Source organism: Bubalus kerabau, chromosome 11 (genome assembly GCF_029407905.1).
Source record: "Bubalus kerabau isolate K-KA32 ecotype Philippines breed swamp buffalo chromosome 11, PCC_UOA_SB_1v2, whole genome shotgun sequence".
NCBI lineage: Eukaryota > Metazoa > Chordata > Mammalia > Artiodactyla > Bovidae > Bubalus > Bubalus kerabau.
The window spans coordinates 101,292,056-101,353,003 of record NC_073634.1 but is presented as its reverse complement, the minus strand read 5'-3'; the positions used below and the strand labels follow the sequence as shown (position 1 = coordinate 101,353,003).

At 52.7% G+C, this 60,948-nt stretch overlaps 2 protein-coding genes across 3 annotated transcripts; one reads left to right on the top strand and one right to left on the bottom strand.

Annotated features, from left to right (window-relative positions):
- The first annotated feature begins 2,450 nt into the window (after positions 1–2,450).
- Positions 2,451–34,838, top strand: ENG (endoglin). Its single transcript, XM_055541232.1, has 15 exons — positions 2,451–2,863; positions 11,121–11,263; positions 21,163–21,303; positions 24,181–24,343; positions 25,340–25,493; positions 25,789–25,918; positions 26,359–26,533; positions 26,781–26,923; positions 29,443–29,580; positions 29,807–29,845; positions 30,430–30,546; positions 30,882–31,133; positions 32,182–32,236; positions 33,239–33,340; positions 33,467–34,838. The coding sequence occupies exons 1-15, from the start codon at positions 2,797–2,799 to the stop codon at positions 33,589–33,591; spliced, it is 1,944 nt and encodes a 647-aa protein (XP_055397207.1). The 5' UTR covers positions 2,451–2,796; the 3' UTR covers positions 33,592–34,838.
- Positions 34,839–35,295: 457 nt separating this feature from the next.
- Positions 35,296–45,970, bottom strand: FPGS (folylpolyglutamate synthase). Of its 2 annotated transcripts, none has more exons than XM_055541233.1 (15): positions 45,815–45,970; positions 44,247–44,375; positions 44,102–44,155; positions 43,952–44,016; positions 41,107–41,221; positions 40,878–40,958; positions 40,687–40,748; positions 40,510–40,612; positions 40,118–40,195; positions 39,750–39,909; positions 39,558–39,647; positions 38,372–38,522; positions 37,893–37,968; positions 36,607–36,673; positions 35,296–35,852 (listed from the first exon to the last, which is right to left on the bottom strand). In XM_055541233.1, the coding sequence occupies exons 1-15, from the start codon at positions 45,941–45,943 to the stop codon at positions 35,443–35,445; spliced, it is 1,770 nt and encodes a 589-aa protein (XP_055397208.1). In that variant the 5' UTR covers positions 45,944–45,970; the 3' UTR covers positions 35,296–35,442. The 2 variants fall into 2 exon arrangements, with proteins under 2 accessions (XP_055397208.1, XP_055397209.1); XM_055541234.1 differs by having other exon boundaries at positions 39,762–39,909.
- Between the last annotated feature and the right edge of the window lie 14,978 nt (positions 45,971–60,948).

Below are 60,948 nucleotides of genomic sequence, written 5' to 3'. Positions count from 1 at the left end.
CCACTTTCTAGAGAAACCCAGTGGGTCCTGCTTACCGTGTGAGAGGGGATTAATTAGCAGCATAAGGGTGGATGGGAGGGCGGTGTTTTCTATTTTTTTAAAAAATATTTATTTATTTCACTGCATGGGGTCTTAGTTGCAGCACGTAGGATCCAGCTCCCTGACCATGGATCAAACCCAGGCCCTCTGCATTGGGAACTTGGAGTCGTAGCCACTGGGCCACCAGGAAAGTTCCTGGGAGGGAGGTTTGAGAGGAGCCTCCCGTGGGGTCCCCGTTACGGCCTCAGATGCCCCAACACCCATTCTGAATAACAATCCCCCTCACCTAGGGCCATCTGTCCTCTCCAAGCTCAGATGGGAGCAGACAGGAAGGAGCGAAGCTTGGAGCCAGGCAGCCCTGGGGTCTCCAGCTGGGGTCACTCAAACCTCAGGGAGACTCAGCTTCCTCCTGTGTCTCTGGCGTGACTGAGGGGATCCAGAGCTGACAGAGGAAGGCCTAGGGTGGGGCCTGAGAGAGAGTTCAGCTCTGGGGGGATTGGAGTAACTAACTGTCCCCGGGGCATGGACTCTGGTTGGGGGGTACCTGGGGAACCTCACAGGCACCCAACGTTCCCCCACTGGAGCCACCTTGTGCCTGGTGATGCCCACCTCTCCATCCCCGAGGCTGCAGGAAAAGGCCGAGAAACAGTCACTCTCGGGGGTCTCCCTCTGCTCTGTCACAGCCTTCCTGGCCTTGCTGGACTGGGATGGGTCTCTGGTGACCCGAGACCCGAGCCTGGCCGGGCACGGAAAGCGCAGCCGCAGGGCTGGGCGAGCAAACCTTCCCCCACCTCCACCCAAGGAGCCACACCCGCCCTTCCTGCCCCGGGGGTCAGCTCCTGCAGACACAAACACGCTCCACTCGGCCCCGCTTTGTCCAGAGGCAGCCAGGGCTCCCACCTTCTCCTTCTTCCCTGGGCCTTGGTTTCTCCATCTGTGACCAGGACAAGTGTAAAGAGGAAAGCCCCTGGCTCTGTCCCCACTGTGGGATGGAAATTCGTCCTCTCCAAGCCCATTCTGCCAGCACCCTCTCTCCAGAACCCTCTGTGACTCCCGAGGCCTTCAGGATAAAGTCCTGGCATTCAAGGCCCCCCACTCCCCGGGACTTCCCTAGTTATCTGGCGGTTAAGACTATGCTCTCAATGCAGGAGTCCCGGGTTCGATCCCTGATCAGAGAACTAGATTCTCACATGCTGAAACTAAAAATTTCTCAAGCTGTAACTTGAAGATCCTTGCTGTAACAAAGACTGGAGTTCAGCATACTGCAACTGAGACCCGGTTCTGATGAATTAAAGTAAAAACTGCCCCCCTCCCAGAGCAAGGCCAGAGTCCGCCTCTCTAGGTCTCTTGTCCCCACCACACCCCTGCTTGACCTGTGGCCGTCAGGCCACTTCTTGCCTTTGTGTCTTTGCTCAGGCTGGTGCCCAACCTGACATGCCCTCCTCACCCCCTTTTCTACCCCCTCACCCCAACTCGCCCAGACTTCCACAGGCCAGACCTAAATGTTCTCTCCTCCAGGCAGCTCCAGCTTCCTCCTCTGAGCCTCCTGGGGCTGATCCTAAAGTGCTACCCATGACTAGCACCAAGGCGGACATGTAGTTGGCGCTAACTGTTTGCAAATGAGCAAGGGACAGTTCTGGGACTGTCTCCCAGGCTCAGGGAGTGTGATGGGCAAGCCCTTTCTGAGTGCCGGGCCCAGAGCTCTGTGCTATGGCACCTGGACCCACGGAAATCTCGCAACTGCCTGGCGAGGAAGGCATTGTGGTACCTGTTTTATTTCCAGGGCGACTGTGTGGCAGTGGGCTTGTCCCTGGTCCTTTCTGGGCCCTGAGATCTCAGCCCCAGCTGCTGCACTGTGCCAATTTTGGAGCGTTGCTCCCCTATCCTGGGCCTCAGGCTCCCTGCTTACAAAACAAGGGAACGCCAGCCCAGTGTCACACTTAGGGAAACCAGTGTTGGTGCCCGACGAGACCTGTTCAAACTCCAGCTCCACCATCTTCTTGGGTCAGTGATCTCATCTCATCAAGCCTCTGTCCCCTCATCTACAAAACGGGGACAGCAAGTTCACGGAGCTGAGTTCCCCATGAAGTTCCAGGCCTTGGCCAGGCCTGGCCCCTGATGGTGCCCCTTGGTGGGCTGTTAGGATGGTTCTTTTCATCTGCCCCCCGGGGCTGCCAGATGCACCCCACTAGCCAGCCGTTGGAGAGGGTGGGATGGGAGGGTGGGGTATGTGGGGAAACGAACCTGGAGCCTGGGTCCTCCCACCCCACTGCCTCCCCCACCACACACAGACACCCCCGCCCCAGGGCCCCCCACCCAGCGACAAAGCCCGTGGCACTTCCTCTCCCCGCCTGGCAGGCCGCCTGGCCCGGCCCCTTCTCTAAGGAAGCGCATTTCCTGCCTCCCCGGGCCAGGCTGGATGAGCTGGAGCTCCCCATAGCTGACGGTCAGACCCCAGCCTCCATCTGTATCCACAGGCCAGGACTGCAGTCGCCGCTGCCACTGTCAACAGAAGCCCTGCAGCCTCTCACCGCTTAAGGCTGGCCCAGCAACCCCCTGGCCTGGCCCCACGCTCCTGTGCCCGCTTCTCCTGACCCCTCGGCCGCCACCTCAGAAGGCTGGAGCAGGGACGCCGTCGCTCCAGCTGCCTGCTGCCCTTGGGTCCCCGCGAGAGCCCACGCCGGCCCCCGCACCCGTCCGCAGCCCTGCCCCTGGACACCGGATAAGGCCCCGCACGCAGACCCCCGGAAGGACAGCATGGACCGCGGCGTGCTCTGCCAGGCCGTTGCCCTGCTGCTGGTCGTGTGCAGCCTCGGCCCCACAAGTAGGTGTCCAGGGACCCGGGGAGGGGGTGACTGGGCCCCCAGGGCACAGACCAGGCCCCGAGTGTTCCCGGCCTCCTCCCTCTGTCCCAACTCGCACCCAGTGAAGCTGTCCTGGGGTCGGGGGGGATTCTGGACCGCCTGAGACAGATGTCACAGGGTGACCAAACATCCCGGTTTGGCAGGATGAAGAACTTTCCATCCTAAACGACTCGGGCAAACAGGGATGAGTTATTTACCTTAGCTCTGGCCTCCAGCTACGTCCAGTTTCTCCCCAGGAAGCCCAGGTCCTAGAGTGCTGTGCAGCCCCTGGCGAGTCCCCTGCCCTCTCTGGGCCTTAAGTTCCTCATCTGAGGCATGGGTGGGATGGGAGGGTGCACGGTCTCAGAGTCAGAACCTGGGCTCTGGGTTCAGATCTCATGTTGTGTTTCCTCGTGGTGTGATATTGGGGGACTGCCTTCGGGCCGCTGAGCCGAGTAGAGGGTGATAAGAGAAGCCCCCTCGGGGAAAGTCAGTGGCAAGCTGGTTTCTGTTTGTTGTAGTTTTGTGATTACATTCCTTCTTCTTCACCTTCCCTGGGGCCTGTGAGCGGCTCCCAGAACCCTTCCGACTGGGTGCTCCCTCCGCTTATACCCAAGAAGTGTGCGGAATGGGGGCATAGCCCAGACTAGGGGTTCAGCCTGGGGGCTTCTCCAGGCGGTCATGGCCTCTGCGACCTTTTGAAATGACCAGACAAGAGTTAGCGAGGAGTCGGGGACCCCGGCCCCTCGTGCCACTCTCCTTGGGCCTCTCTGTGCTCTGCCTCTCATTTATTTGAAGCCCCCAGAAAGCCCTGTGCACACCCCCTCACCTCGGGCACATCCAGGACCTCCTTAAGGGGTAGGGGAGGGGGGGTGAGAATGGGAACAGAAGCAATGATGATCACCCCCTCCCTACCCTACCCTGTCGTTATTGTTATTTAGTCACTCAGTCGTATCTGACTCTTTGCGACCACATGGACTATAGCCCGCCAGGCTCTTCTGTCCACGGGATTTCTCCAGGCAAGAATACTGGAGTGGGTTGCCATTTCCCTCTCCAGGGGATCTTCCCTAGTCAGGGATCGAACCCGCGTCTCTTTCTGTCTCTTGCTTTGCAGGCAGGTTCTTTATCACTGAGACATCAGGGAAGCCCCTAACTCCAGCCAAAGCATTTTAAGGTCCCTAATCCTGGGTCTCTAAGCTCTTCCCACTGCCTCACTGACAATACAGGAAACCGAGTCTAAGACATTAAGTGATCCAGCAGGGTTTCGCCCCAGGCCTGTGGCTCCTTTGAGCCACAGGATCACTTGGTCCTGATCAGGGAGTGATATGGCAGCTGCTCTCCATAAGCTCCCAAGTATCTTCCAAGACGGCTGCCTCTATCACCCCATTTTACAGGAGGGGAAGTGGAGGTTCTGACCTGCTGAGCTCACACAGTTCCGACAGAAGCTGTACCCGAACTCCACGATAGGCCCCCGGCCATCTTGCCTTTCTCCAGCCTCCCCCACTTTCTAGTTTGATAACACTCTCTTCCTCTAGGTCATCAGAGAAAGACCCTCACAGCTCTTTAGGGTCGGGTTTTATAGGATGGAAGGCAGTGGTGTGCTGGCAAAGAGTCAACAGTGGGTTGAGAGAGGTGGGTGAGGGCAGGGGGGGTTAATGTTTGTTAATATTCATGGTGTCAATGTTCACACCCAGCTGATTTCAAGCTATCAACTCAGCAGACTTGGAATTGGGGCGGCTGCGCCATAATAAAGCTTTATCTACTATTTCCACCACCCAGATATGACAGACGTAGATAACCTCAAGAACACAGATAATATAAGCGGAATAAAATAATTAGGGGTTTATGACTTTCAATACAATAGTGTACATTTGATATACATTACACATAAAATATGTGATTTATTTAATTATAAGCTTATAAAATTTAATTTTTAATTATGGCTGTGTTTAAGAGCCAGTTGGAAAAACTCCTGATAACGTATTAATCTGCTCCTGCTGGAAGGTGCTGGCACACCAGCGGTCAAAATAGGATCCAAACAGGTCCCCAGGTGGGTCCAGCCTTCTGGGAACACAACTTGGCAGAATCCTTCAAAACCCTAACTTGTGTAACATCCTTGCCTTCAGAAGTCAGCCCCAAGGCCTTACTTGCCTAACTCAGTAAGGATGTATGGTCCGTAGGTGCCTGTAACAAAAGCCAGGCAGTGTCCACCAGCCTGGGCTCCATGACATGGCTGACTATGTGCTGGAATCTCACATAGCAGTTACCAAGAAAAAGCTATTCCCAGATCTACACTGTTGTGGACATCTGTCTGGGACACGCTGTCAGATGCTCGTACAGTACTGACTCCAGTTCTATAAGAATAAAATAGCAGTAACACACACTCTGAGCTTCCCAAGTGGCTCAGCCAGTAAAAGAAACTGCCAGCCAAATGCAGGAGACACAGCAGACTTGGGTTTGATCCCTGGGTTGGGAAGATCCCCTGGAGAAGGAAATGGCAACCCACTCCAGTATTCTTGCCTGGAGAATCCCATGGACAAAGGAGCCTGGAGGGCTACAGTCCAGGGGGTTGCAGAGTCAGACACGATTGAGCACATATGCAATGTACCATATGCACAAAGAAAACCCCAATGTCACTGCTCTTTAGCACCAGGTTCTTCTAGAGGATCTTCACTTTCTGAAACATCCTTTCCTGTCATGTTGGAATTTCTTTTAAGAGCAAATATGTATAGATTTTTTTTAAAGCAATTTAACCATATAGTCACTAGAGTCTGCTCCTCAAAGAAAATAGATAAGAATGGGGGAAAATGACCTCCCAGCTCCTTCTATTAATTTGGGCCTTGTTAGCATGCTGGTGTCGTTCTTACTGGCTATTGTCTAGCATTTTTCAATGCAAGTGGATCAAATTTGGAAATCTTATGTACACTTTTTATGTCCCAGAAGTTTTCTATGTTGTCATGTGGACTCCATGATCATTCCATTGTGGTTCTAGAATATTCTATCCCTTAAACGTGCCATCTCATCATTTCCCTAATGAATCCTTTGTTGTTGAATACTTAGGTGGTTTCCCCTTGGGGACCAGTTATAAATACCACTTCCAAGCACGTTTTTGGTACATGCATCTTTTCCTGTATTTTGGAGTATTTCACTTGGATAGAGTCCCAGAAGTGGAGGTGCTGGGGTTCGTGGCCCAGGCTGGGTGGCTGGAATCAAAGAGTGTTTCCTAAGTGTGGGTAAGGGCTTGCTGAAAGACAGGGTAGAGGTGTGACTTGGCATCCCCTGAGCTGCTGGCCACCTGTGTGAGGGTCTCCCCAGCCCTGACCAATGAGAAGGGGCTAGGGATGCAGGACACAGCCTACAGATATCCATTCCTAGAGTCTGCATTCGGGGCAGCTTCTCGTTTGCCAGGAGGAAAGGTAGGTTGGAGCAGGAGCTGTGAGAACCAGGAGACAGGGGTTCCCTGGGACAGTGAGGGCAGGACCATTAATTAAGTTTCTCACTTTGGCCAGATAGTTGGTAACACTAAGCCCCAGAGGGAGAGAAAGAATCTATCTCAATTTCTCATGGGCACCATTAGGTCAGTGCTGGACCCTTGGAGGACAAGCCTGGTCTATTTATTTGCTCAAGGGCCTAATGAGGAATCAGGGTGAGCGGGAGGGGCCACCTCTTCTGTGTCTCTAGTGCATCAGGCAGCCCTTTGTCTCTATACCCAGATTACGGATGAGGAAATCAAGGCTCAGGACTAGTGACATATCCAAGCTGTCTACTGAACTCAGCTTCTTTTTCTTGTACCATAGGTGGCCTGGGTGGCTGTGGGAGGCTTGGAATACTGATCATCCTGGTTCTGGAGCCCCTTCTTCTAGCTCCAACCTCAGCTTTGGGGCATCAGCTCTGGAGGCTAAAGAGGACCCTCATCCAGGGCTAAACTGACTTTAATACCTGGGACAAAGGTGGAGATGAAGGCCAGATCACTGCTCTAGGCCTGTTATGTGTACTATCAGACTTAACCTGCACAAAAGCCCGATGAAGCAGGCTCTCCTATTAGCCCCATTTCACAGCTGAGAAGACTGGGGCGCTGGCAGGTGAAGGAATTTGCCTGAGTAACACAGCTCAGAAATGAGTAACAGGGGCTCGAGCCTGGGACCTAACCGTACACCATAGTGCCTTGGGGAAGACAGTGAGGCTCTCTGTTGCCAAATCATCTCACCCCACACATTAGGTTTCTTTCCTGCACCTATAGTGGGTCTCTCACCTAGAGCACAGCCGGATGGGTTCTGATGAGATTTTCCCAACAGGGCTTTGAAGGATGAATAGGAGTTGAAAAGAAGTGTTCAGGGAGAGGGCACAGAAAGGGCAAGGAACAAGGTATGTTTGATGGAAACGTTCACATCCCCCCTGATGGACATAAATAACTGACAGAGGTTGCCAGTTCCTGAGCAGGAATCCTGCTTAGCACCATGCATGTGTCAATTTACCAATGTTTCCACCAACTCACTGAGGAAGGTATTTTGACTACGACCACTCCATTTTACAAATAATAGCACTGAGGCATGGAAAGGAAGCTGGAAAGAAGCAGAATCAGGATCTGAAACTTCAACATCTCTTGATCCCCGCACTTTATTTTTAAATTTTTTTTTAGTTGCAGCAGGTGGGATCTTTAATTGTGGCGTGGGAACTCTTAATTGCGGCAGGTGAGATCTAGTTCCCTGACCAGGGATCAAACCTGGGCCCCCTGCACTGGGGGCTCAGAGTCTTAGCTGCTGGACTACCAGGGAAGTCCTGGATCCTGGTACTTTTGAACTCCACTCCAGGTTGTGGAGGGTAGCCTTAAGCCAGAGACATCAGCAGCCCAGGACAGACTGGGGAAAGGAGTGCTGAGGTCTTGCTGGTGGCCAGGCCCAGGGAGCAGTGGTTGGGCTGGATGCAGGGAAATCTTTGAGGCCATGGTTGGATCCTGAAAGGAGCAAAGGGTGACTGGGTGACTGAAGAAGAGAAAAAGCAGAAAAGACCTCTGTCAAAGAGGACCTGCCCTGGTTTCATAGAATGATCACGGCCTCTGTGTCCAGAACACTTACTGCATACCAGGATCTGTACGCGGGTTACCTCATGCAGCTAACACAGCCTGTGCAGTGGGTGCTGGGTGCTAGAGCTGGATGGTCTGGGTTCCAATATGAACCCTGCTGCTTAACAGCTGGGTGCCCTCAGGCAAATTCTTGCTGTGGTTGTTCAGCTGCTCAGTCATGTCCAACTCTTTGCAACCCCAAGGACTGCAGCACGCCATGCTTCCTTGTCCTTTACTATCTCCTGGAGTTTGCTCAAATTCACGTTCATTGAGTTGGTGATGCCATCCAACCATCTCGTCCTCTGTCAGCCTCTTCTCCTGTTTGCCCTCAATCTTTCCAGCATCAGAATCTTTTCCAAATTCTTGCCTCTCCCTACTCTTTGGTCTCCCCCTGTGTCAAATGGTCATAATAACAGTCCCCATCTTGTAGGATTGCTGCACGCATCAAATAAATGAACTCACGCATAGCCTCTAAATAGTCCCCGATGCCCAGGAAACATGATGGCAGCTGTCTTGCAAAGGGGGAAGCTGAGGCTCAGAGAAGTTAGGCTCTTGCTCATGGTGACCAGCTGTCTAAGAGGCAGAGCTGGGATTTTGCTCATACTGTCCAGCTCCGGAGCTGGTTTTGCTGACCGTTACCCTCTCGGCCTCCCTAGGTGCTTGGGGTGGCCATTTGGAAAGCCCTGAGGTGGCTGTGCGCTCGTGGGTGGGGCAGGAGAGGGAGCAGACAGGGCTGGAGCAGTGGCTCCCCAGTGCTGGGTCTCTCACTCACCCGGTCACCCGGGCCCCCAGCGGCGCCTCCTCCAACCCAGGTCCCAGGAGTTTCCCTTGGTGCCAGGGGATTGTTTTCAGCTTTGTCTGGGCCCGCCTCCGGCTCCAGGAGACAGGCCCCGGGCGTCACACTCCCTCCTGTCTCCCCATTCTCGTCTGCGGGGTGGGGGCGGCCAGGACTCGAAAAGGCCCCAAAATAAATGGACCTCTTATCTGATCTCCCAGCCTGGCCTGTTATCTGATCATTACATAATGGCCAGGCCTGTGGCCTCTCCCGCTGACGGCATGGAAGAGGTGGCCCCAGGCGGCCCCAGTGATCTGGGAGGAACTGGGGTTCCTGGAAGTCTGGGGAGGGGGCAGGGAAAGTCTGAAGGAAGAAGGAAGGCGCTGGGCTAATCTGCAGACCAGACCCCAGACTGTGAGGGGAGAGGTAGGTCCGAGCCCGGCCCGGTCAGCTGTGTGTGCTGTGTGACTCTGGACATTCTGCATCTCTGGACTGCAGTCTCCCATCTCTACAGGAGGACTAAGCAACAGCCAAGAAGCCTGTGCTCACTGACAGGGTCAGGGGGAAGGTGGGGAGCACTGAGGGGCTTGGTGGTCCCCAAGTAGCAGGGACAGCAGCAAAAGGTACCAGCCCTTGAGTCTAGTTGAGCCTGAAACACCAGTGACCTCCCTCTCTGAGGCCCCGCACCTGCAAGCTGTCCTGTCCCACCACTTCACCACCCACCTGGGACCAACTGTTCTTCTCCAATGGCCAAAGTCAATCAAAGAATTAAAATCAGAAGAACGACCTCTGCGGTCCAGCAGTTAAGACTCTATGCTTCCACCGTAGGAAGTGCAGGTTCGATCCCTGATTGGGGAGCTAAGACCCTACAGGCTGTGCGGTGGGGCCAAAAAGTAAAAACAGCAACAAACACCCATACGCCTTGTCTCACGGAGTCCTCTCAGTCACCTCTATGGTTTTGTGGATTCTATTCTTAGTGTCCTTTTACCAGTGAGGACACCGAAGCCCAAAGTGAAGTAGTTCACCAAAGCCACATAGGCTAGTAAGCGTTGGGCCTCCTCAGACACAAACCCAGGTCAGCCTGGTTCCAGGGACCCTGGCTTTCAAATGCCCTATTCCACAGGCACTCTGGGGTCCCTGGCACACAGGACAGGGCCAGGGCGAGGACTTCTAAGCCAAACGTTCTTGTCCTGAACTTATCCTTCCCAAGTGGCTGCTGGCGGGTGGTGTGTGTGGAGGTGTGGGGCGGCCATCTTGTGTCCTTCTCTGACCTCTGGGGGTCCTGAGCCAACCAGTGGAAAGTTGGGCAAGGAGACCGGGTTAAGCCAAAGCCAGACCAATAGCCCGGGATTCGGAAGAAGCCTCCCTCCCCCCATCCTCTGGGCTGGCGTCGGCTGGACGTGCGGCCAGGCCCTCCGCGCCCATCTTTGATCTCCAAGAAAACAGGAAGTGAGCGCGACAAGATGGAGACACAAACTTCCAAACAGTCTCCCCTTCTCTGTCCTCCTTCCCTCCCCCGGAGCCCCCCCCTTCCCCGGCACATTCCTTCAGACGAGGTGTAGGGGCCTCATTTCCTCTTCCTCCTCTGCTGGGTAGGGGTGAAATTCCATTCCCTTCCCTCAGGACCTGCGTTTCCGGGCAGCAGGCTCTGCGGCCTACTCCGGCCCTGCCCTCTGAACCTGGGCTGGCTCTCTCCACCGGGGCCAGGAGACTCTCAAGCCTCCTTGAGGCTCACAAGGGGAAGTTTTGCCTCCTGATCCTTTGGAGCGAACCAGCCCAGAGGCTTGGGTGCGTGTACATGTGGGCCCTGCCACACCGTTAGCGTTGCCGCACGTAGCACATGAAAATATAGGATGCCCAGTCAAATTTTAATTTCAGATAAACACTGAAAAATTTTTAGTCTAAGTATACCCCATGCAATGTTTGGGATATGCTTATACTTTAAATACGTATTTATTTATTCAAATGTGGACGTCCTGCATTTTATCTGTTGACCCTATACTTACTAGCACTGGGACCTCAGGTAAGAAATTTTTCATTTCTGAGGCTCAGTTTCTTCATCTGTGGAATGAAGATAATGATATCTACCTTGGGTTGGGAAGATCCCCTGGAGGAGGAAATGACACCCCTCTCCAGTATTCTTGCCTGGAAAATTCCACGGGCAGAGGAGCCGGGCAGGCTACACGGGGTCGCAATGAGTCAGACACGACTGAGTGACCAAGCACGCACATGCACACACACACACACACACACACCCCTTGGAAAGTAGCTGTGAAGATGTAATAAAGACCTTAAACAGTGCCAAGCATCCAGTAGGCATTCAGAAAGTGGGACCACTTGTCACCACCTTGTTCTTCACTGGTTCTTAACTTGTCCCTCTCCCCCCTGTGATCTCCCACAGGTCTTGCAGAAACAGTCTACTGTGACCTACAGCCTGTGGACTCCGAGGTGACATACGTAACGAGCCAGGTTTCTGAGGGTTGTGTGGCTCAGATCCCCGATGCCACCCTAGAAGTCCACGTCCTCTTCTTGACATTCCTAGGGGTGAGTGCCCCATGGCAGGGTCGGGTGGGGACCCAGAGGATGGTCCAGGGCCAATGAGTTGAGGACTCAGTCCCTGGGGTAGTGGGCTGAGTCCTCACCAGGGATTCTGCCAGGATAGTGACATGGGCATCTCACAGGGCTTGTCAGCAGAGGCATTTCTGGGGGTAATCTTCTTCTTGTGGCCCCTGAAACCGTTAGGTTGCCCTGCACTTGTGCAGTGATAAGACGGTGCCCAGACCACCAATATCGGGGGGAGTGGCCTGCTCCCCACCACGCTGCCTGCCACAAGGACTGTGGGCCTTGATAATCCCCAAACCGCACAAGACCCAGGTGGGAAGGGCTGGGTTTGGCCAGCAGAGGAGCAGAAAAAAGCCAGGCGAGTGGGTGGTTGTGCACCTCCGGTGATGGGGAGCTCACTTCTTCTCAGTGGATACGGCTTTGCTCCCAGCAGCCTTGACCTTGAGAAAGTGCTTCCCTCCCTGGAATGTCGCTCATCAAACCCCTATGACCGGGTCAGGGTCTGGAAACTGATGACATCACCTCCGAGATGCTCCTCCCCTTACCAAGAAGACCCACCACAAGTTTGTCTAGGTCCCTCCTGATACTAATAACACATTTATTGAGCACTTACTGTGTGCTAGGTACTGTGCTAGGCCTACTAAGTGCTGGGAACAGAATTAAGCACCTTACATGTATTAAGCCTCTCGAGGGCCCATCTGTCAGGGGTCTGTCTCCCCATTTTTCAAAGGAGGGACCCGTGGCAGGCCAAGAAAGGTGAAGCAATATGTCTGAGGTCCAAGTTCACTAGATGCCTGAAGACTCCAAACTAGGCCATCCCCTGGATTCCCCAGTGGATCTGTGTTCAGGGGGCACCTGGCCCTCCTGGGCTGATGACCACACCTGGCCCATGCAGCCTTAGGTCCTGATAGCGATTTAGTGGTGTCAGCTCGGGGTGAACTTGTGGTCCCTGAAACTGTTAGGCTGCCCTGCATTTGTGCAGTGATAAGATGGTGCCCAGACCACCAATATCGGGGGGCCCTGCTCCCCACCACCCTGCCTGCCACGAGGACTGTGGGCCTTGATAATCCCCAAGCTCCAGATAGAGCCAAACACATGTTATGTGCTTTTGATAGCCATTGTAATTTTTTTTTTCAAGTTTGGTAATGATAGGGAAAATGAGATTGCCCTCTGCGAGTTCATTTTGTTTGTTCAGATGTTCAGGTCTCGGCGCCTCACCTGGGTGGCTGGGACGCCCCCAGCCCCAATCACTCAGCAGCGGGCCAGAGTCAGAGAAGGCTCCTGGCCAAGAACCCAGGGCCATGGGAGACATGTGCAGACAGCCAGCCAGGACCCAGGTGACTGGAGCTTTCTCAGGGAGCACAGGGCTGCTATGGGGTTAGGCAGGGCTTCTTGGAGATTGCAAGAATGCTAAGGACGGCCAGAGCTCACAGACTGAGGGAGGCCGTGGGGCTGAACAGAGGACGCAGTGAGTGGACAGAGTGAATGCACAGGCAGGGAGGCGGGCCTCGTTTGGGGTCAGCATCACATGGCTCGCTGTAGCGTGAGCATGCATTTCTCCTCGGGGCACAGCTGGGGAGATTGACAAGGCCCGGCTGCCACAGCAAGTGGCCTGGTCTTCATCCTGTGAACAGTGACAGTTGTTGGAGGATTTTTAGGTGCAGAATAAGATGCTGCTGTAACCTGTCATCCTAAACTCATGACAACAGAATCTCCTTGTCACTTTCTGCCTCTACCAGAGAACTCAGTCCATGGAGTGTCCAGCTTTTAACTCAAGGAGCCAGGCTGTAGGCTCCAGGACTGTTGAGCCTGTTTGTTTGAGGGGGTGATGGAAAGAGCTGGGGCTTGGGAGATGGGGGCCCCAGTTCTGCATCCATCACTGGCCAGCATCTCATATTGCACTGGGCAGGCAGGGGGCTCCTTCTCTCCAGGCTCCAACAGACACACATGTCTTGGGCTCAGGGACTCACCAAAGAATCACGGGGCAGTTGAATCTGGCCCAGGGCCTGATGTGCACCAGTGACTGTGTATACAAATGAATGAATGAATGAATGTATTGCTATGTGACCTGGAAGGTCAAGAACATGGGCTCTGAAGCAAGACTGTGTTTGAACTGAACCTCACCCCTTATAGGGGCGTGACCCTGGGCCATGTCTCCAAGCCTTGGCTTTCCATGGGAAACATGAGATGACCATAACTACCTCACAAGGAGGCTGTGAGAATCCAGGGGGGCAATGCAGGCCACATACTGAGCATGGTCCTGCCCAAAGCCACTACTTAACTTACAGTAGCTGCGCCATTCCTTACAGCATCTCCTCTGTGGGGTCTACGTCTCTCATGTCAATACTCTTATTCGGCCTGACATGCTACAATGCACCGAGCATCTTCACATCACTCAACTAATTGGATCCGCACAGGCAACTGCTACCAGGTGGCTGAAGCAGGTTCTATGAATGCACTTGCAGAGGGGCAGCTGAGGTCTAGCCTCCTGAAGCTGGATGCTTGTGACTCTCTTGCCCCAAGAGAACCCACAATCCCATCAGACCTAGTGCAGTAACACTTAAAGAACTGTGGTTTCCCTGGGAGGCACCTAACTCGCCAGGCAACCGCCAAGAAGGGGATCTCCAGTCCAGCAGTTTCCCACAACCAGTCCTCGCCAGGTGCCTGCTCTGTGTCCAGCCTGTGTGGGGCATTGATGGTGCATAGACAAAGCAGCTCTGGCCACGGCCCTGGAGGCACTCGCAGGAGAGGCAGAGGTGGGCCTTGGCAAGCCCTGGTACTGAGTGATGGACTTGGCAGTGGAGGCAAGGGGGTGCCAGGGGCTGTGGGCCCCGGGAGGATGATCACTGAATGTGAAAGGAAGGGGCAGTAGGGAAATGACTCCCAGCATCGAGCCAGACAGAGGGGTGTCAAGGGCATTCCAGGCAAAGGGCATTGCCTGAGCAAAGGTCTAGAGGCAAGAAACATGAGCTGGCAGCGGTGGCGTGGGTGGAGGCTGTCTCAGCAACCAGCCCAATCCCTCCCGACCTATGGCTGCCTTCTGCAAACCCTGGCACAGAGAAACAGTTTCCCGTCCATCCCCGCGTGGCCTCTGAATCCTCAGATTTCCTGTGGGTGGGCGGCACATGAGCTGTGGCAGCCAAGAGCCTCGGGAAAGAGAGGTTCAGGGTGTGTGTGTGTGTGTGTGTTCGGGACATTTGCAGACAGATGAGGGGGCCGCTGGGCAGGGGCTCTATCTCGCTGGGTCCCCAAAGGGCAGGCCGGAGCCTGGATTCCGGGAGGGGGCCCGGGGTCACATCCTGACCCGTGGAGACAGGAAACCGGCCTGGTGTCTCAGCGGTTCCCGTCAGGCCGACTGCACTGATCTGCTATCCTCCTAACAAACCTCAGGCAGCCAGGGCACAGCCAAGACAGCTGCTGATTCACCCTGCTTCTGGGCAAACTCAGGGAGCTGACACCGCCTCACCACCCCCAAGCAGACGGAACTCACAGGTCCCTGGTGCTGACTGCCTCCTGCCAGAGGGGCAGATGAGGTTGCTCAGGCAGAGGGAGGGCAGGGGGCCCCGGGCTCCCCTAGGCCACCCTGTGAAGGGGTGTGAAAGGCAATGCAGCCCTCAGACTTAGGCAAGGAGGCCCCTGCCTGGGACCTACAACATGTAGCCCCTCTCTGGCCCTTTTCCAGTTGCACCCCTCTGCCATCCCTCCCCAGCCCCTGCCCTGTGTACCCAGGACTCCAGAACTCCCTGCCCAAATGCACTGAGCCTCCTCCCAGGGTTGGTGGGGCTCCTTCTTGTCCTTTCCTCTAGAAGGGACACTGCATGGCTGGGTTTAGCTCCCCCAGATCTGAGGGCTGCATGAGGTTACTAAGAGTGGGCATCGATGGTGCAGAGAGAAAGCAGACCTGGCCTTTGCCTGGAGCCACTCCTGGAGGAGGCAGAGGTGGGTGTCAGCAGTCCTGGTACTGAGTGATGGGCTCAGCAATGGCAGGGAGCTTATAGGGGGCTGCGGGTTATATGGCAGAGCTTGGGCATCCAGGATGGTTGTCCACATGTGTCCATGTGAAGAGAAGAGGGGTGGGTTGGGGCTAGGGGCTGTCATATGTGTTCTTGTCCCAGGCCTTGCAGATATTAGGGACAGGCTTGGGACAGGGAAGGACATGGACTCGAGGACAGACAGACTGGGCAGGTACTGTGCCTACATCTCAGTGCTATATCCCCAGTGTTCAACTCAGGGTCAGCCCCAGAATTGGAAGGATGAGTAAATAGATGGATTGATGGTTGGATGGGTGGATGGGTGGGTGGATGGATGGGTGGTTGGATGGATGGTTGGATGGGTGGATGGATGGATGGATGGGTGGATGGGTGGATGGGTGGATGGGTGGATGGGTGGATGGGTGGGTGGATGGATGGGTGTTTGGTTGGGTGGATGGATGGACGGTTGGATGGATGGGTGGATGGATGGGTGGATGGGTGGATGGGTGGATGGGTGGATGAGTGGGTTGATGGATGGGTGGTTGGATGGGTGGATGGATGGACAGTTGGATGGATGGGTGGATGGGTGGGTGGATGGGTGGGTGTTTGGATGGGTGGATGGATGGATGGTTGGATGGATGGATGGGTGGATGGGTGGATGGGTGGATGGGTGGATGAGTGGGTTGATGGATGGGTGGTTGGATGGGTGGATGGGTGGATGGGTGGATGGGTGGGTGGATGGATGGGTGTTTGGATGGGTGGATGGATGGATGGTTGGATGGATGGATGGGTGGATGGGTGGATGGGTGGATGGGTGGATGAGTGGGTTGATGGATGGGTGGTTGGATGGGTGGATGGATGGATGGGTGGATGGGTGGATGTGGTGGATGGTTGGTGGATGGTTGGATTGGTGGGTCAATATTGGAAGGAAGGGGAAATGTAACTGTGTATAAGCATTTGCTGATTGGCCACCTCTATGCTAACCTCTATGAGGTTAGCAGTGTTACTGGTTGTTTGGGGGTGTTAGTCTTGTTCTCTGCCAAGCTCCTGGAGGACAGAGTTGTGCCTTCTTTCCTGTCTCCCATGAAGAGCATAGCAGCCCCAGGCTGGGCCCAGTGCTATTCTCCCAGACAGACAAAGAAACTGGGGAAGTAGAAATGACATGGGCTGATTAGGAACCCTCAGCTGGGGAGAGTGGCGTGCCTCTCGTGGGGGTTCTGGAAGCCCATTCTGTAGCCACCTGGCTGGAGACCAACTCCCAGATGCCAAACACTGGGAGCCCCAAGGAGGCAGACAGAATCAAAGAGCCATATAATACTGAGCCTACACAGATGGGGAGACTGAGGCCCAGAGAGGGGCTGTTGCAGGGAGGCCTGACTGGTCCCAATTCCAGCCAACAGCTGCCCAGCCCACATGCCTACCTCCTCAGCCCCTGAACTGTGGCCCTCCTCTGGATGAGCGAGTGGGGAGGGAATGGCAGGTCAAGAAACCCAATCGCTGCCATGTGTTTGGTTGGACGTTGGACCACCCGCTTTGCAGGCAGAATCTCACTGAATCCTCACAAATCTATGAAGTAGTTATATCGTTCAGCCCATTTTCCAGATCAGGAAGCTGAGGCCCAGAGACAGGAAGTAACTGCCCAGGGTCACAGGCTAATGACTGAGCCCAGGTTTGACTTCAGGTCTGTCTGGCTTTGACGCCCTTCGCCTGCTACCCTGCCTGTAAGTCTGGCTCCGCTGGGGTGAGCAAAGGGACGGCCGGCTCCAATCTGGCCGGCTCCAGTCTGGCCCTAGGAGGGTGGGGGCTGCAGGCAGGCTTGAGGCTCCACTCCTAGAAGAATTGCTGGAAGCGACTTTCTATAAGTGGCTACTAGCGCTCAGGGCCTCCCCACTGAAATCCCCCTTCCCGCCACTGACTGCTGGGCCGACAATGGCAACTGTGGGCCAGAGGCACAAAAATAGAAACGTGGTCTCCCGCCCACTGGCTCAGGGAAGGGGCCGGGCAGGCCCCGGCCGGCCCAGGTTGCAGAGCTGGGGGCGAGGGCGTGACTGGCCTGCCCACCTCGGCTGGGCTCCCAGAACTCCCAGGATGCCATGGGGAAGACTGGGAGCTTGGGATGGGGGACGAGGCAGGCCCCTTTCTTTACCTTTGGGCTCGGGACTGGGAGGAAAGAGGGAAGTCCGCGTGTGAGTGACTGTTGATGAGTCAGGGCCACGGGATGCAAGTGTTTGCTATGGAAACCCTGGCTGGGTTTTTCTGGTAACTAGCTGGCCTTTGAGCTCGCGCCAGGAGCTCCCAGACCCCTGGAAGCCCAGCTCTCCAGCCTCCCTGACTTTCGACAGGGCTCACTTGGTGCGTGGCCCTGGCCCCTGCCTGCCTCTCTTTGGGCCTCAGCCCATACCCTCCTTCCTCCCCACCCCTAACTCTACAGGGAGGGACTTGGTGACAAGGGAGTGGAGGGATTGGTATGTGAGCCCTGGGAGCAGAGCTGAGTGTCATGACAGATGTCACGAAGTTCCAGTCTCTTAACCCCCTCACCCTCAGCATGACCCGACGCTGACCTCTACTTCTCTTCTTTAACTTCCTTTATCCAGAGCCTCACTTGGTTTTGGTTTCCACTCTGTCCTATCCCTGTTTTGCAGATGGGGAAACTGAGGCACAAACAGGGACAGTTACTGTGGGGTGGCAACAGGCATGGATGGTCACAGGGCTCTTTCCTCCCACCTCGGGGGCTATGCTCTCAGCCTGTGGGTGTCCAGGGCAGAGGAGGGATTATTCTCCTTGTCTGCAGCAGCCGTGGCACCTCCTAACCATCAGTTCAGTTCAGTTCAGTCGCTCAGTTCAGACCCCATGAATCGCAGCACGCCAGGCCTCCCTGTCTATCACCAACTCCCCGAGTTCACTCAGACTCACGTCCATTGAGTCAGTGATGCCATCCAGCCATCTCATCCTCTGTCGTCCCCTTCTCCTCCTGCCCCCCATCCCTCCCAGCATCAGAGTCTTTTCCAATGAGTCAACTCTTCGCATGACGTGGCCAAAGTACTGGAGTTTCAGCTTTAGCATTATTCCTTCCAAAGAAATCCCAGGGCTGATCTCATTCAGAATGGACTGGTTGGATCTCCTTGCAGTCCAAGGGACTCCCAAGAGTCTTCTTCAACACCACAGGACCCATCTATTCGCCATGCATGGGCCACGAGGTTCACTCCTCTGGGGGAGGACAGACAGATGGGGCTGGACAGTGATGAACTGTGGGGGAGTCTGGGGAGTGGCAGGGTTGAGAGGGAGGACACGGTCCAGGTGAGCTTCCCAGGGGTCCAGGCACCCACTCTGGCACCACGCTGACGGGTACTGGGCATCTGACTTCACCACTCACTTTGGCAGGGGCCCTCCCTGTGCCTAACTGCTACATCTGTAAAATGGGAGAATACCTGACCCTGCTTTGATGAGAGCATAGGGTACTCACACACACAGCATAGGGCTGGGCATGCATTAGACTGAACCCTGTGAAAGTACTGATATTTGATTATCATATTTTAATAGCTTTATTGTGAAAACATTTGTCCACTTAAAGTGTACTGTTGAGGGGTTTTGATCGTATACACAGAGTTGTGAAATCATATTTGATAGTTCAAGCTAATAATACATAGGCAATTAGGTAATGAAGCTGGGGTGGGTCCATTCTTGAAGATTCAGACAGGGCAGCAGTGCCTGGGCCTTTCCTGACAACACCAAGGTGGGTCTCCCTTCACTTCAGTTAATTTCAAGAACTGATCACAATCCTGGAACAAAATGTCAGCTCTGACATTTGGAGTGGTATTTCCTATTTTGCCAAAATATGATATTAAATGCAATACTTAATCCATAAAGTGTTTAGAATGTACACTATTTTTTAAAATTGATGACACAAGATATTTCAAAACCCCAAAGTTATAAGCCCATTAGAAAACAGAAATTAATCAAATAAGTGAACTTACACAAACATAAATTCAAGATATATCACTCTACTATAAACTAGCATAAAAGTGATCATTCAAAAATAAGCAACCTAATATAGCTCACTAAAATGAAAAAAATATTTATGAAACATTGAAAATGAAACATTATTTGCTTTTATTTTGTTTCAAAGAGCAAACTCACAAAGCATGATCATGGTGTCATTATTAGGTAGTGGAAATATTTCGGGGCAGATTTTTCCAGCTAAAACACTCTGGCTGTCTGACATCAGTTGCGGAAATGGCCAGGAGACAATTAGAAGTTAAATCTAAACTTCCACTGATGTCTTCATCTTGAAATATCCGTCTCCTTTTTGATAAGTTTAAGGAGATTTTGGCGGGGCGGGGTGGGGGGTGGTCAGTGTTGTGTCTCTTTGGAGAGAGATTGCCAGCTTTTGTGAACAGCTGGAGTTTGTGTTTCAATCAAATGTTTCCATCTGTCTTTGTCCATATAAGTCCAAGGCAGGGCTTCTGAGGCCTGCACCTGTCTCGGTTTCAGGAGTCACCTGTTCATGCGCCATTGGTTCAGAGAGTCTTTGAGCACAGCGGGGGTTCTTTCTTTCTTTCGGCTGTGCTGGGTCTTCTGTGGCGTGCAGCCTTCTTCTTGTTGCAGTGTGTACACTTGTCTAGTTGTGGCTAGTGGGCTTAGTTGCCCCAAAGCATGTGGGATCTTAGTTTCCCCAACAAGAGATCGAACCCATGTCCTCTGCATTGGAAGGAGGATTCTTAACCACCGGACCACCAGGGAAGGCCCAAAGAAGTCTATTCTTTCAATAGAAACGTTGCCTTGTGGATTGCTGTGTTCTTTTTCTTTCTGGGAATAAAGAGGTATAGAAAAACCTGATGGGGCAGGATAGTAGTTGAGAGTAGAGGCCTGCCTAGGTCTAGATCTTAGGTCCATACTTACATGCTGTGTGGTCGTGGACAAATGGCTTCACCTCTCTGCGCCCTGTTTCTTCATCTGTAAGTGAGAGTAACAAGGGTACCTACCTCTTAGGGTTGTTGTGAGATTAAATGAGTCAATGTGTAAAGCACTTAGAACAGTCCAAGCACTTAGGAAGCACTATATAAATGTTAGGTATCAGTTCTTATTGTTGTTATGAAAGCATTCTAAATACATATACCATGATCAATTAATTTTTTTAATGCAGTTAGTACCTCTTGAGACAGAAATGATTTCAACTTCACATTTCTTATAAAATATTGAAATAATGGTATTACCCGACAAAACATGAGTATTTAGTACTTTAAAGTCGTAAGGCAAATAGGAATACTGCAATTGGGGAGCAGAGCTTGATGCCTCAACACTGCCGCACTGGGACAGAGAAAGGGCACAGGTGCGCTCTAAAGTCACACAGGCTGGTTCACAGCAGGTGTTTAATGGGAATAATAAACCTCAACTGACTACCAGTAAAGTTCAGGCTCATTGCATTTATTTATTTTAAAATATTTATTTATTTGGCTGCACCAGGTCTTAGTTGTACCATGTGAACCCTTAGTTTCTGCATGTAGGATATAGTGCCCTGACCAAGGATTGAACCCGGGCTTCCTGCACTGGAGGCATGGAGTCTTAGCCACTGGACCACCAGGGAAGTCCCAGGCATTTTATTTTAAATATAGCAGTGTGTACATGTCAATTTCAAACTCCCAATCTATCCCTTCCTCTGATCATTAAAAAAAAAAAGTCTCCTTGGATTTGCTGAGAGTCATCTTTCATTCATTTAGCAAATATTTTCTGGGTGCCTGCCTAAGGGCCAGGCACTGTGCCGGGCTCTGGAAGACAGGAGTGGACAAGCTGGGCAGGGAGAATGAAATTGAAGCTGACAGTAAATGAGTCAACGCCGCTGACCTGGGTGGCACACAGCCTTTGCAGCCTGACTGATCTGTGTATGTGTCTCTCCTCTTGCCCCCATCCCAGGACGTGTCTAGGCTGGAGCTGACTCTCCAGACATCCAAGCAAGGTGGCATCCGGCCCCGAGAGGTGCTGCTGATCCTGAGCGTGAACAAATCCGTCTTCCTGAAATTGCAGGCACCAGGAATCCCACTCCAGCTGGCCTACGTGAGTGTGTTACCTCCAACCACAGCCTCAGGCACGGGCTCTGGGAAGCCCCTGCTGTCCACCTCTGTGGGCCAGGGCCCCCTGCTTCTCTTTTTCATTCTGACGTTACTCACCAGGGCCCTTGCTGGTGAACCCCATGGGGCCCTGCCAGAGAGAGCACAAAGGGCAACAGACCCTGGGGAAAAGAACCCAAAGCCAGAGATGGGAATTAAACCTAGGAGGCGATGTGTGTGCGTGCGTTCGTGCTCAGTCGCTTAGTCGTATCCAACTCTTTGCGACCCCATGAACTATAGCCAGCCAGGCTCCTTTGTCCATGGAATTTTCTAGGCAAGAATGCTGTAGTGGGTTGCCATTTCCTCCTCCAGGGGACCTTCCCGACTCAGGGATCAAACCTGCGTCTCCTGCACTGGCAGGCAGATTCCTTACCACTGAGCCACCTCGGAAGCCCTCAGGTTGATGCACAAATTAGCCAACTCCAACACTCTCTCATAGCCTCAGTTTTCCCATCTGTCCAGTGGGAGAACTGGACTCACTGATATTCCTCCATAAAATAACCTTGTCACTGTCTTTGAAAAAGTTTACAAGACGTAAATGTGAAAATATTCAAGTACAGACAAAAAAAGGCCAGAAAGAAACCTAACAATGTGTTAACAGTAGTTCTGGCTGGGGAGAGGGATGAGGAACAGAGATCTACTTTGTTCTTTTCACTGTATTGATTGGCAAAATTTGCTATAATTTACATGGCCTAAATTGGAGAAAAATTATTTTTTAAAAAATTCAAATTTTAAACGTCAGACACATCCACCAGAGAGAGAGAAGGTCCACTGGCTGAGACCACAGCCAGGGGCACTCAGGGCTGGAGGAGGTGGGGTGGGCCGGGTCACTGCCTCGTTCACGTTTAAGGCCCTGGGAGGTGGCCCCCCCAGATGCAGCAGCTGTTGTTTACAGGCAGAAAAAGCAGAGGGGAGAGAGCCGGAGCTCGGGGGAGAGCCAAGAAAACAAGTGGGAGCGAGACACAGAAAAAAATATGGAAACGGAAAGAGGGCCGGCCTGTTGTGGGAGGAACGGACTCTGAGAGACTGAGTTCGAGGAGGGGGAGAGGAGGAGGGGACCTGAAGACAGGCCCCGGTCCCGGGCTGCCTGGGACGCGGGCCTAGACACCGAGAGAAGCTGAGGGGGTGCGCGACTGGCGGCTGGAAGCGCAGAGTCAGGCGGAGCGGGCCGGCATGGAAGCCCCCCACCCCACGGGAGGGCAGGCCGAACGCAGCCAACCGGGAGGACGGAGCGGGACCGACCCCGCGGCTCCCAGTGCGGGCAGGCCAGGCCCGGCCACGGCTCCTCTCCCCCACCTCCCGTTTCTCCCCCTTCCTATTCCCGGACCCTCTGGCGGCCCAGCCCTGAACTCTAGGCCCGGCGGGGCTCTGGCTGACGCAGGGCACATGAAAAGCGCCCGCCCGCCCGCCGGGCCGGAAGGTCGCAGCGGCCGCCGGCTCCGGCCTCGGCCACGCCTTCATCCCTGGGGCTAAGAATACACGGGCCTGGGAGAGGGGGCGGATGGACCGCCCGAGCCGCGCGCGACCTCGGCCCACAGCTTCCGGAGCCGGCCCCAAGCAGCCGGAGCCTGGACGCCTCTGGAGAGACCAAGAGTTTCACCGGGGGAGGGCGCAGGACTCTGTATCAGACCCGGGGCCAAGAGCTTAACAAATGCCCTTTAATCCCTATTTCATTCCCATTTTACAGAGCTGACCCTGAGGGTCAGATGGTAAAAGTCCTCCCCCTCCCCACCCAACCCAACTCTCTAGCTCTAAACCACTGCCCCAGCCCTTCCATGGGGTGGGGGTGGGCACAGGGCTCCTCACCCAGGTCCTCATCACTTTGCCCCCTTGTTAAAGCCCTGCTCCATTCCAAGTGGACCTTTCTATGATGTCTTGCCTATTTCCACTGTCAGGCAGTCCCCCCTTAGTATCTAGCCTGAAGCTCTCATGCTGCTGCTGCTTCAGCGTAATGCCTCTGGCTTTGGAGATGGATGGAAGAGGAACTCTGAGTCCATGGCCCCAGCAGCTTCCCATGAATCCTTTGACTTCTACCCCAGGAAGTCTTTCCTATTTCCGTCTCTAGCCCACCAGAGTCTCTGCTGAGGCATGGGCAGTGGAGGCAATGAGGTGCTGGAGCCACCCAGATTCTCATCTCTGTTCATTCAAGGGACCTGTCTTGCTCCTTTTGTTTCTCATAGAATAATATCCTCTGTCTTCTGTTGTTTCAAATAACTTGAGGCATGACTGGTTTCTGGATGGTAAGATCTCCCAGAGCAGGGACCAGTTGTTTGTCTTTCGTTCACTCATTTATTCATCCACGTCTTCTATCTTCCCTTCTCCATTTCCATGTGCAGGGAGCACCTGCCGTGTGCCAGGTGTCAGCATGAGGCTGCCATGTCAGGATCTTCATTGCTGGTCTCAAGACCCAGCACACAGTCAGGCCAATATTTCTTACTGCCTACTGTGTGTCAAGCCCCATGCAGGGGTGGCCAAGCCAGCCACTGTCCCTCACAAGAATGTGGGGGAAACCGACATGAGCCCCACGATAAGTGCGGACTGAATGGAGGGGTGGGAGGGTGATGTTTGAACAGGTGGATGAACATGGGTGTGTGTCCACCCAGCCCCTCAGATGTGGAAAAGAGATGGGGCAGATCTGGTTCTGAGGGGCCCTAGTTAGGGGCCCGTGGGCTGACTTCGGCTCCACCAGCCTCAACCTCCTCAGCCCTGGCCTTCTCTGCTCAGCCAACTAGCTGCCTCCCCCAGTTATCTGCTGACCTCTGGCATGGGACAGAAGGCATTCAGGCCCAGGGATAGTGTCCTGAGCTGCCACATGTCTCCCCAGGACTCCAAACTGGTCTTTCACGAGGCCCTAGATGCCAACATCACACAGCTGCCATCCTTCACCACCAAGGACCAGCTCCTCAACTGGGCGAATACAAAGGGTTCCATCGCCTCTGTTGCTGAGCTGAACAACCCGCAAAGCATCTTCCTTCGTCTGGACCAAGGTCTGCCTCCCCATTTGCCTCTCTAGGTTCAGGACTCTGCTCTTGAGGAATCTGAATTCCTCTGTCTCATTCCTCGGATGTGGACACTAAGGCACCAAGACGGGATGTGATTTGCCCCGGGTCACTTAAGACAGTGGTTACCCTTTCATCAAATGTTAGATTGAACCCTATGAAACTGCTGCCATTTGTCAGTCTCTTGATATACAAAAACAGCATTTCATATTATTTATTGTATCCCTAGTATGTGCCAAGTCCTATGCCAGGCATCTGGGGACCCTGTGGGGACAAACCCAGATCCTGCCCTCCTGGAGCTGGCACTGTGGTAGGAAGATGATAATAGATATACAAATTCTATAATTTCAGGTCATGGTAAATACTATAAGAAGGATAAAAGGGGGGTGATGTACAGGCAGTTGCTGGGTTGCATCCCTAACATACGCCATGGTTTTATACCTTAAATAAAATGTGTGTTGACAGATGAGGAAACAGAGGCCAGGGACTTGCCCTGGGTCACTCTGATGTAAGTGGATTTGAATCTGGGTCCTCCCAAGCCCCCACTCTTTGCTGTTCCATCCTGCCTGCGTGCGTGCTAAGTCGCTTCTGTTGTGTCTGACTCTTTGTGACCCCATGGACTGTACCCCACCAGGCTCCTCTGTCCATGGGATTCTCCAGGCAAGAATACTGGAGTGGATTGCCATTTCCTTCTTCAGGGGGATCTTCCCGACCCAGGGATTGAACCCCTGTCTCTTAGGTCTCCTGCATTGGCTGGAGAGTTCTTTTTTTTTTTTACCCCTTCAGTTCAGTTCAGTCACTCAGTCGTGTCCGACCCTTTGCGACCCCATGAATCGCAGCACGCCAGGCCTCTCTGTCCATCACCATCCTCTCGCCTCCTGGAAGCCATCCTGCCTGCCCCACCATTACTGTGGGAGAGGGTGGGCCTGCGTATTAGATGCTAGGCTGCTCCAAGGGGAGACAGAGGTGCGCTTATCTCCGCAGCCTCGAGCTCACCGTTCTCCTGCAATCTGGAACCCCAGAAGGACATGGGCCACACGCTCGGATGGACCCCGAAAGCCTGGGGCTGCCGCTTGGAAGGTGTGGCTGGCCACAAGGAGGCGCACATCCTGAGGATCCTACCGGGCCCAGAGGCCTCGTAAGGGTGCCAGCCCCGCCAGCCCCACCCTCTATAAAGCCCCGCTTCTGTCCAAGCCTTAGCCCCGCCCCTGCCTTGTTAGAGAACTGTCACCCCGCCTATATCTGGGCCCTGCCCATTTTCACACCCACCCGACAGACCCAAGACCAACCAGGTTAGGAGTGCAGCTGCTGCTCAACCGACCCCAGGTCTTGTTCTGGCCCAGCAATTCCTGGGCAAGCTCCCCTGCACCTCCCCATATTCCGCACTACCGCCCTCGCTGATGCGGGGGCGGTCCGTCTCCCCCCACATCCAGGCCCCGGACAGTGACCGTGAAGTTGGAGCTGAGCTGTGCTTGGAGAGATACTGACGCCGCCGTGCTCATCCTTCAGGGTCCACCCTACGTGTCCTGGTTAATCGAGGCCAACCACAACATGCAGATCTGGGTGAGTCTTGCTTTGAGACCCACACAGCCCCGTTCAGGTCTTCCCAAGGCTCCTCCAAGAAAACACCCAAATTTCCTGCACCATCACCCCAGCCCTGAGCCTTTATATACGATGATCCCTCTGCCCTCTGTGCTCTACCTATTCTTCCTTCAGAATGGCACCTCCTCCAGGAAGCCTTCCATGATCCCTTAAAGAGGCCCCCTAACCCAGCCCACTGCATCAGGGAAGTTTCCTGGAGAGGTGAACTCCAAACTGAGTTGAAAGACAGACAGGAACCAGTAGATGAGGGGAGGTGGTCCAGGCAGGGGAAACAGCAGGAGCAAAAGAGAGCCTGACTGAGGCCTGGCAGACCCTGGCCAGCCTGCAGGCACACCTTGCCAGGCTGTGTGGCCCCTGACTGTGTCCGTAGCTCCCTGCTCTGCCTCTCTCCCTGTCATTAGACCACTGGTGAATACTCCTTGAAGATCTTTCCAGATAGGATCAACCCTGGCTTCCAACTCCCAAACACAACCCAAGGCCTGCTGGGGGAGGCCCGGAGGCTCAATGCCAGCGTAGTAGCATCCTTCGTGGAGCTCCCTGTGGCCAATGATGTCTCTCTGCGGACCCACAGCTGTGGTGAGCACCTGGCTCCCTTCCCTTGCCCCCCCACCGCCAACTCCCTTCCCTGGCCCTCCCCTGGGATCTGTTGCTACGTCCAGATGCTGTGTGAACTGGGAAAGTTGCAGCAGCTGGTGGGAGCCCCATATTCCTCATGTGCATCTCAGGAATGCTGAGAGTACCTAGCTAGAGAGGTGCTTAGCACCTCAGAGCACAGTGAGCCCCACAGTGACTGTCTGCGGGGGCCCCCTCTGCTACCCCGCAGGCAGTGGGCTGCAGCCCTCACCCACACCGGTGGAGATCACCACTCCCAATAAGGGCTGCAACCAGGAGCTACTTCTGACCCTGATCCAGCCCAAGTGCTCCAGCGATGGCATGACTCTGGTACTCAAGAAAGATCTCATCTCGGTAAGGGAGCGCCTGGCCTCCAGTCCAGCTGACACGGGTAACTGGTCCTTCTGTCCTAATCCAGGAAGGAGGACCAATCACATTCCGCTACAAGCCTTAGTTTTTCCACCTGTAGAATGGGCTTGAGGTGGCTCAGATGGTAAAGGGTCTGTCTACAATGTGGGAGACCGGGGTTTGATCCCTGGGTCGGGAAGATCCCCTGGAGAAGGAAATGGCAATCCACTCCAGTACTATTGCCTGGAAAATCCCATGGACAGAGGAGCCTGGTAGGCTACAGTCCATGGGGTCGCAAATAGTCGGACACAACTGAGCGACTTCACTTTTTTTTCACTCACCAGGTGGTGAGGATTACAGGAGGTCTGACAACCTCGCCTGGCGTGGAGCAATGTGTTAGGTGCTCAGTCGTGTTTGACTCTTTGTGATCCCATGGACTGTTACCCGCCAGGCTCCTCTGTCCATGGAATTCTCCAGGCAAGAATACTGGAGTGGGTAGCCATTCCCTTCTCCAGGAGATCTTCCTGACCCAGAGACTGAGCCCACATCTCCCGTGTCTCCTACATTGCAGGCGGATTCTTTGCTGCTGAACCACTGGGGAAGCCTTATGTACTTAATACTGAAAGTGACAGTGTTAGTTCCTCAGTCACGTCTGACTCTTTACGACCATGGACTGTAGCCCTCTAGGCTCCTGTGTCCATGAAATTCTCCAGGCAAGAATATTGTTGTGGGTAGCCATTCCATTTTCTAGGGGATCTTCCTGACCTAGGGACTCCTGCATTGCAAACATATTCTTCACCCTCTGAGCCACTAGGAAAGCCCAAGTTCATATGTACTTAATAATATCACTTTAAAAACACATTGCTGCTGCTGCTGCTAAGTCGTGTCAGTCGTGTCCGACCCTGTGCGACCACATAGACGGAAGCCCACCAGGCTCCTCTGTCCCTGGGATTCTCCAGGCAAGAACACTGGAGTGGGTTGCCATTTCCTTCTCCAATGCATGAAAGTGATCCCATCATATTGAAATGCCACAATTAGCTCCTCCTCCCTCGTTAGACATTTGGGTGTTTTCAATTCTGTAATATTATAAATATGCAGGAAGTGTCATTGTGCATGAAATTCTTCTATAAATAGAATTGTTTTCTTAAGATAGGTTTCCACATCAGTTGAGATTGCTGGGTCAAAAATGAGGGAACATTCTGGAAATTTTCATACATGTTGCCAACTCGCTTTCCAAAAGATGATTCCAATTTTCACTGCTGATTAATGAGAACACTTGACTGTCTCTCCAAATTATTGTTTTTTTGTCTAAAAAACTTTGCTGATGTGGGAGGTGGAACCTTGTCTTCCGTTCTTGTTTGAGTTTCTACTTCTTTGATTAGTAAGTAGTGAGTGTGAACTTGATACTGTGTGACTGATAATAATCAAAGTCTCTGTAACTTTGTGGCTTGGTATTTTTCTTCTTTAAAAAATTTTTTTTCAATTGGAGGATAATTGCTTTACAGCCTTGTGTTGATTTCTGCCATATAACAACATGAATCAACCATAAGTATACATATGTTCCCTTGCTCTTGAGCCCCCCTCCTTTGGTATTATTTCTTTTTTTACCCCTTGATTATTTCTATAAGCTTTTTACATGAAGAAAGACATTTGTGGCCCTTTGTCTATCGTTCTTATTGAAATAACCTCTCCTGGTTTGTTATCATTCTTTAAATTTTTGCGAGTGTTTCTTAATTTTTGGGATGTTTGAAAACATTGGGCCATCCTAGCTGGCCATCTTCTCCTTTGTGATTTTTTTCTAGTCTTTCTGAGGCAGGAAATCTCTCTGCCAGAGTCTTGATGAGTCATGCATGTTCTCAGGGATTTTTAGAACGACATTTAACTCTATGTCCATGTGGAAGTGTTTTGGGGTGTGTGGTATCAGGGCCAAGGTGAAGCTCCATCTGTCTGCGGCCTGTCTCCCCCTTCTTATCTGCCTTTACCTGGCCCAGCAGATATCTGGGAGGTGGAGGAGGTGGTGCAGGGATCAGCAATGGCTGGCATTACTGCCATCCAGTACACTGGATGTCATACACTGTGATCCACTGATCTTTGGAACATTACACTCAAGTTAAAAAGAATATTCTAGGTCTATAAATATACACACAGATAGATGTCTGATTTATTATTCAGTGAGAAAACTAAGCTAAAGCCTGAAGGACATTATGATGCCTTTTGTTTAAAATGAGGGGAAAAAAAACAAACCCACACAATTTCTATGAATGCATATGTCTAGAACACACTCATGATGTCACAGATATTATTGCTAGATACAGAAGTGTGTCAAGTTCAGGAAAAGTAGTAACTCTTAAACGGTGTAGGATGATGAGACCTAACAAAAATGGGGATGGGATCAGAGGCGTGCCTGTGATTCGAGACCCCTGGGGTGTGGCCAGTCCTTGGTGCTGGGGTGTGAGGGACAGGCCCTGGGGAGCCCTGTGCCTCCTGACAGTGCCTCCCCCACACCCCCCGCAACCCTGGCCCAGACTCTGCTATGCACCATCACAAGCCTGACCTTCTGGGACTCCAGCTGCCAAGCTAAGGAAACAGAAGACGAGTTTGTCTTGAGCAGTGGCTACTCCAGCTGTGGCATGGAAGTGATGGAAAATGTGGTCAGTAATGAGGTAAGGCCTGGGCTGGGAAAAAGGGGTGGTGCCCCCTCCAGGCGCCTCCTGGATCTTCCAGGCAGAGAGGCTTTGGGGAGAGCGGGTGTGGTGCTCAGTAGGAAGACAAGACAAGCTTCGCCATTGGTTGACTCAGTTTCCCCATCCAAAAAAATGGGTGCGTTGGGTGGGATACCCTCTGGGCTCCTCTCGGGCTCTGAACAGCTCCTTGGCTCTCTTCCTGCAGGTGGTCATCAGACTCCTGTCAAGCTCATCACCGCAGCGGGTGAGATGGACGGTCAATGTGCTAACCCATGTGGTCTGGGGGGAGCAGGCCTCAGGAAACTCAGGCCCTGATCCTGGCAAGCCAATGTGTCTCTAGTGTGGCCCCGTCTCTCCTTCTGTGCAACGGGGGCAGTACTGTTCAGAGTCATGTTCTCAGTCTCTCAAGTCAGAGGGTCCAAGCACGGATTGGCTACATGGCCTTGGGCAAATCACATAAGCTTTCAGAGCCCAAAGGTCCTGTTAATAGGAGTATAAGGAACCCGCTATGGGATGAGCTATCACCAAGAGGAGACATGGAAAGCACCAGGTCTTGTGAGGAGCAAGTTCTTTTTCTGGCTGCATGGCTTGTGGGATCTTAGTCCCCCAACCAGGGACTCAGATCAGACACCGGGCCTTCAACAGCGAAAGCACAGAATCCTAACTGCTGGACTGCCAGGGAATTCCTGAGAGCAAGTTCTTGATAAATATCAGTTGTGGTGGGGAAGGGGGAGGTTTAAGGTGAGGAGGAGGGTCATGCAACAACTCTGGACATGACTCCTGCTCCCACCCCTTAGCTTTCTCACCGGGTGCCTCCCATCCCCACAGAGAAAGGTGCAGTGCATCAACATGGACAGCCTCTCCCTCCAGCTGGGCCTCTACCTCAGCCCGCACTTCCTCCAAGCCTCCAACACCATCGAGCTGGGCCAGCAGGGCTTTGTGCAGGTACCGGACTTGGACTTGACCGCTCAGGCCTGCTGCCCCCTGGGATTTCTCAGAGCCTTTCTTTCTCCCCAGTGGAACTTGACTTCCTAGGGGTAGGAGGGGGCCAGCCTGATGCAGGGTTGTAGGGGTGGGGAGAGCTGAGGCAGAGCTCAGACACTGGTTGGAATGTCACTTCCTCCTCCTCCTTCGCTCCAGGCAGGCCAGTAACTGTCCTTCCACCATCAAAGTTCCCGAGCAGGAACTCTAGAATGAGTCTAGCTTATTTCGCGAGAACAGGTAAGGTGGAGAGTTATGAGTAACTGACCGGGCCTCGGTCCCCTTACCTACCCATGCAGGTGAGCGTGTCCCCATCCATCCCTGAGCTCATGATCCAGCTGGAGAGCTGCCAACTGAACCTGGGCCCCGACATGGAAATCGTGGAACTCATCCAGGGCCAGGAAGCCAAGAGCAGCTGCGTGAGCCTGCTGTCCCCGAGCCCTAGTGGTGACATACGCTTCAGCTTCCTCCTCCGCGGCTACATGGTGCCCATGCCCACGACTGGCATCCTCAGCTGCTCTGTGACCATGCATCCCAGGATTCGGTCCCTGGTGAGTGGGGGCCAGGCCCAGCCCAGCTTCAGGGGTGGCTTCTGGGTCTGGAGTTTTCAGGAAGGGATGTGATAGATCAGGAGGATGTGGAACCAGTGAGCAAAAGACAGCCACAGGCAGACATGTGGCCTCTGGGTACCAAGGGGACTCTTTCTGCCACCCAACAGCCTTTGGATGGCTGTGCTGTGTCTTGGGACATTGGTCGGATATGCAGCTGCACCCACTATCCATCTGTCCATCCGTCTATCCATCCATTATTTCACCCATCTGTCTGTCTTCCCACCATCCCATTCAGTCATCATTTATCAGCTGATGCTTCTCACCATCCCACCCAGTCATCCATGCAGAGTCCTTCCATCAGCCCAGTCATCCATCCATCCTTCTACAATCACACCCAGTCATCATCCATCAATCCATCCACCCAGGAATCCATCCACCCACCCATCTTATCCATATAGTATGGTCACCACGGTAATCTCAACAAACAAGAGATCTCAGGGAAGAGGGTTAGTACAAAAGACACAAAATTCTGATTTTCTGAACTTACTGGTCACAACACTTCACCATCCAGTATATACCAGTTTTTAAACACTGGGCCCTGGACACACACACACACACACACACACACAGTCATCCCCAAGCCCTTGCACACAAAAGGGTCTTCAGGATGAGAAGCTTCTATGGTTGTATAAAGCTGGAGAAGCCTCTGGGACCACTCCTGAGTGGGCTCTCCCTAGGCCACAGTGAGCCTGGGCTTCTGGGCATTCACAAGGATAATGGATGCAGTGTCCCCATAATCCTCATGGGAATCGGGAGCTTTTCAGGAACTCAAAGGAGACACACCAGGAGCAGCCCAGAATTGTCTGGCTGCCACCCTTCCAGAGCACAGATCTGCCAGCATTTGCCCAGAGGCCCCCAGCCAGAAGGTGGTGCCCAGAGTCAAGGCGCCAGGGTGGGCTGTGGCAGGCCAGGGTCACAGAGACAGGGAGCAAGCCTGGAGCTGCTTCTCAAAGGCTGTGCCATACCCCGGGCTCTCTTCCTCCTTCAGGAAGTCCACAAGACTGTTTCCACACGCCTGAACATCATCAGCACCAGCCTGCATGGTGAGTTCTAAGTCTCCCCGAGGTTCCAGGGACTGAGGTCAGAGTGGGGCGTGATGGACGCTCAGAGGACCCCAGAGAGCAGGGTCCACAGCTACATCTTCCACATAGAGAACATTTGCTTGTGACCACCCCATGGGACCATATCCCAGGCCTTTGGCTCTTCTTGATCCCCAGGGTGGCTGGTTGACCTTGCTGGGAGATGGAGCCTTCTGGAATCGAGACTGGACAGGACTTGGGGGCAGTGCTTGTCTCTCCTTCCCTAAGACCCCTAGGGTGGAGGATGCCCCTCAGCCCAGCTCCCCCCAGCCTGTCTTAGTTCCCCCTGGGCCCAGGTGCCCCCTGGGCAGGAGAGTCCCTGACGCTGAATGCAGGTGGGAGAAGCATTGGCCCCTTGGCCATCCTACCTGGGCCTGGATGGAGCTCCTGCGCCCAGCTACAATCAAGAAGGCAGGCTAATGACCCCACTGCAGGGATGGGAACCCACAGGCCTATGGCCAGGCTGCCTGGCCCACAGTCAGACAGGCATCAGGAGTGCAGAAAGAGTGAAGCTTGGGAAAACCCAAGAAGAGAGCTGAAGGGCCCTCAGGGGCACTCTGGCTTCTGCTTTGGTAGCAGGCTCAGAGAGGAGTAGACTGACCTAAGGTCACACAGCGGGACTCTGGACTCTCAGGCCCCACTCACACTTTGCTCAGATTATACCATCCAGCCTCCCTAAAAATGTATCTCTACCAGCCTCGGGAGTCAGAGGCATGGCCCCAAAGGCCTGGCTGGGCCCTTTTGAGGGCATGCTCATAACAACACAGCTTCATGCCACGTGTGGGTGTGATGATCCCATTGGCTAGGTGAGGAAATGGGTTCAGAGAAGTAAGGGTCAGTGGCTGAGCTGAGACTGGCACCAAAACCTGCACTCCTGGCTGGCACAACGGGGCAGGGAGTGGGGATGGGAGTTGCAGGGAGGAGACAGTGGTGCTGACTGCAGCCATCCTGTCCTTGGTGGTGCAGACAAAGGCCTCGTCCTACCTGCCGTGCTGGGCATCACTTTTGGCGCCTTCCTCATCGGGGCCCTGCTCACCGCCGCGCTCTGGTACATCTACTCGCACACGCGTGAGTATCCCAGGCCCCCACAGTGAGTGCTTAGGTCCCCTCCATCACCACCTGGGGGAGCCCAGCGCAGTCTCTGGGGCAGTGGGGACCCCTGGCCGGGGCCCTGACCTCCACCCCTGCCCCCAGGTCACCCCGGCAAGCGGGAGCCCGTGGTGGCGGTGGCTGCCCCGGCCTCCTCGGAGAGCAGTAGCACCAACCACAGCATCGGGAGCACCCAGAGCACCCCCTGCTCCACCAGCAGCATGGCGTAGTGCCCAGCCAGCCCTCGCCCAGCGGGAGAGACTGAGCAGCCACCAGCTGGGAACCACTGGCCGTGGACTTATCCCGGGACCCCAGCCCCTCCACTTGACCAAGGATGAACCCTGCCCTCTGCACCCGTCCCTGCTGCCTCCCTCCCAGAGGCCTGCCGCCAGTGGGAGCACCAGCTCGGAACACCTTGGGGTCCCCCCACCCCACCCTAACGAACCTTCAAACCTGGAGGGCCTGGGGTGTGGCTGCCCGGGGCTGCAGAGTGAGAGCCCACTGCCCTGTACGTCCACATTGCTGTAAACACCCAAGAAAGTCCCTGTCATTGTAACCTGGACCCAGCACTCGGTGACCTGGGCTGGGCAGGAGTTGAGAACTCCAGGACTCAGTCCAGCCCACCCAGGCTGATGGCGCCTCCTCTGTGGAAACCAAGCTGGCACAGAGCCACCTGCACCTGCTTCCAGCGGTCTCCGCAGCGGAACTGGCACGACTCCGGCGGAAACAGAAGCTGAGGGGCGCCCAGCCTGGGAGTGGAGTGGGGGAGCCTAGCTCCTCCCTGCAACTGTCACACAGAGACACCCCCCCACACCCACCCCCCAGGCAGTCTGTCCTGGGTCCTCCCCTATATACTCACCATCAATAAATCAGACCATGAAACCAGAACTGGGCTGGGCTGGAAGGGGAGGGGCACCTATACCAGGGAGAGGGGTGACTGTTCTGGGTTCAAATCCTGGGTTCAAATCCCACTTCTGGGCTGTGTGACTGTGGACAGGTCCCGTGGCTTCTTTAAGCCAGTCACCATTCTCTTATCTGTGAAATGGGTGTGAGAATTTGTGATCACAAGTCCCTGTGTTTACCATGTGGTCAAGGGACACCAATTCATCCTTTTTATTTCACAGACAGGCCACCTGAGGCTCAGAGGGAAGGACTTGTCCAGGCCACACAACTTGGGCTCCTACGCAGGGCAGTTCTTGGACCAGCCACAGTCCTCATCCCCCTATTGTCTGCTGAGGGAGCTAGAGGTCAAGAGTCATTCAAATGTTTGTGTATTAGTTGCTTGGTCATGTCTGACTCCAAGCGACCCCATGGAGTGTAGTCTACCAGGAATCCTCTGTCCATGGGATTCTCCAGGCAAGAATACTGGAGTGGGTAACCATTCCTTTCTCCAGGGGATCTTCCAAACCTAGGGATTGAACCCAGGTCTCCTGCATTGCAGGCAGATTCTTTACCATCTGAGCCACCCAGGGAGCCCATCAAATGTTTAACCAATGCTTTAGAAAATTTTTTTGGCCACACCATGCAGCATGTGGGATCTTAGCCAGGGATCGAACCCACATCCTCTCCATTGGAAGTGCAGAGTCTTAAAACCACTGGACTATCAATGAAGTCCCAGCCAATTTTTTTTTTAAGGAAAAAAAAAAAGTTCAAAGCTTTAAATCATTTTAGCCACTCTCTGTGTCCTGGGGGCCCCAGGCAGGGACCCTCTCCTTTCCCAGAAGGCCACTGGGAGGAGGAAATCTATCAACCAGCAACCAACAGCCGGCAGGGCCCCAGGCTTGGTCAGACGGCTTACACAGTAAGCTGGGCCTGAGACAGGAAGCAGGCAGGGTGGGAGTAGAGATGGGCTGGATGGTCAGGTGTGCTCCAACAGCTGGAGAACCAGGAAGAAGAGACTAGGGGCATCCAAGGCTCGGAGATAGAGCTCAGCATCCTGCCTCCAGCTCTCTATTTCACTGCCTAGAGCCCAAGACCCTGGGTGAGTCTAGACAGAATCAGGAAGGCACAAAAGGCAAATAGTTTAGGAGTTCATGGGAGATGCAGGGCAAATGCCCATCCCCTCCACCCCACTGCCTGGGCTATTGGGACAGGGAGGGCTCCAGCAGCTTCAGGACACCGCCCACCAGGTGCAGGCTGCCTGTGACCAGCACATGGACGGCGGCAGCCTCTTGGAGTACCATGGCCCCGCTGTCTGCCACAGGGTGGGCGAGGAGGCCCCGTGGGGGACTGGGCGGCTGAAAGAGAGGGTCCCGGCCTTGGGTGATCCACTGCAAGGCGTGGGAGATGCAGCTGAAGACGAGGGAGCTGGCACTGTGGGTGTGGGGTGGGTGAGACGCCAGCAGCAGAGATGCGGGCCCATCCTGCTCCTGGCCGGGGGTGCTCCAGGGGTCCGGGCTGACCTGCTGCTCATGCAGGCGACTCCAGTGCTGTTGGTGGGCGAGGCAGCGGAGCAGCACCTGGTCCAGTGTCACTGTGAAGTTCTGTTGGTCTGCGGGGCATGGGGACAGACACATCAGTGAGGCAGCCCAGGGTGGGGGAGGGGAAGCATGCCGTGAGCCCCTGCTCAATGCCAGGCTCTATCCAAGCACCTTCCATCCTTAGCTCTGAGGAGACGGAGGCTCGAAAAGTTCAGTGACTGCCCTCTGTCACAGAGCTGGTGAGAAACAGGCCCAGGCAGTTTAGCTTCAATGGGGGGCTTCTGCCCACGGAGCACCTCTTTCTGTCCTAACTCACAGCCTTCCCAGACTATCCCCATGCCATCTGATGTGAGGCCTGGAGATCTGTATTTTTTAGATTATTAAAAAAAAAAAAACTTTTTACATAACCCACAGTAAAAAAGAATACATTTTATAATAGTAACCCAGGACTCACATGTGTACACGTATATGTCTAGAAGAGAATGTCATCAGACAGTACCTACCCTTAATTTTGTGCAAGACACACTGACACTCTCTATTCTATTTTATTTAAAATGCTAGTTGAGATCCACTGAGCTGATTTCAAGAACCATCACTGGGTTGTAACCTGCATTTTGAAAACTAGTTTCCCCAATAATTCCTTTGTAGTATTGCAGTCACACGCAACATTCACAACGTACCAAAGGGTATTGATTTATACAATAAAACAAATCTAGTTCCTACCCAAGACCTCCAGCTTAAAAGCCCCCACTGTCACCCACACAGCAATCCACCTCAGGGCCCTCTGCCGCCTGCCCACCCCAGGGATCATGCCTGTCAACTCACCTGCATTGTCTGTTGATGCCATATCTGCCAGGTTAGGGCAGAAAATGGCATAGTCAAACTGGCAGGGCTAGAAGGCCAAAGGGAGAAGCTCAGTGTCAGGGCCTGAGAGGAGGCCCCCAATCCTGACTTCCACACAGCACCCCCAGAGTCCACATCCATTGTCCCCATCTCTAGAGACGCCACCCCCCGCCCAGCTGAACTGCAGCGCTACTGCATAAACCCACCCACAGCACTTCCATGCCCCCTGCCTCCCGATCTACCTCAGTGTACCCGATATGGCCTGCGGCCTGAGCAGCACGGCCCAGCACAGACAGGGAGACAGACTGGAGGGGGCGTGCACATTGACTTAAGGTGATCCATCTACTGAGCACAAAGGAGCAAGGTTGTGGACATGAAGGACAGATTTAGCATCTGGGTCTATGAAATGGGAAACGATCCCTAGGAACCCTTTCAGCCTTGACAGCCAGGGCAGACTCAGTTTCCCTGGGCACAGTGGGGCCTCTCCCTCTATACTTATTAGTCCAGTGACCCCTTAAACCAAACTTTATTATTTTTTTAATCTTTTCAAGTTAGTGCTTTTATTTTCTTAGGATAAGTCCCCAGAAGTGGAATTGCCAGATCATATAACATACCAGTTTTTAACTTTTTTGAAAAACCTTTCTATTATTATCCTATTCTTATCCATAGCTGCTGTGAAATGATATCCCACTAACAGTTCATAGGTGTTCCCTTTTGTCTCCATCCTCTTCAATGCTTACTTTCTCTTGTCTTTTTGATCACTGCCATTCTAACAGGTGTGAGATAATAATATCTCCTTGTGGTTTTGATTTGCATTGTACTGATCTGGCATGTTGAGTACACTCTCATATACTTATGGGCCATCTATGTTCTGTGTGTCTTCTTGGATAAACCAAAGTTTAGAAGCAGGTATCATAGTAACATCCCTGTTTTATGGTGAGGCAAACTGAGCTCAGGGAAATGCCATCTCTTATCCAGGGTCACATGCCAGTGGCTGAAGGGAACCTGACAAGTGAATCCAGAGCCTGCACCTCACACCACTTACCTGGTCCTGCCTATAATCCTGGTCTTGAGTGTGACCACAGAGAATGCGGGCAGTGACTTCCCTGTGCCCAATGCTTTTATAACACAGTTCAGGAGGGGAATGAGCAATCAGTGCCATTCTCCAGCTGAGGAAACTGGCTCAGGGATGAAGGCACGGCTGCTGGGGGTCAAAGCCAGCACCCGAGCTGGCCTGCCTGCTGCCCATACCCCAGCCAGTTCCTCACCTGCAGCAGCTTCAGCAGGGCCGCGGAATCCCGGTCCCCAGTGGAGTTGAAGAGCAAGACGCGCACCTCGGACCCGCTGGGAGACGGAAGGGTTAGAGGGGAGGGGACGTCAGAGAGGAGGCGCCTCCCACCCCTTCTCCGCGGGCCCCGCCCCATCCTTCCTCCAGAAACTGCCTCTCCTTCCCTACTGTCCCAGTCCGAGCCTGTCCTCTTGTCCCGCCCCATCCGTCCCCGAGGTCCAGCCCCGCCCATGCTCCCCACCTCCTCAAGGTCCCGCCCCTCTCCGCTGACCAAGCCCCGCCCCATCGTTCCCTGAGGTCCCACCCCTCCCCACTGACCCAGCCTCGCCCCCGCCCACGCTCCACCCCTCCTCAAGGTCCCGCCCCTCTCCACAGACCAAGCCCTGCCCCATCCTTCCCCGAGGTCCCGCCCCCTCCCCTGGACCCCAAGTCCCGGCCCCGCCTCTGCCCGCTGCTCACCTGTCCGGCCTCTCGCAGCGGTGCAGCGCCTGGCGGAACCAGCGCACACAGGCTTGCATGCTGCTGGTGGTGTGCGCGCCGTCCAGGTACCAGGTAAGGGGCCCGCGCCGCAGTAACTGCGTCCGACCTGGCCATTCCGTGTGCCGAAGCCCTGGGGTTGGGGAGCAAGGCAGTCCTCCAGGCGCAGCCCCAAGCCAGCCCTCCCGTATTCTCCCACTCCGGTCCTCAACTAACTACTTGCCCGCACCCAGAGCCCTTGTTACTTGCCACTCTGATCTTACTCGCCACTCTGATCGGCCCAGAAGCCTCTGGTTGGGCCCTAGTCGCTGGGATTAACTGTTTAGCTGCCTTATCGGGTGGAATCTTCCAGGCAGCCCTGAGGGGGGGCTGCTGTCTTTATTAGTCCCAAAATGCAGGCAGAGAACCCTGACTCAGATTAGGTCACAGAGCGAGTGAGTCCTGGGCTTGTGTGCTCAGTTGCTTCAGTTGCATCGGACGCTTTGCAACCGCCTGGACTTGTAGCCCGCCAGGCTCCTCTGTCCATGGGATTTCCCAGGCAAGAACCCTGGAGTGGGTTGCCGTTTCCTTCTCCAAGGGGAGCTTCCCGACCCAGGGATTAAACCTGTGTCTGCCACGTCTCCTGCATTGCTGGCGTATTCTGCACCGTTGATCCCCCAGGGAAGCCCTAAGTCCTGGAGCTGGGATGTAAACCCCCTGGCTCCAGGACTGTCTCACGGCCCTGACACAGGGCCTGGCACACAGTGGGCTCCCTGGAACCATCTGCTGAAGGGCTTTAACAGCCACGAGGTCCTACTATGTGCTGAAAGCTTTGGGGGAAGCAAGAAACCTGAAGAGTATCACCATCCTCAAGACCCTCATGGTCTCCTGATGATGACAAGCATGACACTTCTGGCAGCTACCACAGGCCACCCGGGCACTTTATCCCATATCTGCCAGGCTCTGGACTCAGTCCTTTAGTGACAGCACCTCTCAGTGGATCCTATCATGGTCTCACTTGGCAGATGGGGAAACAAGTTCAGAGAGACTTCACGGACTCAAAGTGCGGGAAGCTTGCTGCCTTCAGCAGAGTCCTTTCTCTTAAGGCACCTTTGGCCCCACCTCTCTAATAGGAGACCAAAAGAAAACACCTGAAGGGGGCCCAGCTGGGCAGGAAGGTCCAACTCACCCTGCTGCATGAGGGGCGTGGGCTGAAACACAGGTGCCAGGGACAGCTGCCCCGGGAGGCTGGGCCTGGATGCCTTCAGCTCCCCAGCATCTGGCAGGGAAGGGAAGGGAGAGGGAGGGCTTCAGTGGGTTTGGTCCTCACCTCTAAGGGCCCTCAGAGGCAGGTCCACCTGTCCCCTGCCCACCCACTGACCTGTCCACTTACCCTGGTAACCTTTCTGCTGCAGCCAGCAGCGGGCCACCTGCAAGGCCAGGGCAGCATTGGACCGCTGGTGCTCTCCCTCCAGGCCCAGGGTCAGTGGTGGCCCCCCTTCCTCCAGGGCTTGTAGTGGTGGGCACAGGTAGAGGGGACACTGCGGAGGAGATAGGCAGCAGCTGCTCAGGGGATAGCCCTCCCTGATGCCATCAGCCCTTCCATCTACCAGAACCCACCAAACCCTGTTCCTAGAACTGAGATGCACCCCAGCTGGACGAACACAGATGAGCAAACCGAGGGCCCAGAGGATAAAGTGCCTCCCCAGGCAGTCCTCCTCCACCCCCCGGCAGCTCCATCAGACTCACTGAGATCTGCTGAGCCCTGTCCCTTAGCACCGCCAGCGGCTCGTCAGGCTGGAGCACGGTGAAGGCAGGGACGCCACTCTGTGGAGGACACGGAGAGTGAGCCAGGGGCTGCCCAGGGTGCTCCACCGCCCATCTCTGGCCCCCACATCCCTGGTTCTGGGCAGCCCATTCAGCCTTCCCTCATTGGACCTTTGGGAGCCCCTCGATGGGGAGACTGAGGCCAGAGATGGGGCTCAACTTGTTCCAGTCCCACACAGAGTTCCCATGAGAACCCAGACCCCACTGATTCCAAGACCTAATTCTGAGTCAAGATACAAATGAGCACCCCTCCCCTTCCCTGAATCTTGAGGGCCAGGGTCAGGCCATCCATGTACCTCCCCTCCCCAGGTCACCTTAAAAATGCCCCCTTTCTGCCATGCGATCTTCTCCATCGTGTCCCCCAGAAGGCCAGTGTGGTCGATGCCAAGAGAGGTGATCCCACACACCACAGGCTTCCTGCGGGAAACAAAAGGGCCAGGATGCCCCTGGGCTCCTGGCCACCATCCCTCTCCCCAAGCCATCGGCCTCACCTGATGATGTTGGTGCAGTCGTAAGCCCCGCCAATGCCTACTTCCACCACGGCCAGGTCTACCTGCAGAGGATCAGAGGGCATGGCAGGGGGCACAGGGGCTCCCGGACGCCGCATGGGAGCCCTTAACCTGCTGAGATTCCCCTTCCCAAGGTCTGGAACACAGGGTTTTGGGGAGGGGGCCATACACACCTTCTCTTGGAGGAAGACGTGGAAGGCCATGAGGGTGAGGAAGCGGAAGTAGCCGGGCATGGAGACACAGCTGCTGTCGTCCTGTGGACAGGATCACGTCAGAGCTCAAGGCCACTGCAGCCTCTGTGCTGGGGGAGATGGTGTCCTGGGATGCACAGCGCCCTCTGGGTCTACCCACCCACTTGAGGTCCCCTAGCCTGCCCACCCACCAGCCCTCTGGCACAGGCACCTTGGTCTCCTCCAGCCGGTGGTAGAGGCGCCAGAAGTGCTTGGTGAAGAGCTCGGAGCTTATGGGCTGCCCATTGATGCGGATCCGCTCACGCACCTGCACCAGGTGGGGAGAGCTGTTGAAAGAACCAGGGTCATCAGGAAACTCCCTTCCCAAGACCCCCAGGCTGCCCGCCACCCCCGCCCCATAGTCAGACCCGTCTTTTGGAAAAACAAATCAGGCTATGTCACTGTCCTGCTGAAAACCCTTCTCGCTCCTCACCTCGGCCTTCTAGGCCCCAGTGGGGCTGGTTCCACTGGCCTCTGTGCCTCACCTCTCCTGCATCCCATGGAAGGTCCCTGTGCCCCAGCTATTTTTTAGCTCCTCCAGCCCTGCTTCCTCACCCGCCTGCCCATGTATTTTCTATCTCCAGGCCTACCTGTGGACCTGCCCACTACACAGATCTCAAGTTAAGACCACTCCTCCAGAAGAGAGAAAGGATCCTCCCCACCAGGCTGGTCAGGAATGCTCTCTGGGCTCCTATAGCACTGCCTCCAGCAGCCCACACCCATCAGCTACTCTGCCAACATCTGTCCCCATAATGTCTGTCTGTCTTCCTGCCCTTGAGGACAAAGCCTCATCAGCTGTGTTCAAGTTGCAGCCCCAGACTGGCCCATGAGGCCACATGGGCCCAAGTTGAAGGCTGAGTTTTTAACTCCTCAAATTATTTTAGATGAGAGATTTGGGACTTCTATTCGAATCCTCAAAGACCCTCTCATATTATGAATCCTCTCCATTTCTCTATTTTGAACGAAGAACTGTGAAGGGAAAACACACTGATCTGAAAGGACCTCAGTCAGCTGGTTTCAGCTGTTTACAGAGGCCACTTGATAGAACTGGTAAAATAAAAGGAGGCACACATCTTGAACGCCCCAAGCCTGGGGACTGAAACCTGAGCGATTTGCTGGCATGTTAATTCCACTGCTTTGCCAGAGATGGGTTTAAGAAAGGCACATATAGCTTCAGGGAGAGGGACCCCTATCTATCCCCACTGGCTCACTCCAATCCTCTGGTGTGGTTTTAGATGCTTGAATGTGGCCAAGACGGGGCGCTGCCCTGTGGGCAAAGCAGCGGCTGAGGCTGGCACAGTGACAGGGTTCCCTTCTGCTGCCCACTAGGGAGACCTCGACAGGGGCATCATACCCTATGCTTACTGTCTAAGCCCTTACTAGCCAGGCTTTCTGCTCCTTATGGCAAAGATACCCTAACTGATAAATATTTCTATGTGATTTAAAAACTGTGTAAGGAATTTAAGTTAATAAAAAGATATCTGAGGGGGGTTTCCTGATGGTCCAGTGGTTAAGAATCTGCCTTGCAATGCAAGGGACACTGGTTCGATCCCTGCTCTGGGAAGATCCCACATGCTGCAGAGCAACCAAGCCCATGCACCATAACTATTGAGCCTGAGTGCAGCCACTACTGAAGCCCGTGTGCCCTAAAGCCTGTGCTCCACAAGAAAAGCAACTGCAATAAGAAGCCCCCATACCACAATGAAGCGTAGCCCCTGCTTGCCGCAACTAGAGAAAGCCCGCACAGCAGTGATGAAGACCCACCACGGCCAATAAATAATAAATAAATCTTAAAAAAAAAAAAAAAAAGGAATCCCTTAGAAGAAATGGAGTAGCCATCATAGTTAACAAAAGAGTCCAAAATGCAGTACTTGGATGCAATCTCAAAAATGACAGAGTGATCTCTTCGTTTCCAAGGCAAACCATTCAGTATCACAGTAATCCAAGTCTATGTCCCGACCAGTAATGCTGAAGAAGCTGAAGTTGAACGGTTCTATGAAGACCTACAAGACCTTTTAGAACTAACACCCCAAAATGATGTCCTTTTCATTACAGGGGACTGGAATGCACAGGTAGGAAGTCAAGAAACACTGGAGTAACAGGCAAATTTGGTGTGGAATACAGAAGGAAGCAGGGCAAAGGTGAATAGAGTTTTGCCAAGAGAACACACTGGTCATAGCAAACACTCTCTTCCAACAACACAAGAGAAGACTGTATACATGGACATCACCAGATGGCCAATGCTGAAATCAAATTGATTATATTCTTTGCAGCCAAAGATGGAGAAGCTCTATACAGTCAGCAAAAACAAGACCAGGAGTGGACTGTGGCTCAGATCATGAACTCCTTATTGCCAAATTCAGACTTATTGGCCACCTGATGCAAAGAGCTGACTCGTTTGAAAAGACCCTGATGCTGGGAAGGATTGAGGGCAGGAGGAGAAGGGGATGACAGAGGATAATAAGATGGTTGGATGGCATCACCAACTCAATGGACATGAGTTTGGGTAGGCTCCGGGAGTTGGTGATGGACAGGAGGGGCTGACGTGCTGCAGTTCATGGGGTCACAAACAGTCAGACACGACTGGGCAACTGAACTGAACTGAACTGAAAAAAAAGACGTCTGAGGGACTTCCCTGGCATTCCAGTGGTTAAGTCTGCACGCTTCCACTGCAGGGGGCACGGGTTTGATCCCTGGTTAGGGAACTAAGATCCCTCATACCGCACGATGTGGCCAAAAAAGAAATAAAAAGATATCTGACTTTTCCAGCTGTGTATTTCTTTTATCCATTCAAGTTGCTGCTCCCCTCCCCAAGTTCTTTGCATTATGAAAATTAGAGATTGCCATAAACTTGGGCTAATATGCTAAATGCTAACTGAATGTATGTTGAATGAATAAACACTGGTCAGAAAGACATGCAGCTGAGTTCCTGTGGGTGACCCTAGCCCTGAGGTTCAGGTTGGATCAAGAGCCCCCCAGACAGCTAGGGGACACCACATCCCTCTGTACCTCAGTACCTAAAGAACCCCGTCTTCAGGCCATAGCTTCGGAGGATACGTTCAGTGAAGGCACACGTGGAGCCCTGTAAAGAAAAGGTCTTGTCTGGGCAGATCCCAACCCCCCCACCCCAGCCTGTGGACGCCCTACCCCTGGGTCCAGTGATTCACCTTCCCCTTGGTTCCAGTGATGTGGATAATGTTCAGTTGGTCCAAGTCCTCCACCTGGGACAGACAGACAAGGTCCCTGCCTCAGGCACAGGATGCACAGACAGAAGTGGGGGGTGGAGGTGGTTACAGGCCCTTCCCACCTTACCTGCAGCCCACTTCGTGCCAAGTACAGCTTCATGGCTTCCAGCTGTGTCTGGGGGTCACCCCGCTTACGCTTCACCATCTCCAAGTAGTTAGCATTGGTCTGCAGGGTGTTGAGTGTGCGCACGGCATCCTGGCAGTAAGCCCCAGGTACCAAGTTAAGGCGCATTAGGGGCCCATAGGGACAGAGGAACACAGCATGCCAGTGGCTAGGCCCGGGTACCAGGACTGCCACACCAGCCCTGGTGCCCCAGCCCAAAGGTTAGACACCACTGAGAAGGAAGTGGCATCTTTTTAGCTCTGGCAGAAATGGGAGCCTGGGGCAGTTCAGCTTTACCTAGGGAGTGCCAGGCAAAAACAGGTAATATGACTAACAGGACTAGGCTTCACTCTCAGGCCTTTGCCCTAATTCTCTCCATGCGTGCATGCGTGTGCATGCTCAGTCATGTCCAGCTGTTTGCAACCCCATGGACCGTAGCCCACCAGGTTCCTCTGTCCATGGGATTTCCCAGGCAAGAATACTGGAGTGGGTTGCTGTTTCCTTCTCCAGGGGATCTTCCTGAGCCAGGGATTGAACCCATGTGCCCTGCATCTCCTGCACTGGCAGGTAGATCCTTTACCACTGAGCCACTGAGGAAGCCCAATTCCCTCCATAGTTCACCACTATATCAGGCTCCTCCTAAAGCAGGGCCAGAACCACAGAAGGCTGGGATCTTAGAACTGACGGAATTAGAACTAGGAATTCCTGGAGGCTTCCATGCCTAACCCTGAGGATTGGGATCCCACATTCTGACCCAGAGAAGAGTTGCCTGAAGCAACCAGTTGGTAAAGAGGAGTCTCAGCGGGAGGAAGTGTGTGCCCGGCTTGCCCAGACAAGAAGGCAGGTAGGCATAGCCTCAGGACAGTTCACACTGGGTGGTGGAAGTGGGAGTGATATTTATAATCCTTCAGGGCCTCAATGGCAGGCCCTGGTTGCAGGCCCTACTCCTCAAACTTGTGCCACCTGCCTGGCCACCATCCTGTGCTGGTCTCTGGAAACTGGCCTTTGGCACAGAACCAGGAGGAAGTTTTTTGTTTTCCATGTTCTTTCACCAACACCCCTGCTCCTGAGTTCTGCCTGTCCCCCAATTCTAAGCACTTGGATCTTCTTCTTCCTGAATCCTGGAGACTCCAACCCACATCTAGACTCCTGGATCTCCCAAGTCTGAACTCCAGAATCCCTCTACTCTCCCCCACCCCCAACTGCTGCTTCGGAGTCCGGAGACACTGTAATAACTCCAGAATCTCAGCTGAGCCGCTGGTCCTACCACCAGGCGTCCCCTTCCTCTCTTCCAACCGCGGTTCACTTCAGCCTCAGAATTTCCAAATCCGGTAGAGCTGGGCCCAACTTCCTGGTGCCTGTCCCCACCTCCAGACTCCAGAAGGTCCCCGCCCGCCCCGCCCCTCGACCCCTGCGAGTCTCTCGGTCCCAGGCTCCTGGCCACCCTCTCAGCTTGGCGCAGACCTGATGCTAAGAGACCTCAGGCTGGCTCACGAGTCATTGCGTGACCTCCCACCGGGGGGCAAAGATACCTGATACTCCATGTCTGGCTCCTGCAGCACAGGCCACGCGCTCAACCCTCGCCGCGCTGCGACCCTGGTTGTTGCACCACGCGGAGAAACCGCTGCCAGGAAGAGAGCGTGGCAGCGTGCCCGAGACATGGTAGAGGGCCAGACAGCTGCAAGCTAGGCCCGGACCAAAAAAAACTAAGCTCCTGGGCCCGCCCCCGACACGCCTCCTCTCTTCGCCAATCAGAGCTGCCCATCGCCACTGAGACCAATAAGAATCTGTGAGACGCCATCTTTGTGAGGGGCAGGCCCCGGCACGGGCCGGAGAGTTCGTTCATGTTTGTGAGGGGTACGGTCCCGCAGGAGTCCCCCGCCCTAGAAAAATACGCACTCTTTTCGTCGTCTTCTCCAGGATCTGGCCGCACTCCCCCCACCTCCCCCAAATAGCCAGTCTCAGTCAGCAGCCCTGCTCCAGGCCAGAACCAGCTGCGAGCCGGGACCAGTTCAGTTCAGTTCAGTCGCTCAGTCGTGTCTGACTCTTTGCGACCCCATGGACTGCAGCACGCCAGGCCCCCCTGGTCCATCACCAACTCCCGGAGTTTACTCAAACTCATGTTCATTGAGTCAGTAATGCCATCCAACCATCTCATCCTCTGTCATCCCCTTCTCCTCCTGCCTTCAATCTTTCCTAGCATCAGGGTCTTTTCCAATGAGTCAGTTCTTCGCATCAGGTGACCAAAGTATGGAGTTTCAGCTTCAGCATCAGTCCTTCCAGTGAATACTCGGACTGATTTCCTTTAGGATGGACTGGTTGGATCTCCCTGCAGTCAAAGGAACTCTCAAGAGTCTTCTCCAACACCACAGCTCAAAAGCATCAATTCTTCGACGCTCAGCTTGCTTTATAGCCCAACTCTCACATCCATACATGACCACTGGAAAAACCATAGCCTTGACTAGACAGACCTTTGTTGGCAAAGTAATGTCTCTGCTTTTTAATATGCTGTCTAGGTTGGTCATAACTTTCTTTCCAAGGAGTAAGCGTCTTTTAATTTCATGGCTGCAGTCACCATCTGCAGTGATTTTGGAGCCCAAAAAAATAAAGTCTGACACTGTTTCCACTGTTTTCCCATCTATTTCCCATGAAGTGATGGGACCAGATACCATGATCTTCGTTTTCTGAATGTTGAGCTTTAAGCCAACTTTTTCACTCTCCTCTTTCACTTTCATCAAGAGGCTTTTTAGTTCCTCTTCACTTTCTGCCATAAGGGTGGTGCCATCTGCATATCTGAGGTTATTGATATTTCTCCCGGCAATCTTGATTCCAGCTTGTGCTTCCTCCAGCCCAGCGTTTCTCATGATGTGATGTACCCTGCGTATAAGTTAAATAAGCAGGGTGACAATATACGGCCTTGACGTACTCCTTTTCCTATTTGGAGCCAGTCTGTTGTTCCATGTCCAGTTCTAACTGTTGCTTGGAATGTTAGGTCCATGAATCAAGGCAAATTGGAAGTGGTCAAACAGGAGATGGCAAGAGTGAACATCAACATTTTAGGACTCAACGAGCCAGGATACAATGACAGAACTTGTGGACACCTCAGGGAGGTCACTGAATCGCAGCTCTCAAAACATCCCGACCCAACACAGAGACAAACTGCAGGGATGTGGCCTCTGCCCTCACGAATCTGACAGCTTGACTGCGGGATAACAGACCAAAAACCAGGCACCTACAGTTACTGGGTCCCCTAACCATTCCTGGGCAGCCTGGGAAGGCTTCCTGGAAGAGGCGACATCCTGACCTCATGAGCTGTGGAGATTGAGCACAGTTAGGGTGACAGGATGCCAGAGCCAGCAGGATCTTGTGGCCTTATAAGAAATTGGGTTGCATTTAGATTTGGATTACAATAAAATGGTTCTAAGAAAGGATGACAAGATTAGATTTGCACCTTGGAAGATGTGCTGTTTAGAGAGAGCTGCCCTCAGAGAGGGCAGTAATCTGCCCTACCTGTGGGTGGAGGATCCAGGTTTGTCCTGGAGATTTGAGAACTTTTTCTGTCTATGACTTAATTTTTTTAATTAATACTTTTGCTCTTTATTTAAAAATATTTTTACTTTTTTTACTTTATTTTTTGGCACCCCCATTAGATCCCTGACCAAGGGTTGAAACTGGGCCCCCTGAATGGGTAGTACAGAGTTTTAACCACAGACCACCAGGGAAGATCCTGTATATGACCTTCTTGGTTCCAACTGGTAGCATGGGGAAAAAGTAGTATGGAGATTCCCTTTCTACAGTTGAGACTTGGAAGGGTGTGTGTGTTTGGGTAGTGGTGGGGAATTGCTGCAAGAAGCTTCTGGAGAAGTTTTCTCAGATAAAAGGCAGTCCCTTAACAACTGATGGTAGTAGTCTCTCCCTCTTTTCTGCAGACACTGGGTCTAAATATTTACCAGAGATTGTTTGATTTTGAAATAAACACATGTGTTGGGAAGATTCTGTCATTGGCTAGACTTCTGCTCTTCATATCACTGTTGGGTGCCCCCACCCCTGCCCCATGGGAGATGGACAGGTTGTTGTCTTGCTTAGTTTTCTTCTTTTTTAAAAATCATTGAAACTTTCTTTATACATTATAACTTAATAACTGCATAAAATTGATCATAAAATGGCATTAAATGTTTTTTTTCTTTTGCTTAACCCTCTTTCTCCCTCCACCTTTGGTAATTCTTATTGACAGCCAAGGAGATCAAACCAGTCAATCCCAAAATAAATCAATCCTGAATATCCATGGGAAGGACTGATGCTGAACCTAAAGCTCCAACACTTTGGCCACTTGATGTGAAGAGCCAACTCATTGGAAAAAACCTGATGCTGGGAAAGACGGAAGGCAAAAGGAGAAGAGGGCGGCAGAGAATGAGGTAGTTAGATAGCATCACTGACTCAGTGGACGTGAATTTGAACAAACTCTGGGAGACAGTGGAGGGCAGAGGTGCCTGGCATGCTACTGTCCATGGAGTCCCAAAGAGTTGGGCGCAACTTAGTGACTGTACAACAAGAACATTGACAACCAAGTGTGTGTCCCCCGGTGTGTGTCTGCTCATGAAATCACAGACACAACTAGCTAGGGCCTTGGGCTTTTTTATTTTGGCTTTTCTGGGCCATGCAGCCCAGCTTGCGGGATCTCAGTCCCCCCACCAGGGATTGAACCCAGGCCACAGTGAAAGCCCCAAATCCTAACCACTAGACTACCAGAGAACTCCCTATAGAACCTTGCTGATGCAAATGACAATACTTTCTGCATCTTAACATTCATACTCAACAATAAGCCTATAGGGATCCATAGACTTCCTGGTGGTCTAGTGGTTAAGACTCTGTGCTTTCATTGCAGGGGGCATGGGTTCAATCCCTGGTCAGGGAACTAAGCTCCTGCATGCTCCAGGGTCAAAAAAGAAAATAAAACCAACCCCCTCAAAAAAAAAATCTAAAAAATAAGGAGGGACCCCTTTAAGACCATTACTTAGCAAACAGTTAAGTAGAAACTTTCTGGGCCAAGCACTGCTTTAAATCCATTCTACATAATTACTCATTTAATCACCAAAATCCTGTGAAATAGGTACCAGTATTATGCCCTGTTTCACAAGTGAGGAAACTGAGGCCCAGAGAAATAAAGGCACATGCCCAAGTCAAAACATCAAAATTTGAGCTCTGGCCCCAGAGTCCTTATTCCTAGCCTCTCTACCTTCCTCCTGCGCCCCGCCCCCACTGGAGTTGGGGGCACTGCTAGCTCAGAAGCAGTGGCTATACCATAATGCATTCCCTCCTTGCCTGCAGTGCTCTGCCGCAGAGGGTAGCATCTACACCAGGGGCTTAAATTTCTGAGGGTGAGATTGCATGGGATGAGGAACATTTGGGTCCAAGGGTATTTCCATTCCTTCCCCCCAACACTGGAAACGTTGCAGCCCATCAGTTGTGTGTGTGGAGAGAGCACCCCTATTCCAGAATGTCCCCCAGGTGGCGGGGTCTGGAGTACCCTGTCATTCTTACTGTGTATTTCCCTGGCTGCAGTGAAATTGAACTTCTTTCCAGGCTTCTATTTCAGTAAACTGCTAAAATTTCAGGACTTTGGTCACTTTGCGAAGAGTTGACTCATTGGAAAAGATCTTGCTTCTGGGAAAGACTGAGAGCAGGAGGCGATGGGGATGGCAGAGGATGAGATGATTAAATAGCATTACCGACTCAATGGACCTGAATTTGAGCAAACTCCGGGCGATAATGGAGGACAGAGGAGCCTGGCATGCTACAGTCCATGGGATTACAAGGAGTCGGATGTGACTTAGCGACTGAACAACAAAAACAAGAAGCCTTGGCAAAGTCACCCAGTGGCCTTTCCTCCATGGTCTCTAAGGATCTTTTTTTTTTTTTTTTTTTTTGGCTGATCCCATGACTTCTGCGGGATCCCAGCTGTCAAAGCACCATGTCCTAACCACTGGACCATCAGGGAATTCCCTCCAAGGACAATTTTTATAGCCAATGACACCTGGAAATTTAAGAGGGGAAGGAATACAATCGATTTATCTTCTTTGTCGTATTCAAACTGTTTCTTACTTTTTATTTTGTCTTTAAATTCTCACTTTTTTTTTTGGATGGATAATACATCATATCATTTAAATAGTGAGAGGTACGAAAAGGTACACTGGGAAAAGCTTCCCTCCCACCCCAAGTCCTAGCAACCTAATTCCTCCACCCAAAAGCAAAGTTATGCTTCTTGTGATTTTTCTAGAGACATTTTATGCAATTACAAGGAAACACAAATATATATTGATTTCTTGTTTATACTCAAGTATTCTTGCCTGGAGAATTCCATGGACAGAGAAGCCTAGTGGGCTACAGTCCAAGGGGTCACCAAGAGTCCAACATGACTGAGAGACTAACACACACACTTCTTTATACTCAAAGATAGCAGCAGACTATATACACGAGTCTGCATTGAACTTTTCCCACATAACTTTATATCCTAGACCTTATTCTGGACTGTGTTGCCACATAAGAGAGGCTGTATTGGCTGATTTGCTTTTTTAAAGCTGCATAGTACTCCTTGGCACAGAAGGCAATGGCACCCCACTCCAGTACTCTTGCCTGGAAAATCCCATGGACGGAGGAGCCTGGTGTGCTGCAGTCCATGGGGTCGCTAAGAGTCGGACACGACTGAGCGACTTTACTTTCACTTTTCACTTGCATGCATTGGAGAAGGAAATGGCAACTCACTCCAGTATTCTTGCCTGGAGAATCCCAGGGACGAGGGAGCCTGGTGGGCTGCTGTCTATGGGGTCGCACAGAGTCGGACTCGACTGAAGCGACTTAGCAGCAGCAGCAGCAGCAGTACTCCTTGGTGTGAAAGTACTGTCGTGTATGTGGCCAGTCTCTTACTGATGGATGTTTAGATTTTCAATGTTTGGCCATCACAAGCAATGCTACGGCAAGTAACATTATTCCTTCCATGTGTGAGCACATCTGGTGGATAAATCCCAGGAAGTGCAATGGCTGGATCAAAGGTGATGTGCATTCGACACTTTCATACAGATTGCCATGTTGCCCTCCATAGGGACAAGGCCGGTGTCCACCCTCATGGCCCTGAGGGGCATGAGCCAGCTATTTCCTCACCAGCACACACCATTAGCCAACTCTGATCTTGCCAATCCCATAGGGGAAAACATGTATTCTCAGGGTAGCTATCTTTTGCATTTATTTTATTATGAAGGAGGTGAGCATTTTTTATCTTTTAAAGTCAAGGGCTTCCCTAGTGGCTCAGTGGTAAAGAATCCGCCTGCCAATGCAGGAGACATGGGTTCGATCCCTGGTCCAGGAAGATCTCACATGCTGCAGAGCAACTAAGACCATGGACCACAACTATTGAGCCTGTGCTCTAGGGCCCGGAAGCCACAACCACTGAAGTGCCCATGCCTAGAGCCTGTGCTCAGCAACAAAAGAAGCCACCGCAATGAGAAGCCTGTACCCTGCAACTAGAGGGTAGGCCCTGCTCTGCACAACTAGAGAAAAGCCTGCTTAGCAATAAAGACCCAGCATAGCCAAAATAAAAATAATTAATTTTTTAAAAAAGGTCATTTGTATTTCTTTAGCATTCCCCTCATCTCCTTTGCATTATGGATTTTTAAAAAAAAATTTTATTTGGCTACATTAGGTCTTAGGTGAAGCTGCACCAAAGCAGCTTCAATACTTTGGCCATCTGATGCAAAGAGCTGTCTCATTGGAAAAGACCCTAATGCTGGGAAAGATTGAGGGCAGAAGGAAAGGACATGACAGAGAATGAGATGGTTGGCTGGCATCATCGACTCAATGGACACGAATCTGAGCAAACTCCAGGAGACAGTGAAGGACAGGGAAGCCTGGCATGCTGCATGCAGTCCATGAGGTCACAGAGTCTGACGCAACTGAGCGACTGAAAAACAACAGCAAGGTCTTAGTTGTGGCATGCGGGATCTAGTTCCCTGACCAGGGATCAAACCAGGGCCCCCTGCACTGGGAGCATGGAGTCTTAGCCGCTGGACCACCAGGAAAGTCTCATCATTGCTTTTTATTTGAAAAGCTACAGATATTTGTACAAGAAAGTAGCGAAAGTATAAAGGAGAAAATCAAAAGCACTTTCATAGTGCACCCGGAGAACCACTGTTGGCCTTTTGGTGATACCGTTAAGGGGTTCTCATTCTTCATAAAGAACAATAGAAACAAATCCACTGTGTGGAGAGCAGAGAAAACAAGGACTCAGGGAAACTGGCAAGCAGGCCAGTGTCCACCCATGGGAGGCAGGTCTGCAGGCATGCACGGAGGGTAATGAGGGGCCAGGGGTCCTGCTTCAACCCCCCACCCTCCCAAAGGGAAAGGGTGTGATCCATCCATCCATTCATGCATTCATTTGGTGAGAAATTGTCTCTGCCAGACCTGGGCTCGGTGCTGGGGACACTGGCTTGTGGGGACAGATGACAAGGCTCTGCTCTTGGAGCACCCTGCCCAGGGAGCAAGAGAAGAGTGAAGAATGAAAGTTGAAAAGAACAAAGATTTGTGATTTCTGTTTAAAGCCTGTAGGGACGGGAGGTTGGGGACCAGAGAGGAAGAGAGACAGCTTGGGGCCACACAGCAGGTCAGCAAAGGCACCATGCTGGGCTATCTAGACTCAGATCTGCCTAAATTACTGCTCTCTCTCCTGCCTCATTGTGACAGCTGGCAAAGACTTCTAGACTTGGTCTTGGCCAAGCTCATGCTCACAACTTTTACCTCTGCCTGAAACACCTTTCCCCTAAACTTTTCCTCTTTGCTCTTCTGGGTGGGTTCCTTTAGCGTTTATCCCTGGGATTGGCATTGCAATCTCTTTTTTTTTTAATTTTATTTTATTTTTAAACTTTACATAACTGTATTAGATTTGCCAAATATCAAAATGAATCCGCCACAGGTATACATGTGTTCCCCATCCTGAACCCTCCTCCCTCCTCCCACAAAAAATATATGAATGAAAGATTATCCCCATTTGACAGGTGGCAAAATGGAGGCTCACAGAGGGTAAGCAACTCATTCAGAGTGAGACAGTGTGTGGCAGAGCTAAGACGCAAAGCCAGATTTCCTGGCTTTAAAACCTGCCCCAACTTGCCACCACTGGTCTGGTTAATCTCTGCTGTCAATGCTCTGTGTGACCTTGGGCAATATGCTTGCTCTTTCTGATTCTGTCTTGACTTGCAGTCTTCTTAATAGGACAAGGCTGAACTGAGTTCTGTCCCATTTCATAATTTCTAGGGGAGGCTGGGTCTTGATGATGCCAAGAGTCTCCAAAGGCACTCCAGAGAGCCAGGACTAGAGGGGTTCCGCTGGCCATTCCCCACCCCCACCCAGGGTTCTGTGAAGACCAGACGAGGTTCAAGCTCTTTGGCAGGTTTATGCGGAAGACTAGCATTCAGAAGGGATGGTACATTTCCAATGGCCACATCCAGATTCAGACCCTCTGATACATAAGGGCTCCCCTCACCTCTGAATGTCAGCTTATATCCAGGGACCTACATGGAAATTCTTTTATGTCACTGGGTGAGAAGAAACTTGCCTTAAACAGAATTCCATATCCTCAGTGGGGCAGCCTCTCCTTATCCTCGCCCTGACTCTGGCTCCAGAGGTGTGAATGGATTTAGTGTATTAGGAGGGCAGCGGACCTTAAAAATGGGCCTCCCTCTGACCCTGAGGTTCTACTGCTTCTAAGGTTGACCCCGAGGAAACAAACAACTGGAACTGTGCTCAGGGGCCCACGTGCTGTTTATCACCCTCCATCTCGGGTGGCAGGTGACACAGTTGATGACCTGATGACGCCCTTCTTCCTGAAACCCTTTGTTCTCAGCTTCCCGGACACCTCCCCTCCCCGTCCTCCTCCTTCCTGGCTGGGTGAGCCCTGCTGGCTCTGCGTTCTCCCCTCTGACCTCCTCCCGTTGCAGCCAGGGACTCACACCCCTCTCCCCGAGGTGGTCCCTGCTGTCCCCGGTCACACGTCAAACATGTGACCATGTTTGACTTTCAAATGTCCCTTTTTTGCTGGCTACCGACATGAGAGTCTGGTGACTGCTCAGCGTCTGCAGGCATCTCAGTTGCTCCCCAGGGCTTTTCAGTTTGGAGAACAGCTCCACCCAGGGGGCTCAAGTCTTAAGCTAGGCCTCGGGCTTCCCTGGTGACTCAGGGGTAAAGAATCCACCTGCCAATGCTGGAGACACGGCTTGATCCCTAACCCAGGAAGATCCCACATGCCGTGGAGCAACTACTGAACCCGTGCCCTAGAGCCTGGGAGCCTCAACCACCGAGCCCACGTGTCACAACTACTGAAGCCCCCACACCCTAGAGCCCATGCTCTGCAACAAGAGACTCTGCCGCAATGAGAAGCCCACGTACCGCAACTAGTGAGTAGCCCCTGTTTTCACGGCAACTGGAGAAAAGCACAACCATAAATAAATACAATTATAAAGGTAAATAAATAAATAAAGCTAGGCCTCACTGCCATCCCTCCAGGCCCAGGCCATCACTGCTGGTCTAACCTATTACCTCCTTCCTGTTGTTCCTCTTGACCCCCACAACCACAATTGTTTCCCCCCCTTTTTTTTTGTCTTTTTTTGGCCATGCCACGTGACATGGAGGATCTTAGTTCCGCAACCAAGGATCAAACCCGCACTCCCTGCATTGGAAGTGTGGAATCTTAACCACTGGACCACCAAGGAAATCCCCGTTTAAATCATTTAAAAAAAACAAAAACAAAAAAAAACCAGATCTCCTCTCTCCTGCTTCAAATCTCCCCATGGATTCTCACTGCACTTAGGATGAAGTCCAAACTTTTGATCTTACCATTGCCCCCAGCCCTGCTGGTCTCCTCTGATTCTCAAACACACCAAGCTCACGCCCACCTTTGTGAAAGTCCACACCTACTGAGCACTTAGCATGAAGTTCAGTTCAGTTCAGTCACTCTGTCATGTCCGACTCTTTGCCACCCCATGAATCACAGCACGCCAGGCCTCCCTGTCCATCACCAACTCCCGGAGTTCACCCAAACTCATGTCCATTGAGTCAGTGATGCCATCCAGCCATCTCATCCTCTGTCGTCCCCTTTTCCTCCTGCCCCCAATCCCTCCCAGCATCAGAGTCTTTTCCAATGAGTCAACTCTTCGCATGACGTGGCCAAAGTACTGGAGTTTCAGCTTTAGCATCAGTCCTTCCAAAGAAATCCCAGGGCTGATCTCCTTCAGAATGGACTGGTTGGATCTCCTTGCAGTCCAAGGGACTCTCAAGAGTCTTCTCCAACACCACAGCTCAAAAGCATCAATTGTTCGGCGTTCAGCTTTCTTCACAGTCCAACTCTCACATCCATACATGACCACTGGAAAAACCATAGCCTTGACTAGACAGACCTTTGTTGGCAAAGTAATGTCTCTGGTTTTCAATATGCTCTCTAGGTTGGTCATAACTTTCCTTCCAAGGAGTAAGCGTCTTTTAATTTCATGGCTGCAGTCACCATCTGCAGTGATTTTGGAGCCCAGAAAAATAAAAGTCTGACACTGTTTCCACTTTTTCCCCATCTATTTCCCATGAAATGATGGGACCAGATGCCGTGATCTTCATTTTCTGAATGTTGAGCTTTAAGCCAACTTTTTCACTCTCCTCTTTCACCGTCATCAAGAGGCTTTTTAGTTCCTCTTCACTCTCTGCCATAAGGGTGGTGTCATCTGCATATCTGAGGTTACTTAGCATGAAAGGTATTCATTTAATCCTCACAGCAGCTTGAGGAGTACTGTGATTATCCTCCTTATGAAGATGGGAAACTGAGGCAGAGGGGTTGCTCAGCCAGCCTGAGGTCATACAGAGTAAGCGCACGACAGAGCCTCAGGGCTTTTGCACTGGGATTCCCTCCGTCCGGAATGTTCTTCCCCCTAAAGTTCACGTGACTAACTCATGATCATTTCAGATCTCTGATCAAATGTCCCCTTGCCACATTCTTGCCATCTACCCTTTTGTACCTTTTAGATTCTAAACCATGTGACTGTATCAGCATTTCAAAATGTTTTCTAACAGAGCATTGTAAATTTTGATATAAGAAGCTTGTTAAGGGAACAAACCTTTTGATGACTCAGTATGGACACTGGGATCCCATTTTTGTTCAAATAATTACAATTTAGAAACTAGCCTGGGCATTTTTCTCCTAAAAGGTAACCATGATTACCTCTGAGATGTAAGGCTAGAAGTGACTTTTTTATAAGTATATATATATATTTTTTTTTTTTCTTTTTAAAAATTTTTATTTAGAGGTGACTGTTACCTTCCTTTTGTTTGTATGTATTTTATAATTTTTCCCCTGGTAACATGCCTAAGTGGGAAAAAGAATGAATGATTCCTTCCATGTTAGGTGACCAGCATCTCAGAGCTCTACTGTTTTTTTGTTTTTAAGATTTTTTTGATGTGGCCATTTTTAAAGTCTTTATTGAATTTGTTACAATATTGCTTCTGTTTTATATTTTGGGTTTTTTTGGCCGAGAGGCACGTGGGATCTTGGTTCCCCTACCAGGGATCGAACCCTCACCCCTGCATTGGAAGGCGAAGTCTTAACCACTGGACTGCCAAGGAAATCCCTCAGAGCTCTTCTTGATCAACATTCCTGGTCAGCAGCTGGGGGCACTGAGGCCCAGCAAGGGGCCAGAACTGACCTGGAAGCAGATGTGGCTCCCAGACGCTCCTGGGAAGTTTCTGGGGTCTCCACTCATAGCCAAGAAGGCCTTTTGAAGGGCACCGGGTGTGTGGTGTGGAGCCTTGAGGTGGGACATGCCACTGAAAGGCTGGCTTCAGTTCTGCCACCTCCCCGAAGGGCCTGAGTGGTCTCTGAGCTGGCCGATCCTTTCTTTGCTCAAACCTGAGAGCAGATTGCCAATTTTCAGAGAGGAAAAAAAAAAGTGTGGAACATGTTTTCTCAGTTTATGACACTCTGCAACCATGATTGTCTGTGGTACCTTCCCCCTGGAGGTAAGATTTGCAGAGCCTCCTCCTTGCCTGGTGCTGTACTGAGCCCATTTTACAGGTGAGGAAACAGAGGACAGGAGGCAAGGAATCACCTGGGAAGGTCACCAACTAGCAAGTTGGTTCAAGGATTCAGCTCAGTTCCAGCTCCTTTTGATTCCAAATTTAGCCCCTCTGATCAAGCTAGGGAAACCCTGGCTCGTGGTTTGTTTTTTTTTTTTTTGTAACATGGGTTTTCTTAAATAACAATACAAGTTCTTCCTAGACATCAGCACTGTGCAAGGACTTTTATACACATCTGTCTCCTTTGATCCTCACACCCACCCTGTGAGGGAAGGTCTGTTCCGGGACCCATTTCTCGGGAAGACAACAAAGGGCTAACGGGAAGTGGTATAGTCATTCACAGGGGTCTGTAATACCAGACCTCCCAATGGACATGAGTTTGAGCAAACTCTGGGAGATAGCGAAGGACAGGAAAGCCTGGCGTTCTGCAGTTCGTGGGGGTGACAAAAAGTTGGGCACGACTTAGTGACTGAACAACAACCACAGTGCACCCCAGGCATCCCTGGACCCTGCCCACAGCTGCCCTGTGCCCTTGGAGTGCCTGGTCATCTGGTCAACTAACTGGGCTCTGGCCTTGAGCCGGCTCTCAGTTCAGAGGGAGATGAGAAGCCCTGCGAAATGCCAATACTCCCCAGCCCAGGAGGCCGCCCCTGGTGAGGGGACCACACTGTGTGTCAGGTCGCCTCACCTCTCTAGGGTCCTGGCCTCAAGAGCCAGGGGGCCTGGCTGACCTTGAAGAAGCCATAACTCCCATCCCCTGGCTTCTAGCGCTGCTCCTCTGTTGCTGGGCGGAAGGTCCTCACTGTCAGGGGTTGGGGGGAAGCGGCCAGCCTGGTGTGCAGCCCCAGTGGACGCTGGCTGAGCCACAACAGCCGTGAGATCCTCACAGGGCCTTGCACAGCCATCCCAAGAGGGAGACAGGCAATCTTGTGGTGCCTATTCTACAGAGGAGGAAACTGAGGCTCAAAGAGGCTAACCAACTTGTCTAGTGTCTACAGACTCACATAGTCCAGCCTGGGGTTCCCACCCCCAGCTCTAGCTGGTCCCCTCCAAGGATGATTCTGCCGCTTCTGAGCTGGCGGTCTCCTTGCCCCTGAAGCCCTGTTTCCTCATCTGTAAAGTTGGGGTCGCAATCCTGCTGGCCTCAGAGGTCTGGCGGTGAGCACACAACTGAGCAACTTCACTTTCACTTTTCACTTTCATGCATTGGAGAAGGAAATGGCAACCCACTCCAGTGTTCTTGCCTGGAGAATCCCAGGGACGGGGGAGCCTGGTGGGCTGCCGTCTATGGGGTCGCACAGAGTCGGACACGACTGAAGTGACTTAGCAGCAGCAGCAGAAACCTTCAACAAGCCAAGTCCTTACAAGCTCCTACTAGCACCTTCCAGATCTTTAAAATGCAGACAATAATGGTCTCAGATCATCAAACACAGACAACAGCGAGCACAGGGCCCAGCAGGTAGAAAGCAGTTTGATCAATAGTGCCACTGTTATTATCAATGTTAAAATAGAGCTGACCGCTCTTTCTCATAGATCAGCCTAGAGAGTTAAGTCAGACGAAACCCGGTCTGTAACGGGGCCTGGCACACAGGAGGACCCTCAAGGCCGCCTCGGCTGCCTCCCACGCCTGCTGCCCAGTCCTCCTTCAGAGCTTCCCATCCCCACACTGGGTGGGGGGTTCTGTGGAGCCTCCAGTTGGTGAAAAGGAAGCTGTGAGGCCCATGGGGTTGGGGGGCCCTGGACCACCCCAGGCCTTTAGAACAAGGTGTAGGATGACAAGGCTTTTTTCTTGGGTCTCCGCAAAGTATGAGGTTATGATCATTGCTAATGGCTTGGATCCCTGAGGTCTATCTACACTCATTGCAGAAAAGGTAGCCTTAGAGAAGAAGGCTGCCTGTCCAAGGTCAGTGTTCTCCTACCTGGAAGGAGGCAGTTTTAGCCGAGAGAGGACACCCCGATAGGCCTGGCTCCTCCATGGCTGCTTCCCACCAGAGCGTCTCAGCCACTGGCCAGCAAGTAGCCAGGGACCTGGCACCTCTCATCCCTGGGCTTCCCACTCCCCCACCGGGTGGGGCACAGAGTGACCCACAGGTTGGGTACCTCTGCCAAACCTGCCTTGGGCTGGGCCACAGAGGGGAGGGGGAGCTGGAGGGATTCCCAAGAGCTGGCCTTCTCCCACCCTGGCCTTGGGGGAGTGTGCCTGGGGCTGTGGGCAGGGGCCTGGGAGAAGGTCTCACCTGATAGGCTTCTGCTTTCATCCTGGGATCAGCCCAGGGATCTCTCAGCCTCCCTGCTGGATTTCTGAGCGCAGGACTAAGTCAGAACTTCCTGTGAGTTAAATAACAACCCACTGGAGGTTAAAGGTGAGCAGGCAGAAGGGAGTACTAGGGAGGGGGCATGCGGAGACTTCCGGGCCTTGAGGCTGGGCTTCGTGCCCAGTGGGACTGGTTTTATCTGCCTTCCCTTATCGCAGCCCACCTCCCCTTACCGTTAAGGCTGTTTGCCCTGGCCCTGCCCGGCTGGGATCCCTGGTGAGGAGGGAGAGGCCACAGGGCTGCCCTTGAGCCAAGGCGTCCAGGCCTGCTGGGGGGAGGGCTGAGTCTCCAAATCATTTGATCAGAAAGACTCCAGGACACAGACCTAGTCCTCGGCCTACGGGGTGACATCCAGGGCCCAGGCAAATGAGCTGGTGCAGGCCTTTCCCGTTTCCCCGGCCTCTCCAGTCATCCGCCAGACTGGTGGCTGGCTCGCTCTAGTGTTTAGGAGACTCCCAGATGCCAGGCTGCCTCAGGTGATGCCCCCACGAGGCCCTGCTCTCTGAGAGCATTTATTCCTGGCTACACACCTTCCTTCACAGGTGGGGATGACACTCACATCACCCCAGGGTTCAAGGATAAAGGGGATTGGACTCACACCAGCCGACTTCATCCCAGCCTCCTTTCTGGGGTGTTCTATGAGGAGATGAAGGGTGGGGAAAGACAGGAGCCAGAAGCTCCAGGGTTTAGAACCTGTTTTGGTTGTTTAGAATCTACCCGCAATGCGGGAGACCTGGGTTTGATCCCTGTGTTAGGAAGATCCCCTGGAGAAGGGAAAGGCTACCCACTCCAGTATTCTGGCCATGGACTGTATAGTCCATGGGATCACAAAGAGTTGGACACAACTGAGTGACTTTCACTTGGTTGTTTTTATTTTTTTTTAAGTTTAGATTTTTTTTTTTTTCCAGCTGTGGTGGGTCTTCGTTATTGCACTCTAGTTGCAGCAAGTGGGGGCTACTCTTCACTGCAGTATGAGGCCTTCTCATCATGCTGGCTTCTCTTGTTGAGAAGAGCCTGGGCTCTAGGTGTGCGAGGACTCAGTAGTTATGGTGCTCGGCTTGGTTGCTCCAAGGCATGTGGAATATTCCTGGACCAGGGATGGAACCCATGTCCCTTGCACTGCAAGGCTGATTCTTAACCGCTGGACCACAGGGAAGCCCTGGTTGTTTTTAAAATATGGTTTATTTGCATGAGTAAAAATATTAATTCAGGAAATATGAGAAAACACAGAGAAGCATAAAGGACGTGCTGTG

Bases quoted from the DNA above. Each gene is read 5' to 3' on its own strand.
- ENG (XM_055541232.1), top strand. From the start codon at position 2,797: ATGGACCGCGGCGTGCTCTGCCAGGCCGTTGCCCTGCTGCTGGTCGTG. The intron at 21,304-24,180 runs GTGAGTGTGTTA...ATGTCTCCCCAG, and splicing joins TCCCACTCCAGCTGGCCTAC to GACTCCAAACTGGTCTTTCA. The intron at 32,237-33,238 runs GTGAGTTCTAAG...TTGGTGGTGCAG, and splicing joins CATCAGCACCAGCCTGCATG to ACAAAGGCCTCGTCCTACCT.
- FPGS (XM_055541233.1), bottom strand. From the start codon at position 45,943: ATGTCTCGGGCACGCTGCCACGCTCTCTTCCTGGCAGCGGTTTCTCCG. The intron at 40,196-40,509 runs GTGACCTGGGGA...TGTCCTCCACAG, and splicing joins AGAAAGGGGGCATTTTTAAG to AGTGGCGTCCCTGCCTTCAC. The intron at 37,969-38,371 runs GTGAGCAGCGGG...TCCGTCTCCCAG, and splicing joins CGCTGCGAGAGGCCGGACAG to CGGGTCCGAGGTGCGCGTCT.